Source organism: Hyaena hyaena, unplaced genomic scaffold, assembly GCF_003009895.1.
Source record: "Hyaena hyaena isolate Hyena2069 unplaced genomic scaffold, ASM300989v1 scaffold_135, whole genome shotgun sequence".
NCBI lineage: Eukaryota > Metazoa > Chordata > Mammalia > Carnivora > Hyaenidae > Hyaena > Hyaena hyaena.
In genome coordinates, this window is record NW_024080767.1 from 415110 (window position 1) to 484394 (window position 69285).

General features: G+C 43.2%; 5 protein-coding genes and 2 non-coding genes across 10 annotated transcripts; 4 read left to right on the forward strand and 3 right to left on the reverse strand.

Moving 5' to 3' along the window:
* Positions 1 to 13784: 13784 nt before the first annotated feature.
* Positions 13785 to 25829, forward strand: CCT6A (chaperonin containing TCP1 subunit 6A). Its single transcript, XM_039238079.1, has 14 exons — positions 13785 to 14034; positions 14500 to 14563; positions 16964 to 17098; positions 17892 to 18065; positions 18730 to 18833; positions 19663 to 19773; positions 20039 to 20198; positions 20290 to 20372; positions 21543 to 21639; positions 21943 to 22090; positions 23254 to 23387; positions 23928 to 24030; positions 24527 to 24599; positions 24843 to 25829. The coding sequence occupies exons 1-14, from the start codon at positions 13898 to 13900 to the stop codon at positions 24913 to 24915; spliced, it is 1596 nt and encodes a 531-aa protein (XP_039094010.1). The 5' UTR covers positions 13785 to 13897; the 3' UTR covers positions 24916 to 25829.
* Positions 17657 to 17790, forward strand: LOC120235696. The gene has a single exon (XR_005529480.1). It is a non-coding gene; the product is annotated as a small nucleolar RNA SNORA22 (small nucleolar RNA).
* LOC120235695 lies at positions 22134 to 22271 on the forward strand. The gene has a single exon (XR_005529479.1). It is a non-coding gene; the product is annotated as a small nucleolar RNA SNORA15 (small nucleolar RNA).
* Positions 25830 to 26090: 261 nt separating the features above from the next.
* Positions 26091 to 36765, forward strand: SUMF2 (sulfatase modifying factor 2). Of its 3 annotated transcripts, XM_039238073.1 has the most exons (9): positions 26091 to 26188; positions 27873 to 28029; positions 30913 to 31027; positions 31432 to 31476; positions 31824 to 31974; positions 32833 to 32888; positions 34994 to 35078; positions 35265 to 35409; positions 36579 to 36765. In XM_039238073.1, the coding sequence occupies exons 1-9, from the start codon at positions 26122 to 26124 to the stop codon at positions 36661 to 36663; spliced, it is 906 nt and encodes a 301-aa protein (XP_039094004.1). In that variant the 5' UTR covers positions 26091 to 26121; the 3' UTR covers positions 36664 to 36765. The 3 variants fall into 3 exon arrangements, with proteins under 3 accessions (XP_039094004.1, XP_039094005.1, XP_039094006.1); XM_039238075.1 differs by lacking the exons at positions 26091 to 26188; positions 27873 to 28029 and adding an exon at positions 30216 to 30532; XM_039238074.1 differs by lacking the exons at positions 31824 to 31974; positions 32833 to 32888.
* A 407-nt stretch (positions 36766 to 37172) lies between these two features.
* On the reverse strand, positions 37173 to 47045 carry PHKG1 (phosphorylase kinase catalytic subunit gamma 1). Its single transcript, XM_039238072.1, has 10 exons — positions 46862 to 47045; positions 43545 to 43659; positions 42885 to 43063; positions 42418 to 42472; positions 39849 to 39914; positions 39412 to 39575; positions 38911 to 39001; positions 38621 to 38774; positions 38319 to 38444; positions 37173 to 38050 (listed from the first exon to the last, which is right to left on the reverse strand). Exons 2-10 carry the CDS (start codon positions 43625 to 43627, stop codon positions 37805 to 37807), a joined length of 1164 nt encoding a protein of 387 aa, XP_039094003.1. The 5' UTR covers positions 43628 to 43659; positions 46862 to 47045; the 3' UTR covers positions 37173 to 37804.
* A 2363-nt stretch (positions 47046 to 49408) lies between these two features.
* Positions 49409 to 54017, reverse strand: CHCHD2 (coiled-coil-helix-coiled-coil-helix domain containing 2). The gene is made up of 4 exons (XM_039238048.1): positions 53876 to 54017; positions 51313 to 51562; positions 50363 to 50522; positions 49409 to 49716 (listed from the first exon to the last, which is right to left on the reverse strand). The coding sequence occupies exons 1-4, from the start codon at positions 53923 to 53925 to the stop codon at positions 49706 to 49708; spliced, it is 471 nt and encodes a 156-aa protein (XP_039093979.1). The 5' UTR covers positions 53926 to 54017; the 3' UTR covers positions 49409 to 49705.
* Positions 54018 to 58434: 4417 nt separating this feature from the next.
* NUPR2 (nuclear protein 2, transcriptional regulator) lies at positions 58435 to 59362 on the reverse strand. 2 transcript variants are annotated; one of them, XM_039238060.1, is made up of 2 exons: positions 58997 to 59362; positions 58435 to 58655 (listed from the first exon to the last, which is right to left on the reverse strand). In XM_039238060.1, the coding sequence occupies exon 1, from the start codon at positions 59312 to 59314 to the stop codon at positions 59003 to 59005; it is 312 nt and encodes a 103-aa protein (XP_039093991.1). In that variant the 5' UTR covers positions 59315 to 59362; the 3' UTR covers positions 58435 to 58655; positions 58997 to 59002. The 2 variants fall into 2 exon arrangements, with proteins under 2 accessions (XP_039093991.1, XP_039093990.1); XM_039238059.1 differs by having other exon boundaries at positions 58435 to 58665; positions 58997 to 59360.
* Positions 59363 to 69285: the final 9923 nt, after the last annotated feature.

Consider the following 69285-nt stretch of genomic DNA (forward strand, 5'->3'; position numbering starts at 1 on the left):
ATCGGCCAGTATTTTAATTTCCTGATAGAACAAATGCAAACATTCTTTAGAAAAAGGTAATGGAAATTATGTCCCTAAAATATTCAATCCCAAATATCCAAAATATACAATATACAATCAAAAGTTAGACTTTCTAAGACACAGGAAAATGTAACCCACAATCAAGGGGGAAAAGGCAATCAATAGAATAGACTCCAAGATAACAGAGATGTTACAATTACCATACGAGGCTTTAAAGCAATGAAGCTAAATATATTCAAAGACCTAAAAGAAAACATTGTCATAATTGTTTGTCTAGATGAAAAATCTCAGGAGGAAATGGAAGCTTTTTAAATGGAAAATATAGGGCTGTCTGGGTGGTTCAGTTAAGTGTCTGACCCTTGATTTCAGCTCGGGGTCATGATCTTATGGTTTGTGAGATTGAGCCCCACATCAGGCTCCACGCTGATAGCACAGAGCCTATTTGAGATTCAGTCTCCCTCTCTCTAACCCTCCTCCCCCTCTCTCAAAACAAATAAATAAGCTTTAAAAAATAAAGAAGGATAGGCATATATATATACATCAAAGGTACAGAATAGAACCCACAAGCAGACCCAAACAAATATCATCAATTGATTTTTTTACAAAGGTTTTAAAGCAATTCAGTGAAAAAAGGATGTCTTTTTTAACAAATGGTATTGGAACAATCAGAATTTAATATGTTAAATTAAATAACATAAAAAATAAAATTTTTTAAAAAAGCAAATGAATCTCCATGACCTGGAGTTTACACTTTCTATAAAAATTAACTCAGGGGAGGGGCGCCTGGGTGGCTTAGTCGGTTAAGCGTCCGACTTTCGCTTGGGTCATGATCTCGCAGTTCGTGGGTTCGAGCCCCGCGTCGGGCTCTGTGCTGACTGCCAGCTCAGAGCCTGGAGCCTGTTTCAGTCTGTGACTCCATCTCTCTCTGACCCTCCCCTGCTCACGCTGTCTCTCTGTCTCTCCCCTAGAAATAAATAAAAATATAAAAAAAAAAAAATTAACTCAGGGGCACCTGGAGGGCTCAGTCAGTTGAGCATCTGATTTTGGCTCAAGTAGTGATCTCATGGTTTCCTGGGTTCGAGCCCCAGCCTGGGCTCTGCACTGACAGTATGCGGCCTACCTGGGATTCTCTCTCTCTACCTCTCTCTCTGCCCCTCCCCCCTTCCTTGAATGCACGCACAAGCACCCTCTCTCTCTCTCTCAAAATAACCTTTAAAAGTAAATAAATAAATAAATACTCAGAAAGGACCATAAATCTAAATAAAAACACTAAAGAGGGGTAGAGTTAAGATGGAGAAATGGGGGTGGGGGGCACCTGGGTGGCTCAGTGGGTTAAGCGTCCGACTTCGGCTCAGGTCATGGTCTCCCGGTTCGTGGGTTCGAGCCCCGCGTCAGGCTCTGTGCTGACAGCTAGTTCAGAGCCTGGAGCCTGCTTCAGATTCTGTCTCCCTCTCTCTCTGACTCTCCCCTGCTCATGCTGTCTCTATCTCTCTCTCAAAAATAAAGAAAATATTAAAAAAAAAAAAAAAGATGGAGAAATAGGGGGACCAGGATTTTCCTCCTCATTCAAACACAGCTGCTTTGAGGCCGGAACACTTGGAACACCCAAGAAATCAGTCTGCCGAAGGGCAGTAGGATCTCCGCAGCTGGAGGGCGACAGGTTGGTGGGACGGAGGTGAGTGTATGTGAATTGGGGGAGATAAAACGGCGGTGTGGGCACAGAGGGGAGAGCACCCCTTCGGTGGAGAGACAAAAGGGTGAGAAAGAAAAGGAGGAAAGCTTCTCGGGACCACAGACTGGGGAACGAGAAATACGGAGAGTGCCAGTTTCTACTCTGCAAACAGCCTTAGGAGCTGAAACTCGGAGGTTTGGAAAGTACGGGACTTTCTCGGGACTTTCTCGGGCCAAGCCGGAGCCGCGCAGGCGCTCCTGGGGAGGAGGGAGCCCCCCGGAGCACGCAGCACCGTAGCGATCTCTGGAGCACACTGGAGAGCACAGTCCTCTCCCCCCAGAACCATGGGAAGGTTTATTGACTCACCAAGGGCAAAGGACCCTGAAGGTGCCAGCCAAAGGCCTTTTATCGGCAGGGCTGAGCGGCGCTGCAGGATCCGGGCAGTGAAGGGTCCGCATGGTGCAGGGTCCTTCAAGACATCAAGCTTTGAATCCCAGCCAAGTGCCTAGAGGGTTGGAGGGGGGGTAGGGAAGAGGGGAAGACTGAACGTCCAGGCTATTCTGTGAGGGCTGCCTGAACAGCGTGGTATGAGACACCAGTCAGGGGAGGAGAGATTGGGGTGTCACCATTTTTCTCCCCAACACTGACACGTGGGATTTCAGAGAGCAACGCAGCGGGTGCCCAGTGGAAGTGGGACCCCGGTTACACCAAACCCTGCCCCTCTGTGCCCTGGCAACCGCTTATCTGCTGGAGGAAGGCTGACACTGACCCAACCAGCCTCTCCTCCAGACCAACACAGCCACTGGTCCCAAGTACCGACAGAAACCTGTTTGTTTTGTTTGTTTGTTTTTGTTTTTGTTTGCTTGTTTGTCTGTCTTTTTCTTTTCTTTTTCTTTCTACCCTCTGCTTTTTTCTTTTAGAATCAGGCTCATAGTTTCTGATTTGTTTTTAGTCAATTCTTATTAGATAGATAGATAGATAGATAGATAGATAGATAGATATAAATTTGTTTGATCAGGCCTTTTTACACTATTACTTTTATACCTTGTCTATCTCTTCTTCCTCCTTCTTTTCTTTTCTCTTTCTCTGGATATAGCATTACAGTTTTTTAAAATTCTCTCTTCCATCTTCTTTTCTCCCCTTTCACTTTTCTCTTTTCATGGGATCGGGTACCCCCTCCCCCCTTTCCTTTTTTTCCAGGGTTACTTCAACAACCAGATCAAAGCACACATGGTTGAAGATCCAAACACTCCACAACTACAAGCAAGAAGGAGCTTTGCAGAGGACTGACCAGTGGGATACAGCAGCCAAAATGCAACAACAAAGTGTACACAACATACACCAGTAACACTCCCTGAAGTGCCAGGCCCTGGACAGTGTGGCCACTTTTTAACACAGTAGTACTTACAGGTGCAGGACACATAACAAGCTATTAAAACACCCAAAAGACAGAAACTTAGCCAAAATGACAAAGTGGCAGAATTCTCCTCAAAAGAAAATTCAGGAAGAAATCACAGCCAGAGAATTGCTCAAAACAGATATAAACATATCTTGAACAGAATTTAGACTAACAGTCACAAGACTAATAGCTGGGCTTAAAAAAAGCATATAAGACAGCAGAGAATCTCTTGCTGCAGAGATCAAAGACCTAAGAACAGTCACAATGAATTAAGAAATGCTATAAGTGAGATGCAAAATAAACTAGAAACAGTGGCAGCAAGGATGAAAGAAACACAGAAGAGAATAGGTAAAACAGAAAATAAAATATGGAAAATGACAAAACTGAAAAAAAGAAGGCAAGGAAACTGCTAGATCATGAGGGGAGAATTAGAGAGCTAAGTGATTCCATGAAATGAAACAATATCCATATAATAGGAGTTCCAGAAGAAGAGTGAGAGAAAGGGACAGAGGGCTTATCTGAACAAATTATAGCTGAGAACTTCCCTATCTGGGGAAGGAAACAGACATCCAAGTCCAAGAGGCACAAAGAACTCCCTTCAAAATCAACAAAAACAGGTCAACACCATGACATATCATAGTAAAACTGGCAAAATATAAAGAGGAAGAATTCTGGAAGCAGCTAGGGACAAACGGTCCTTAACCTACAAGGGTAAACACATAAGGGTAATAGCAGACATGTCCACTGAAACTTTTCAGGCCAGAAGGGAGTGGCAGGAAATATTCAATATGCTGGATAGGAAAAATATGCACCCGAGAATCCTTTATCCAACAAAGCTGTCATTCATAATAGAAGGTGAGATAAAGCCTTTCCCAGACAACAGAAACTAAAGGAGTTCATGACCGCTGCACTAGGCCCACAAGAAATCCTAAGGAGGGCTCTGTGAGTGGAAAGCAGTAAAGACTACAAAAGGATCAGAGACATCACCACAAACCCGAAATCTACAGATAAGCAAAGGCACTAAATCTATATCTTTCAATAATCACTCTGAATGTAAATGGACTAAGTACCCCAATCAAAAGACATAGGGTATCAGAATGGATAAAAAACAAAAAAAAAATAAAAAAAAACCAAGATCCATCTATATGCTGCCTACAAGAGACTCATTTTAGACCTGAGGACACCTGCAGATTGAAAGTGAGGGGACGGAGAGCCATCTATCATGCTACTGGACATCAAAAGGAAGCCAGAGTAGCCATATTTATAGCAGAGAAAATAGATTTTAAAACAAAGGCTTTAACAAGAGATGAAGAAGGGCATTATATTGTAATTAAGGGGTCTATCCATCAAGAAGAGCTAACAATTTTAAATGTTTATGCCTCCTAATATATAAATCAATCACAAACATAAAAAAACTTATTGATAACAATATTGTAATTGTAGGTGACTTTAATATTCCACACTTACAGCAATGGACAGATCATCTAAGCAGAAAATCAATAAGGAAACAATGGCTATGGATGACACATTGGGCCAGATGGACTTAACAGATATATTCAGAACTTTCCATTCTAAAGCAGCAGAATACACATTCTTCTTGAATATACATGGAACATTCTCCAAAATAGATGATATACTGGGTCACAAAAAGGCCCTCAACAAGTACAAAAAGATTGAGATCATACCACGCATACCATGCATGTTTTCTGATCACAAGGCTATGAAACCTGAGATCAACCACAAGAAAAAATTTGGAAAGCTGTCAAAAACTTGAAGGTTAAAAAATATCTTACTAAAGAATGAATGGGTCAACCAGGCAATTAAAGAAGAAATTAAAAAATATATGGATGCAAATGAAAATGAAAACATGACAGTCCAAACCCTTTGAGATGCAGCAAAGGTAGTCCTAAGAGGAAAATACATCACAATCCAGGCCTATCTCAAGAAAAAAGAAAAATCCCACATACAGAATCTAACCTCACACTTAAAGGAACCAGGAAAGCAGCAGCAAATAAAACCCAAAGCCAGAAAGAAGGGAAATAATAAAGATTAGAACAGAAAATAATATATAGAATCCAAAAAACCAAAAACCAAAAAACCAGTAGAACAGATCAATGAAAGTAAGAGCTGGCTTTTTGAAAAAATAAACCAAACTGATAACCCCTAATCCAACTCAAAAAGAAAAGAGAAAGGATTCAAATAGATGAAATCATGAATGAAAGAGGATAGATCACAACAAACACCACAGAAATACAAACAATTATTAGAGAATACTATGAAAAATTATATGCCAACAAACTGGACAATCTGGAAGAAATAGACTAATTCCTAGACACTCCTACGGTATCAGAACTCCAATGTGAAGAAATAGAAAATTTGAACATACCCATAACTAGTGAAGAAATTGAATCAGTTATCAAAAATCTCCCAACAAATAAGAGTCCTGGGACAAAGGGCCTCCCAGAAGAATTCTACCAGACATTTAAAGCATAGTTAATACCAATTCTTCTCAAGCTGCTCCAAAAAATAGAAACAGAAGGAAAGCTTCCAGACTCATTCTATGAAGCCAGCATTACCTTGATTCAAAAACCAGACAAAGGTCCCACTAAAAAGAATTACAGGCCAACATTCCTGATGAACTTGGATGCAAAAACTCACAAGATACTAGCAAATTGAATTCAACAGTACATTAAAAGAATCATGATGATTCATTCCTGGACTGCGGGGTTCAATATTCACAAACCAATCAATGTGACACATCACATTAACAGAAGGAAAGACAAGAGCCATATAATCCCATCAATAGATGCAGAAAAAGCATTTGACAAAATATAGCATCCTTTCTTAATAAAAATCTTCAAGAAAGTTGGGATAGAAGGAATATATCTTAACATCATAAAAGCCATATATGAAAGGCCTACAGCTAATTTCATCCTTAATGGGAAAAACTGAGAGCTTTCCCCTAAGGTCAGGAACACAAAGGGGAGGTCCACTCTCACCAATGTTGTTTAACAGTGTGAGAAAGTCCTAGCCTCAGCAGTTAGACAACAAAACAAAATAAAAGGCATCCAAATTGGCAATGGAAAAGTCACACTTTCATTCTTCCAGATGACATGATACTCTACATGGAAAACCCAAACGACTTTAACAAAAAACTGTTAGTGCTGACACATGAATTTAGCAGAGTCACAGGATATAAAATCAATGTATAGAAATCGGTTGCATTTCTATACACCAATAGTGAAACAATGGGAAGAGATATCAAGGAATCGATCCCATTTACAATTGCACTAAAAAACATAAAATTCCTAGGAATAAGCCTAACCGAAGAGGTAAAAGATCTGTATGCTGTAAACTATAGAAAATTTGTGAAATAAATTGAAGAAGACACAAAGAAATGGAAAAACATCCCATGCTCATTGATTGGAAGAACAAATATTGTTAAAATATCGACACTACCTAAAGCAATCTAAACATTCAATGCAATCCCTATCAAAATAGCACCAGTATTCTTCACAAAGCTAGAACAAACAATCTTAAAAGCTGTAGAGAACCACAAAAACAAAAACAAAAACAAAAAAACAAATAGCTAAAGTAATGTTGAAAAAGAAAACCAAAGCTGGAGGCATTACAATCCCAGACTTCAAGCTGTATTACAAAGCTGTAACCATCAAGAGAGCATGGTACTGGCACAAAAGCAGACACATAGATCAATGAAATAGAATAGAAAACTCAGAAATGGAACCACAAATGTATGGCCAACTAATCTTCGACAAAGCAGGAAAGAGTATCCAGTGGAAAAAAGACAGTCTCTTCAGCAAATGGTGCTGGGAGAACTGGACAGCAACATGCAGAAGAATGAAACTGAACCACTTTCTTACACCATACACAAAAATAAATTCAAAATGCTTGAAAGACCTAAATGTGAGACAAAAAATCATCAAAATCCTATAGGAGAAAACAGGTTGACCTCAACCACGGCAACTTCTTACTTGACATATCTCCAGAGGCAAGGGAAATAAAAGCAAAATTGAAATATTGGGACATAATCAAGATAAAAAGCCTCTGCACAGCAAAGGAAACAATCAATAAAACTAAAAGGCACTGATGGAACGGGAGAAGATATCTACAAATGACATATGAGATAAAGCGTTAGTATCCAAAATCTATAAAGAACTTACCAAACTCAACACCCAAAAAACAAATAATCCAGTGAAGTAAAGGGCAGAAGACATGAATAGACTTTTCCAAAGAAGACATCTAAATGTCTAACAGACAAATGAAAAAATGTTCAACATCACTCATCATCAGGGCAATACAAATCAAAGCCACAATGAAATACCACCTCATAACAGTCAGAATGGCTAAAATTAACAACTCAGGAAACAACAGATATGGGTAAGGATGTGGAGAATGGGGAGCCCTACTGCACCACTGGTGGGAATGCAAACTGGTACAGCCATTCTGGAAAACAGTGTTAAAGTTTCTCAATAAATGAATGAATGAATGAATGAATGAATGAACTACACTATGACCTAGCAATTACACTACTAGGAATTTCTCCAAAGGATACAAAAATGCTGATTCAAAGGGGCACATGCACCCCAATGTTTATAGCAGCACTATCAACAATAGCCAAATTATGGAAGGAGCCCAAATGTCTATAAACTGATAAACAGATTAAGAAGATGTGATATATATACACAACAGAATACTACTCGGCAATGAAAAAGAATGAAATCTTGCCATTTGCAACAACATGGATGGAGCTAGAGGGATTATGCTAAGGGAAACAAGTCAGTCAGAGAAAGATAGATATCAAATGATTTCACTCATATGTGGAATTTGAGAAACTTAACAGACGAACATGGGAAAGGGAAGGAAAAATAAGAAAAAACAGACATGGAGGCATACCATAAGAGACTCTTAAATACAGTAACAAACTGAGGGATGGTGGGTGTGGGAGCATGGGGGGATGGGTTAAATGAGTGATGGGCATTAAAAAGGGCACTTGTTAGGATGAACACTGGATGTTATATGTAAGCGATGAATCACTGGGTTCTACTCCTGAAGCCAAGACTATACTGTATGTTAACTAACTTGAGACAAGAAAGAAAGACAGAAAGAAAGAAAATACATAAGTAAACAAACAAATAAACACCAAACTACAAAACTTTTAGAAAAAAATGTAGGAGAAAATCTTATGACCTAGGGTTAGGCAAATAGTTCTTAGACATGACACTAAAAGCACAAAGAAAAAATAATAACAGACTTAATCAATATTAAAAGCTTATGCTCTGAAATTGTTTATTGGGTAGAGAATTTCAGATTTACAAGATGAAAAATTCTGGATACCTATTACCCACAACAATATGAATATACTTAGCACTACAGAATTATATCTAAAGTTCCAAAGAGTTAGAATGATTAAAAAAAATCATGGTCAGTGAAATATGCTCTCATCAATAATGCTGATATAAAAATGCACCTACTGGGGTGCCTGGGTGGCTTAGTCGGTTAAGCATCTGACTTTCGCTTGGGTCATGATCTCGCGGTTCGTTGGTTCGAGCCCCGCGTCGGGCTCTGTGCTGACTGCCAGCTCGGAGCCTGGAGCCTGTTTCAGTCTGTGACTCCCTCTCTCTCTGACCTTCCCCTGCTCACGCTGTCTCTCTCTCTCTCTCCTAGAAATAAATAAAACATTTAAAAAAATGCACCTACTAATAAAGAAGTTCATGATATTTACTAAATGAAGAAGTAAATTGCACAAGGACATAGTTAAACTCAGTAACACCTTCAACCCATTAGCTATCATCGACACCTATATGCCACTTCACCCAACAAAGGTGGAACATTCTTCTTAAGTTCACATGTAAACTCACCAAGACAGACCACATTCTGCACCATAAAATGTACCTTAACAAACTTCAAACAATAGAAATCATATGATGTCTGCTTTCAGACCACAATGAAATTAAACTAGGAATCAATAACAAAGATAGTCCTCCCCAAAATGTAGCAATTAAACAACACACTTCTAAATAACATATGGTCAAAGAAGAACTCTTAAGAGAAAGTTTTTAATATTTTGTACTAAATGAAACACAATTTATCAAAATTTGTGGGATGCAGTAAAAGCAGTGCTTACAGGGAAGTTTACAGTATTGAATGCATATTTTAGAATAGAAAAATAAGATTTTAAAAATCAATAATCTAAGTTTCTATCTTAAGAAATTAGAACAAGAAGAGCAAATCAGACCCACAGTAAGAAGAAACAAAAATTACAGGAGAAATCAATGAAATTGAAAACAGAAATTAATACAGAAAAGCAACAGACTCAAAAGTTGATTCTTTTAAAAGATCAATAAAATTGGGGCACCTGGGTGGCTCAGTCGGTTAAGCAGCCAACTTCAGCTCAGGTCATGATCTCACGGTTTGTGGGTTCGAGCCCCACATCGGGCTCTGTGCTGACAGCTCGAAGCCTGGAGCCTGCTTCAGACTCTGTGTCTCCTCTCTCTGCCCCTCCCCTGCTCATGCTCTATCTCTCTGTCTTTTAAAAATAAATAAACATTAAAAAAATCAATAAAATTATTAAGGCTCTAGTCAGGTTAACTAAACAAAAAATAAAAGAGAGAGAGGACAAAAATTACAAATATCAGAAATGAAAGAGGGGACATCGATACAAATCCCATTGACACTAAAAGGATAATTTAGAAATATTATAAACAACTCTACACACACAAATTTGATAACTAGATGAAACTGACCAAGTCTTAGAAAACACATCTAGCAAAACTCACACAAAAAGACAATTAGAAGGGGCACCTGTGTGGCTCATTTGGTTAAGCATCTGACTCTGATTTTGACTCAGGTCATGATCTCAAGGTTTGTGGTGTTGAGCCCCATGGTGGGCTCTGTGCTGACAGCATACAGCCTGCTTGGGATTCCCTCTCTTCCTCTCTCTCTGCCCCTCTCCCCCATTCAAAATAAATAAATATGAAAAAAATGTTTTAAAGAAGACCATTTGAACCAGCCTATATCCATTAAGGAAACTCAATCAATAACTGATAACTATCTAAAATCAAAGACCAGGCCCAAATGGGATAACTGGTGGATTCCACCAAACATTGAGAGAAGAAATTATGCCATTTCTCTGCAATCTCTTTCAGGGGATAGAAGAAATGGAAATATTTACTTCTTACTCATTCAATGAGGTAAGTATTACCCTAATATCAAAAACAAAGACATCTGAAGAAAAGACAGCTATAGAACAGTATCTCTCATGAACACAGATGCAAAAATTCTCAACAAAATATTAGCAAACTGAACCCAACAACATATAAAAAGAATTACGTACCACAATCAAATGGGATTTATCTAAGACATACAAAGCTAGTTCAACATTTGGGAATCGATTAATGTAATCATCACATTGACAGGTTACAAAATAGAAATCACATGATCATATCAATAGATGCAGAAAAAGCATTTGACAAAATACAACAATACTCATTCATGATAAAAATTCTTAGTAAACTAGGAATAAGAGAGAACTTCCACAATTTGATAAAGAATATCTACAAACAAACAAAAAAACTATAGCTAAAACCATACTTAACAGTGTGAGAAACTAGTTTTCCCATTAAAATCAGGAACAAGGCAAGAATGCTATGGCGCACCACTCGTTTTCAACATTGTACTAGAAGTCCTAATTAATGCAAGAAAAACAATAAAAGGATCTAAAAGGTATACTTATAAGAAAGGAAAAAATAGGGGCGCCTGGGTGGCTTAGTCGGTTAAGGAAGGAGTCAAAGGTGAAATCTAGATTTCTGGATCTCTCTGCATATAACACAGAGTGACCTTGTTGGTCATTTAACCTCTCTCTGTGTTGATTTAATCACCCATGAAACTGGTTTAATGATACCTACACTACTAAACTGAAAGGATTCATATTAGGATCAAATGAAACACTACATTTGAAGGTACTATGAGAACTATATAGTTTAATTACATTATATTAATATTAGCAGAAGTGGCAATTACTAAACATCCGCCATGTCTGGCACAAAGCATGTTACACATGCAGTTGCATTTAATTTTCTCTAAGATGTCACTTAGCCCTACTTTAAAGATTAGAAGATAGAGTCAAAAAAGCTTAGTAACTTGTCCAAGGTCACCTTACTGGTAAACATTGCAAAACTAGAATTCAAATTCAAATTGTTGGACTCTAATACACTACCTTGCCTCATTAGGGTTCTTTCCTTAAAATTTTATTCTTTATTGAAATCTCTCCTGTATCAAATAGCTAAACATCTGCTGCCACCGCCATTTCTTCCATCAAGGACTGAAACGGATCTGCTCCCACAACACGACCTCTTGTTTGAAATTCTCCAAAGACAGTCTTTTTTTTTTTTAATTTTTTTTTTATTTCTAGGAGAGAGAGAGACAGCGTGAGCAGGGGAGGGTCAGAGACAGAGGGAGATACAGACTCTGAAATAGGCTCCAGGCTCTGAGCTGGCAGTCAGCACAGAGCCCGACGCGGGGCTCGAACCCACGAACCGCGAGATCATGACCTAAGCGAAAGTAGGACGCTTAACAGACTAAGCCACCCAGGTGCCCCTCCAAAGATAGTCTTAAGTTCTCCTATTCTAGGCACATCTCTGCTGTCAGCACAGAACCCAATTCAGATCTTCTCTCTCAAAAATGAATAAACATTAAAAATAATTAGAAAATAAAATATTAAAGTTCTCCTACTCTATATGTACATTAGCATACAGGCAACACTCTTTTGCTACACTCTTTTGTATCATATAATGAAAATAATTAATTTGCTTGCAAGTGTGATAATGGAGACTAGAAGAATGAAAGAGACAAATAGATCCCTTCTACAGAGATCATGTGGATCCTTCTGTTTTGCTGAGGCTTTTTCTAAGGCCTGGTATGATGTTAGTGGAGATGCGTATTTCTTCATTGTGGATTTCTTGTATTAATTTTGACTTAAAAAAATACATTAAAATCTTATTGATCTCAATTACTGAGTTTTTGGTGCCCCCTTCAATTTTATACCTCAGGAGATCCACTCCCTTTTCCTACCTACAAGCACATGCCTGAAATTACACAATCTTCATCTCTGCTTATGTCTTCCCAACGTCTCAAACACTAAATAAATCTGCATGCAAGTAAACCAAGTCTCCTGTGTAATGCTATTACTCAAATTTATATATATGCTTTTATGATTCTCAACTATACAAATCCACTTAAAAGCATTATACACCAAGATACTCACTGCAGCTTCAGTGGCAGACGGGGAACAACCTAAATATCAACCAGTAGATGGCTAGTTAATGTTGTCATTCCTACGAAGAATATCACGCAGCCGCTAATATCGAGGAATCCCTATACATACTGACATGGTGATGGTACCGTCACTTAAGATACTTTAAGTATAATATATGCCAGAGTGTGTATTATAAATTGACATTTTGTGTGGGGAAGATGCTTATAGTTATATGCACATGAGTTTATGAATCCAGAAAACCTCTTGGAAATTCAGAGTATCTTAATGGTAATTGTGCTTGTCTGAAGGAAGTTGAACCAGAGGGCATACGTTTCACCAGATACCCTTTGGCACCTTTGAGTTCTAACAATTTTCGTTATTACTTATAAAAAATTAAATTTACAAAGCATTTCTGAATACCTAATATGGTATGGGAGTGCTGGATGCGAGAGTCCTCTCAAAGAACATACACCACTCAGTACTCCATCAAGTTTGAGCTTTAAAACCTGCCTGGAGAGCCTGAGGCCTCAGCACAGTCCCGAGTCCAAAGGGTGGAACTTTACATGCTTCTCTTCAACCGCATCGCCCCAATCCTGCAGCTTGATAAAAAAGGCACCGAGAATTTTCTTTAATGTTTTATTTCTGAGAGAGAGAGAGAGAGAGAGAGAGAGAGAGAGAGAGAGAGAGAGAGAGAGAGCGTGAGCAGGGGAGGGTCAGAAAGAGGGAGACACAGAATCTGAAACAGGCTCCAGGCCCTGAGCTGTCAGCACAGAGCCCGACGCGGGGCTTGAACCCACGAACCGCGAGATCATGACCTGAGCTGATGTCCGACGCTTAACCAACTGAGCCATCCAGGCGCCCCGCATCGAGCATTTTCTACCTTGCATTCTAGCTCTTCATCTTCCCTAGGCTTAAAACACTTAGAACATTGGGGGAGAGCCCTTATCAGATTCACTTTTGTGTCGCCAAAGCACCTAGAAGCCCTGCAGGCGCACAGTATAAAGTCAAGAAAACACTGGTGACGGGGAGAAAAGCAGCAAGGGGAGGAAGCAGAGCAAACCGCGCGAGTGGGGGAGGGGGGAAGCCAACCCTACACCCGCGGCCAGAGACCTCTAGGGAACAGCGGCCCACACTGCAGTCACGCCGGCCAGTGCGCCGCCCACAGGCCCAGCCGGGCGCAGAGCGGCCGCGCGCCCCGCCCCGCCTCCGTCCCCAGGCCCCGGGCCTGCAACGCCGGGCCAGGCTGGCGGCGACACCGGAAAACTGCGCGCCCTACGGCCGGGAGAGCATGGCCCTCTCGTGCGCAATGGCGCCGGGGACCCGCCGCGAGGGGCGGGACCGCAGGCGCCGCGAGCCAATGAGCGGCGCTGGCCGACTCGTGGCCCAATGGCAGCAGCGCGCGGGCACGCTGGGGACGGGCCGGACGCGCCCGACTTTTCCAGAAGACCCGGGTGGCGTCTCCAGGCCACGCTTGAGCCGGCTTTGGGCACTCCGCACGCCGGGTCTCCTCCTCTTCCTGTAGTGGTTAGCTATGGCGGCCGTGAAGACCCTGAACCCCAAGGCCGAGGTGGCCAGGGCCCAGGCGGCACTAGCGGTCAACATCAGCGCGGCCCGGGGGCTGCAGGACGTGCTGAGGACCAACTTGGGGCCTAAGGGCACCATGAAGATGTAAGGCGGGGCCGGCGGGGAGGGGGGTCGGGCGGGCACCAGGCACCTCGAGCTGTCGCCGGCATGGCGGCGGGGACCGCGGCCTTGAGCCCGCCGCCCCCAGGCCTCTGCTCGCGGCTACGGCCCTACTTAACCCGCATACTTCGGGTCGACCCTGGTTCCTACCCGGGCTGTTTCCTCATAACCGATGCCGTCTCTGCGGAGAACAAAGCTGCCCGCGTGCGCGGCGCTCTCCGCTCCGTGAACTCCAGCAACCCTAAGGGTTCGGCCGACTGTTTTTTGGGTGTGTGTGAAGGGAGGGGGTGGGCACAGCATCATTTCTGTTACTGGGTAGAGAGAACCAGCCGCATGCCCCCCCCCCAAGTCCCCCCAGGATATGGGTAAAGCCCGATTTGAATGGACTCTTAATTTGGTCTCTATTGAAAAAGTCACTCTGTGATTCATTTCTGCCCATTGATTGAACAGGCTTGTTTCTGGTGCTGGAGACATCAAGCTTACTAAAGATGGCAATGTGCTGCTTCATGAAATGGTGAGAGGCTGCTATACTAGGTCAAAAAGTCTTGATTTTCCGTATTACATCTAATTTGCAAGATTTTTTATGTTCATCTCAAAATAGGAGAAATCACTATTTCTGGAGGAAAAGTAGAAAAGGAATATTATAAGTGATAGTACTGACAGTACAATGGCGGGAGGAACCCTGGGGAGTCTGATAACTCAATTTTGAATCCCTGCTCTTGCCAGGTAAGTCCTTGGTTAAAGGATTGTAGTTATTAAAATTTACTCTGTTAGGGGCGCCTGGGTGGCTCAGTCGGTTAAGTGTTCTACTTCGCCCCAGGTCATGATCTCAGGTTCGCGGGTTCGAGCCCCACATCGGGCTCTGGGCTGACAGCCTGTTTCTGATTCTGTATCTCCCTCTCTGTGACCCTCCCCTGCTCATGCTGTTTCTCTCTCTCTCAGAAATAAATAAAAAAACATTAAAAAAATAAAATTTACTCTATTAAAATTTGGAAAATTAAGAGCAGTTGACACAGATTGGCGTAAAATATCATGGCTATACTTTTTATTTTTTTATTCATATGCTACTTTTTCTAAAACTTTTTGTGTGGTCGGTCTCTACCTCCAGCTGAAGAGGAGATAAAACTCTTTTTATCTTTTATCTTTACTATCGCTAACCCAACAATATAATAAGACTGTTGAGAGGAGCAGTTGTTTTACTCTTCCCTATGTTTCCAAAATCTAGCACTTACAATCCAGGAAAAGGAAATGACTTGCCTGTGTTTTGAGTTCAGAATAAAATTTAGGGTTTTGATAGTAGTGTACAGTGCCTTCAGTATGCTGATATTTGTTTTTTTTTTTTTTTTTTAAATTTTTTTAAATGTTTTATTTATTTCTAGGAGAGAGAGAGAGGCAGCGTGAGCAGGGGAGGGTCAGAGAGAGAGGGAGATACAGACTCTGAAACAGGCTCCAGGCTCTGAGCTGGCAGTCAGCACAGAGCCCGACGCGGGGCTCGAACCCATGAACTGCGAGATCATGACCTAAGCGAAAGTCAGACGCTTAACCGACTAAGCCACCCAGGCGCCCCAATATGCTGATATTTGTAAGCATCTTCAGTAAGGATTAGCTAACCTAGGAGGAGGTTAGTTTTAGTTTGTTTTTAGTTGGCTAAGTGGTGACCTGTGCTAGCAGACAACACTTTGAGTCATAGTTTAAACTTGATGTCAGAAAAGCCATATCTATGAGACTTTTTTTTTACTTGCATTTTTTATTGTGTGATACAATATAAATTCAAAGCACATGAATCTAGTGAGAATTATACAGTATTGTCCATGTAATATTCTTGCCCCCAAAAGAACTGGGGAACTGTTCTAGATTACTGGAGAATAAGGAGATTTAAAAATCAAAAGCAGTACAGGAACATTGTTAAGAATATATGGGTGATGGGCGCCCGGGTGGCTCTGTCAGTTGAGCATCCCACTCGGCTCAGGTCATGATCTCATGGTTCGTGGGTTCGAGCCCTGTGTTGGGCTCTGTGCTAGCAGCTAGCTCAGAGCCTGGAACCTGTTTCGAATTCTGTGTCTGCCTCTCTCTGACCCTCCCCTGTGTTCTCTCTCTCTCTCTCTCTCTCTCTCTCTCAGAAATAAATAAAACAGTTTAAAAATATATATATATATATATGGGTGATGTTGGAGACATAATGAATATCCTGTTCTTCCAAAACCTTTCTACAGTGATTTAGCATTCACTGATGATCTTTACTAAAAGAACTTTTTCTTTTTTTTTTTTTTTTTTTTAATTATTTGTTCAGTTCCAACTGACCTGGAGGCTGCTGGGATTTAATTTTAGAAGGAACCTGGTTTAGGGGCACCTGGGTGGCTCAGTTGGTTAAGCATCTGACTTCAGCTCAGGTCATGATTTCTCTACTCATAGGTTCGAACCCCCCACAATCTGGCTCTGTGCCGACAGCTCAGAGCCTGGAGTCTGTGTTGGATTCTGTGTCTCCTCTCTCTGCCCTGCTTGCTCACTCTCTTGCTCTCTCTCAAAAATAAACGTAAAAAATACACTAAAAAAGAGGAGGAACCTAGTTTATTCTCAGAAGAGTCGTAGGTTTGTCATAAAGAAGCATGCATGGATTTGGAATTATTTCTGACTATTAATTGTTAACTCACACCTTCAATAAATCTTAACTAAGCCTCAGATTTCCTCCTCAGTAAAGTGGAGATAATCTACTCAAATCTATATGTGAAAATGTTTTTGTTGCTATAAATTGATGTGCAAAATAGTTAATGGTGAGTTTTAAGTCAACACAGCATGTAACTGAACACTTGGGCAATTTATCCAAATAGATGCATTTAAGGAGGCCCTTCAGACATTTTAAGGTATATTTATTTGGACTGTTTGGATTTAAGTAATTTTTTTCTTCTATTTCCAGCAAATTCAACACCCAACAGCCTCCTTAATAGCCAAAGTAGCAACAGCCCAGGATGACATAACTGGTGATGGTACCACATCCAATGTCCTGATCATTGGAGAACTACTGAAACAAGCGGATCTCTACATTTCTGAAGTATGCATGATTCTTGTGTTTCTGTGATAGTTTATGTAAACAAAAAATCTGAATTTTATTTATATCATTTGAAGTGTTAATAGTAGGTGAGGCAGTATAATAGAATGTAAAGAGCAGAGGGCTTAAATCTTGGAACCAGAGACTATATCCTCATCTTATACAAGTTTATTGTGATTCTGGACAGATTAAACAGCCTTCCTTGGACTGCAGGATTTTTTTTTTTTTAATGAAGTGACATTACACATGATTTATGTGTATCTGTAACATAGATTAGTAGTTGAGATCTAGAAACCGGATATTCAGGACTAGGCATATTTGTAAGGAAAATGCCAACTAAAATGTAAATTTAAATAAGAATTACACAACTTATTTTAGCCCTGAGTAGTTTGAAGTTTAAAGCAAACCATAGTAGTGATCTAATGCCAAGAAATTCCTTGGAAGAGAGGAAAAGCACACCCTTGGTCTCCCTGTTTGTTTTTGTTAGTAAATGATGTGAATTGAAAAGATAAATGGTCCCCCTGAGGACAGTTTTGAGTTTGGGGCATTATTCCTTGTGGTTTGCACAGTGAACATCCAAGTGTGCTTTATAGTTCCCTTGGCTTTGACTCTGTGCTAGAGCAATGACTGTTCTTTTCCTCTGCATTGAAAGGGCTGTTTATCCTTTTAAATGTATTCAAAAAATCAGCACATTATAAGTATATGAATGATCCAGAATATTCCTTTAAAAATTAACTTTGTCATCTAACTGAAGAACTGCAGTGTTAGAGATGGTTATATAATTGTATGTTTGTAGGGTCTTCATCCCAGAATAATAACAGAAGGATTTGAAGCTGCAAAGGAAAAAGCACTTCAGTTTCTGGAACAAGTCAAAGTGAGCAAAGAAATGGATAGAGAAACACTTATAGATGTGGCCAGAACGTCTCTGCGTACTAAAGTGCATGCTGAACTTGCTGATGTCTTAACAGAGGTATGTTAAATATGACATTTGTCTGGTACAGTACTCCTTTACTGAAGATTTATTTCCTAGTTCCAATTACAGGATGCGTCACAATGTCAGGGCACCTGGGTGGCTCAGTCCATTGAGTTTCCAACTCTTGATTTTGGCTCAGCCCTGCGTCGACATTGGGAGTCTACTTGGGATTCTTTCTCTCCACTGCATCCTCCCCTTCCCCCCCCCAGGCGAAAAAAACAAACATTAAAAAAAATTAAAAATTCACAGTGTCATACATGTGAAATAAGTAGTTTCCTTTTTCTGGCACTGAGTAGCTGATATCTGCCTGAAACGTAAAATGAGAAAATCAAATAATAGTATACCTGACCAGGTTATAAAGATATAACCAGAGTTTCCATTAAAGGTTTATAAAATGGAGATTTTATTTATTTAAAAAAATCTGTCATCGGTGTTTTTAATAAAATAGTAGGGATGTCAGTGATTCTTTACATAATTCTAACTTGAGATGTGAGAAATGTAAATGACTCAATCCTTTATAAATAATGTATTCTGTTAGCTCTAGAGAATGGCTTAGATCAGTTCAGAGACTAAAGAAACTACACTTCTCTGAAGAGCAAGCAACATAAGTGTCTGTACTTCTGCAAATCAAATTCATGTAATGGTTATGCTCCTATTGTAGGCTGTGGTGGATTCCATTTTGGCCATTAAAAAACAAGATGAACCTATTGACCTCTTCATGGTTGAGATCATGGAGATGAAACATAAATCTGAAACTGATACAAGGTAGGTGGTAGGATGCTATGAAATCCTTAAAGTATGTTTACATATTTACAGACACGTTTTATGGTACATCTGTTTCGGTTTTTGTGGGGGATTTCTGTTTGTCTTTGAATTCCTGTGTATTGCCTAAGTGAGTATTTAGTTTGCTCAGTAGTGTTTCCTCTTGAAGTTACGGGTATGATGTGTTTATAGTCAGAATGATTTTGGAAAGTGAGCTACATCAGTGACTTATTGAACTGTGGGATACAAAGCATCTGTTGGGGAATTTAAAATACATGTGTTATATTTCAGTGACCAAGTTCAGAAATATTTTTTAAGGGCACCTGGGTGGCTCAGCCTCCATCTCTTGGTTTCAGTTCAGGTCATGATCTCACCGTCCGTGAGTTTGAGTCCCACATCAGGCTCATGCTGGCAGTTCAAGCCTGCTTGGGATTCTTGCTCTCCTCTCTCTGCCCTTCCCCCACTCGTGCACACATGCTATGCTCTCTCTCTCTCTCAAATTGAATAAAGAAACTTTAAAAGAAATATGTTTTAAAGGAGGTGATCACAATTTAATAGCCTACCATTTGCAACTATTTCTCTATAGAATTTTCTGTACAAGATAAGGGTTGTTACTTTTTTTTGAATGAGTTGTGTTTTTTATGTTCTGGATATTGCTTTTCCATAATTGAACGTGCCTGGGTTTCACCCAAAAGTCTTGTTCAGAAACTGGAGAAATAAAATTCTGTGAAAATTACCAATACAGTCTCAATTCAGTGTTTGAATTTCGTTAGCATATGTTATATAGCATTTGGAAATCAATAACAATATAAATTATTATGTATTTTAACAGCTTAATCAGAGGTCTTGTTTTGGACCATGGGGCAAGGCATCCTGATATGAAAAAAAGATTAGAAGATGCATACATCCTCACGTGCAACGTGTCATTAGAATATGAAAAAACGTGAGTCTGTAGCCCTTACAAATGGAGTAGAGGGGTGGAGGAGCTTGGTATTTTGGGCAAGTCACTTGTGAGATTACTCTAAGGATAGTAATGCCTCATTTGGGTTTTGGTGAGTCACGGAAAATAACTTCTGACAACATTCCAGGGATAGGATTGGAGTTCGGTAACTATTTGTTAAATCTCAGGATTAACCCAGTTTCTTAGGCTGGTTTATCTTCTCAAAAAATAAACATTTTCCCACCCCTAACTTTTTTTTTTTTAATAGAGAAGTGAATTCTGGCTTTTTTTACAAGAGTGCAGAAGAGAGAGAGAAGCTTGTAAAAGCCGAAAGAAAATTCATTGAAGATAGAGTTAAAAAAATAATAGAACTGAAAAAGAAAGTCTGTGGTGATTCAGATAAAGGATTTGTGGTTATTAATCAAAAGGTGAGAATGAAGTTTGGCTTTGTAAATGAATTTATTCTTCCTTGTTATTTTTAAGGTGACTTCTATTAAAACTAACTTGTTTTTCATATAGGGAATTGACCCCTTTTCCTTAGATGCTCTTGCAAAAGAAGGCATAGTAGCTCTGCGGAGAGCTAAAAGGAGAAATATGGAAAGGTACGGATGCCAGATTATCTTGGTGATGTAGATTTTACTTATTTTGCAAGTTAACTGAAGTGTTAACTTTTTCTTTTTCTTCTGTTACTGCATTTTTATTGTGACAAAATATAGATCATATAAAATTTATCATTTTCCTCATTTTTTTCAAATTATAATCCAGTGACATTAAGTTACATTCACGTTGTTGTGCAACCATCATCATTCATTTCTAGAACTTTTCCATCTTCCCAAACTGAAATTCTACTCATTAAATAATAACCTTGTTTCTCCCACGCCTGGTATTCTACTATTGTAGAATATTCTACTTTGTCTCTAAATTTGGTACCTTGTATAAGGGAATCATGTAGGATTTGTCCTTTTGTGTCTGGCCTCTTCACTTAGGATGATACTTCAGAGTTATCTGTGTTGTATATAGCCTGTTAGAATCTCATTCTTTTTAAGGATGACTAATACTCCACTGTATGGATATATCACATTTTCTTTATCCATTTTATCAGTGGACATTTGAGTTTCTTCCTTTTGGCTGTTGTAATGCTGCTGTGAACATTGGTATATACTTGTTTTGGTTTTAAACCATGAAATGTATATGTACATTGCCATGTCAAGAGATAGCATGAAGGGGTTTCAGAGAACTACTTTTCCTCAGAGCTCACCACAATAAAGAGCTTTTGTTCACCTTTATTTAGATTTCTTAACAGAGGAGGATTTTCTAACTTTGAAAGACTAGTTTAAGTGGTGAGTTTGGAGAAAAGACCGGTTTTTAGCTGATTGGTGGTGAATGGGATGGCTTAAGTTAAAATACATTTTAAAAAATTAATTTTGAGGGGCATCTGGGTGGCTTAGTCGGTTAAGTGTCTGACTTTGACTCAGGTCGTAATCTCACAGTTCGTGGGTTCGAGCCCTGTGTCAGGCTCTGTGCTGAGAGGTAGCTCAGAGCCTGGAGCCTTTTTAAGATTCTGTATCTCCCTCTCTCTCTCTCTGACCCTCCCCTGCTCATGTTGTCTGTCTCTCTCTCAGAAATAAGTAAAACATTAAAAATTTTTTTTAATATTAAAAAAATTAATTTTGGCACGTAATTCTGAAAGATTGCTTCCTAAAAATCATTAATCTCTTCAGACATAACAAAGCCACTTACACGTTTCCCTTAAAACACTTTAAATATTTCAGGCTGACTCTTGCTTGTGGTGGAGTAGCTCTAAATTCCCTTGATGACCTAAATCCTGATTGTTTGGGACATGCAGGACTTGTGTATGAGTATACATTGGTAAGTGTATTTTCCTTCTGAAGATAATACAATGATTTTTGGTTCGTGAGTTCTTCAGTAGTAAAAATTCATTCAAACTTAGGATCAGATTTTTGGTTTGTTTACATACATTTTGATGCTTATGTATGGTAATGGTAAGCCATTGATGGGAATAATCACATTTCTTTTTAAGGAAGTAATTTATTAATGTGATTGGTATGTTGTTCCCTTATTAATATACTACTTATTCTTCCGTAAGCTATTCTTGTCTTCATTCTTTGTGTAACCATATCCTGTTTTTGAAAATATCTCTTTTTCACATAGGGAGAAGAGAAATTCACCTTTATTGAAAAATGTAACAACCCTCGCTCTGTCACATTATTGGTCAAAGGACCAAATAAGCACACACTAACCCAGATCAAAGACGCAATAAGAGATGGCTTGAGGGCTGTTAAAAATGCTATTGATGACGGTAAGGTCCTTATTGTATTTATATTCTTTTGCTAGTGTGAAAGGCATGGCTGAATACTGTGTTCTTTTTATCCATAATTTACACAGCCAGACACCATGCAAAAGTAGTCTTCCCTTTAAGATGCCTGTAATGGTATGCTAAGCTTTTTTATAGCATATCACGATTAAAAATGGATACAAATAAATGAACTAATGCTAAGACCTTGCAGGAGCTTCCAAGTACTAGTTAAATTGAGCCATTTTGCTATTTGATGTGTTGCTTGTATTGCTTTCAAGTTCAGTATTAACACTGTGGTGGTTATGCTGAATTCTCAAGAAATGAGTGGCTTTTATGTATGTTTGTTAATTTCCTTAAAAATTATCCTACATTCGAATGTAAACTGGTACAGCCCCTCTGGAAAACAGTGTGGAGGTTCCTCAGGAAACTAACAATAGAACTCCCCTGTGACCCAGCAATAGCACTGCTAGGAATTTACCCAAGGGATACAGAAATGCTGAGGCATAGGAGCACATGTACCCCAATGTTCATAGCAGCACTCTCCACAATAGCTAAAACATGGAAAGAGCCTAAGTGTCCATCAACAGATGAATGGATCAAGAAGATGTGGTTTATCTATACCATGGAATACTACATGGCAATGAGAAACAGTGAAATCTGGCCATGTGTAGCAACATGGATGGACCTTGAGGGTGTTATGCTGAGCGAAATAAGTCAGGCAAAGAAGGACAAATATCATATGGTTGCACGTATAGGAGGATTAGGAGGAACTTGACGGAGGAACAAGGGGGAGAAGAAGGGGGGAAATGGTGGGGGAAAGGGAGAGAGGCAAACCATGAGAGACTCTTGAATGCTGACAAAAACTGAGGACTGATGGATGTGGGGGGGAGGGGGGAGGGGCATGGAGGAGGACGCTTGTGGGGATGAGCACTGGGTGTTATGTGGAAACTAATTTGACAATAAACTATTTGTAAAAAAAAAAAAAAAAAAAAAATTCCTCCTCCTTTGATCCAAAGGCTGGGAAAATGATGGCAATACCCTTGACGCCAGCCTCCAAATCCTCCACATTTGTACTGTTCTTGTTTACTAGAGGAGTGGATGCCTCTGCCATTTGAGGGATGGATGGTATATTGCAGCTCAACATTTCTCTCTTTCTCCCCCCACAGGCTGTGTAGTTCCAGGTGCTGGTGCAGTGGAAGTGGCAATGGCAGAGGCCTTGATTAAATATAAGCCCAGTGTAAAAGGCAGGGCCCAACTTGGAGTGCAAGCATTTGCTGATGCATTGCTCATTATTCCCAAGGTATGAATACCGTTTTCTTAACTACATCACAGTGATTTACCTGATGAAAGCTTTTTGACAGTGGGATTTTTTTTTAATACTGTAGATTTTGAGTAAACAAGTTTTATTTATTTTCTCCCTAATATACCTAGAGCAGATATCACTCATCCAAATGTATTTGGTTCCCATGGAAGGGAGGGAAGGGAGTTGAGTATCTGAAGTTTCAGATGGCAGGAGATAAACTATGTTAATTAAGAGTTTACAGTGTAGGAGTTATACTCGAGTACAAGCTTGCTTTTTGTTTTTATTCCCATGTATGCTGTTTTAGAGGTAAAGTTTATGACCAGTGTATTGCTGGGCTTGGGGTGGGTTAATAATTTGTTTAGTAACAAATGTTATATTTAGTTATTCTCTGAAGTGAACATAAATACAGGTCTGTCTACATTAGGGGTTTTTTTTGTTTGTTTGATTTTACTCATTGGAATTATGGTTCATTTATTGTAGACTGCTTATCACTTTTTAGAGTTCTGTCTTTTAAAGGATTAAATTTATTTGTTTTAGGTTCTTGCTCAGAATTCTGGTTTTGACCTTCAGGAAACACTAGTTAAAGTTCAAGCAGAGCATTCAGAATCAGGTCAACTTGTGGGTGTGGATTTGAACACAGGTAAGAGAACACAAATGTTTATAGGAGGAGAACTATAGATTCAGGTGAGGTAAAATCAAGGAGGATCAAAAATGGGAACAAAAGAATGTTGGGAAAAAGTAGAGTGGAAGAAAGAGAACAGGTATACGTGTGCAGTAATTGTAAGACCTGTTATTTTCAACAGCATCCTATACATTCAGGTTAACAGAAAAGGTTTTTGGAATGAGGGAAATGAATAGGCCCATTTGGCCAGTTCAGGTGCTCTCCTTTAATATGAACAAATAAGAATGTGTCTGGAAAAATAAGAGATGTTCAGACATTTGGTAACCAAATAGTACATTACTATTACTGGATGTCTTCTGAGTAGAGATCCTTGTTTGGAGCATAAGTGGACTAATTGAGGAACTTTGGATAATGAGAACAGTGATGAGCAAATCACAAAATACTTTGTCCTCTTTGCGTTCTGATCTTACAACCTTCTGTGTGTGATTTTTAAGAATACTGGGTTACTTTACAGGTGAGCCAATGGTAGCTGCTGAAGTAGGCATATGGGATAACTATTGTGTAAAGAAACAGCTTCTTCACTCCTGGTAAGTTTGAGAAAGCCAAAACTAAAATAACCTTTAAGGAATTCTCATACTCTTAATTTGGTATGTTTAACTACTTGGGTTTTTTTGTTTTTTTCTTTCATAAAAATGTAATCAGCTGAAAGTATAGAAGCTAAACTAGCCTTCTATGTTTTGGAGGGGAAAGGAGAAACTTAATTGGATATAATTTGCAGTTTGGTGTTCGTATGTCACATCTGATCCATCTGATTTTCCGTCACCTTTCAGCACTGTGATTGCCACCAACATTCTCCTGGTTGATGAGATCATGCGAGCTGGAATGTCTTCTCTAAAAGGTTGAATTGAAGCTTCCTTTGTGTCATCTGTATCATGAAGACTATGGAGTGATCCTAAGAATATAACTATGGAATTTTCATCCAAGCTTCAAATGATTTTCAAAAGCATTTTCTTTTCCCATATGAAAAAGAACACTGACACTCAAATTCTGAAGTTCTGAAATTATAATTACAGTATTTTTTTTAATTGCACTGCAGTTTATACATATTAAGCAGACCATTTTCACTCAATGAACCAGGATGTTTTGCTTTAGCTTCAGTGATCTAAAAGTACTGTGTTAGACAAGTATATGTTATCTACCTTGTTATTAAATGGTCCTTGAAAAACAAATTTACTGGTTTAATAATTTCTTCTAATGGATCTATTTTAATTTATCCAGTGATTCCCTTTTGTCACACTTGTAAGTTCTAATGCAAATGTAAATCATACTTAAGGTACCTTAAGATTTTGGAAGCATCTCTTTCTTTAGTATAAATTCCTGAGTAAAACTGTTGGATCATTTGTTTGGACTTTTAGTACTTTTAAAGTACTTTTGCTGAAATGCTCCCCAGAAAAGTTGGGTGAAGTAGGGGCAAGGGAGTTGAATAAACAGAGTATGAAGAGAGAAAACTAGAAATAGAGGAGACAGAGGTAAAAACACCCTTTAAGACATGGGGGCTAAAGGATAGATGTTCATGTGGACCAGATTTTCACACCCCTGCCCCTGGCCTTATGCTGAAGTACCTGCCCATCCATCCCAAGCTATAGTGTCGTCTTTTTCACACCCAAGTTACTGTTCTCTCCCCGTTTTCACAAAATTGTTTTTATAGTTGGTAGAGCTCCTTTGCAGCCTTTGACAGTGAAATTGTTGCAAAGCCTTGTATTTTTGAGGACTTGGCAGTTACCTACAGTGAGTGTGCAATAAATATTAAATTGAAACCTTTTCTGTGATCTTGAAATGGTATTCCAGGGCCCAAAAGGAACTTGAATATAAAAACCCAGGAAATTTGTCGAAATGTACTGAGCTTGTGGGACGCCACAGTCCCTGGATACCACCGCTTCTCTGGCTCCCAGCCACAGTAATCCAACCCTTTTGACCAAAGGAGTGGGGGTTGGGGGAAGCTCTAAAGAGGCGTTGCCAGCGGTACGGTGGCCGAGGTGGTGCACGCATTGTGCATGCGCAGAAGGGCTGCACGGCAATGCGTTCTGGCCGTGTCACCGCGTCACCGGCATGGGCTCCTCACCACGGCTGCTAATTCTGCTGCTGCTGCTCCTGTCTGGCCCCTGGCTCGTGCTAGGTTAGTGTGCTGGGCCTGCCCCCTGCCCCTGTGAACCTCAAGAAACATCAGGGAAGGGGTGGGTCCCCTGCCCAGGTCGGGAAAGGGACCCGTGGCCCCACCGCCGGCTTCCTGGATGGGCTTGGAGCAGCCTGAGGCGCCTCCCGGAGGCGGCCAACTTGGCGTGGTGGTTAACCCTCCTCTCCTTATCTAACTGCTTTTGATTTATTTTGGAATCTTTCGAACATAAAGTAAAAGAATATAAAAACACCCCGTCCTGTGTACTGGTCACTCAGCTTAAAAACAGGTATCAGTTTATAACTAATCTTGCTGATTTGGTATCCCACTTTCCCCTTCTCCTGGGGCCTTTTTGAAGTGAATTCAAACATTACATAATTTTATTTGTAAATACACAGCTTGAATAGCCAAAAAGACAAGAAGTAACGAAGAAAAGAACCGTACTCTTTATCTTAAAAAACTAACAATTGTCATTAGTATCCTTAAACATCCAGTTAGTGTTCATATTCACCTACTGTGTTATAGTTTACTTAACTGAGTTAGTGTCAAAATAAAGTTCATACATTGCAGTTATATGTTATTTCTTAATTCCTTTTTAATCAGATTTCCCTGTCCATTTTTTCCTCCCTTGAAGTAGATGAAATCATCAGTGTGAGTGTGTCAGAAGGAGAATAAGAGAGCTAGACAGAGAAACATGAAAAGATGGTGGACTTGGCATTGAGGAACTTACAATACTTAGACATCCTTAGGTAGAAACATAACACCCCAAAGTGTGAAGACAAGTGTAGCAGGTTGGAAATAGCACTAACCTGGAAGTAAGGAGACCTGGATCTAGTGCTGTCCCTCCTAACTAGTTCTTTAAGTAGTTTTTCCTTTAAGGTCCCCCCCCCCCATTAAAGGGGTTGAATTAAAGATCCTTTTGAGGTGCCTGGGTGGCTCAGTTGGTGGATTCCAGCCCGGCCTCGGGGTCTGTGCTGACAACTCAGAGCCTGGAGCCTGCTTTGAATTCTGTGTCTCCCTTTCTGTCTTTCCCCCACTCATGCTCTCTCTGTCTCTCAAAAATAAAAAATGTTAAAAAAATAATAAAGATACTTTTAATTCTGGTTTTCTGAGGTGTTTAAACAGCAGATATGAAGGCGCTTATTCAATTAAGCATCTTCTGCTAGATGCCAGGAATACACTGGCAAAATAGATGTAGTCCTTTTCTTTCTGGAGGATATAATGATGAAAATCATTGAGAAATGGGGAAGAAGAGGGAGAGAAACAACATAAGCAGAAGTATGGGTAGAAAGGTGCTAGATGTATTTCAGGATATAGTGTCTAGATTCAGCTAGCTGAGACAAAGAATTGTGTTCAGGAATAGAGCAGTAAGGAAGAAAATAAACCTTTGTTGGATCATTACAATACACTCAAAACATTTCACGTGTGGTAATTTTAATTTATACAGCCACACCTATGAAATAGCTAGATATCTCCATTTTGTAGGTAAAGAAACCAAAACTCAGATGAACTTATTTGCCTAAGGTCACCCAACAAATTAAGTGGCAGAATAAGAGTTTAAAGCCAAAATTTTAAGCCTCCATTTTTTTTTTCATTATACCATTGTGAGTATTATGTATGGTCCAAATATTGTCACTTGTTTTATATATATTCATGTATTACTGATGATGCTCCTTTTTCTTTGCAGGGAATGGGCAGGCTACTAGCATGGTCCAGCTAGCAGGTGGGAGATTCCAGATGGGAACAAATTCACCAGATGGCAGAGATGGTGAAGGGCCTGTCCGGGAGGTGACAGTAAAACCCTTTGCCATTGATATATTTCCTGTCACCAACAAAGATTTCAGGTACATCAGGTGTTCTTCGAGGAGTGGTAAAGGCTCTTTCTAATTTTTGTCCCTGATACCTAAAAGGAAACTAACTTGTTCACGATTACATATCATCTTTCCAATAGTACTATGAGATAAGTGCTGTCTACATTTTTCAGATGAAGAATCTGAAGTCTGGAGACTCTGTGGCAGAGCTGGGCCTGGAACTCAAATCCTCTGGCCCTTGAGCCTGTGGATTTTCCGTTACACTGGGTATAACACTGAGAAATATGTGCAGAAGTCAGACACTCAACAAAAACCTCTTCCACAGGGAGAAGGGATTGGGAGAAGGGTCATAGTAACTGAGAGTCTTTAAATAACCTTTAGAGTTACTTAGGGAAATGGCATTGTTTTAGGACAAACATTGTGATTTCAACTCAGTCTTGGAAGCCATGTCGAGCTGCCTCATTTTCCTTAAGCTGGTATGTTTTGTGAAGGCTAAAGTGGGGAATGATCCAGGTGATACCTGTAACTTACCTTCAAATGATCTGGGGGGAATATAGAGAGGAGTGGGAAAAGGAAGAGGAGGGAACAGAAAGACAAAGCAAATGTGGGAAATGACTTAAATGTTGCATGTGGACTTAAAACTCTTTAAAAAAAGTTACAGGGAAAAATTTACTCAGGAGACACAGTAAGCATAAGAATTATTGGTGTATTCCTCAGGCCCTTTGACTCCGTGATTCCACCTTTAGAGATTTTCCTTAAAGTATTAAGGTTGTCCAAAAAACACTTAGCTAAAAAGATGACTTGTAAGCAAATATTAACAATATAGGGATTGCTTAAATATCATATCAACATCACAGAATAGTTGGCAGCCATTAAAATCCTCTTGTCAAAAAGAGGGAGGGGCGCCTGGGTGGCACAGTTGGTTAAACATCCAACTCTTGATTTCAGCTCAGGTCATGATCTCATGGTTTCTGGGTTGAAGACATGATGGCTTGAAGCCTGCTTGGGATTCTCTCTCTCTCTCTCTCTCTCTCTCTCTCCCCCCCCCCCTCTCTCCCTCTTTCTCTGCCCCACCCCAGCTGAGGTTTCTCTCCCCCACCCCAAAGAAATAAATAAACATTCAAATCTTTTTTTTTTAAGGTAATTATGAGATGTTAAGTGAAGAAAGTAGCTTACACACAATGTACAGGGTATGATTCCATTTTTAAAAGTATGTGTATAGAGTGCACATGCATTTAAAAGAACTGGGAGATGTAACATTGTGTTAGTTAACAGATTTTGCCCATGTTTTTGTGACTTCCAAATGAAAATAATACCAGGGAAGCACTATTTAAAAATCCTTCTTTGGGGGGGCAGGACAGGGAACAATATGCAAGGATATGTCTTAGTTGGTGTGATAATGGATGATTTCATTTTTTTTCTTTTTATATTATATACTGTGCTTTCTCATTTCTCTATTATACATGTGTGCTACACATATGTGCTTTTTTGTTAAGTATTTATTTATTTTGAGAGTGAGGGAGAGAGAGTGAGCTCAAGGGAGAAGACATAGGGTGGGGAGAAAGAATCCCAAGCAGGCTGCGTACAGCCAGTGCGGGGCTCAAACTCACAAACCGTAAGATCATGACCTGAGCTGAAACCAAGAGTCAGATGGTTAACCGACTAAGCCACCCAGCACTTATACATGCTTTTTAAAAGTATCTTTAAACAGGAAAGTTATTAAAATTGAAGGAGAAATCACTTTTGATCAGGCTTGCACTATATCATGACCACCAGAAATAGCTACCGAGCTAGATGAACAGTGTGTGTTCTTTTATATTTCAAATTATGACATTTATTTATTTATTATTTTTTATGACCTATTTTATGATATACCTCCAGCAAGCCCCTAAACTTTGCCTAGAACTCTCATGATTTGTCTCTGCCTCTCTGGTAAAAAAAATTTTCAAACTACTCAGATGCTCTGAGGTTGGTGAATAGCTATTGCTACTACATCCGATCACCTCCTCCATTCTCAATGCCCCTTTGATGGGTGGAGAGTCTCATCTCATGTCAGAGGGCCAGCACAGACAGGGTACTATTAGCCCAGTGAAAACAATTCATTTTACCCTGGCAGTTTTACATGCTGAAATTTGCTAAACCATACCAAACTATGGGAAAATCCATACTAAAATTTCAGTACATCATTTTTATTTGATTTGGGTTTTTTCATTTGTTAGATGGAGATAATCATGTTCTGCCTCCCTCTCGTGATTGTTGTGAGAGCGCGGGTGTTATGAAGACCTTTCAGAAAACAGACTTGTTCCCCACGCTTAAATCTCAGTGGTTTTATTCATAACCTCCAAAAACTGGAGATAACCCAAATGACCTGCAAGTGGTGAATGGATAAGCAAAATACGGAACCTCCACACAATCAGATGATACTCTGTAAACAAAGAGGAACAAACTAATACAGGCAACAATGCGGATGATTCTCAGAAGCATTATGCTAAGTGAAAGAAGCCAGACCTCAAAACTACGTACTGTCTGATTCGATGTACGTGAATTTATATTCTGGGAAAGGCAAGACTATAGACAAAAAACAGATCATTGGTTTGCAGAGACATGAGGGAAATTTTGGAGGCGGTTGATAGAATTGCTTTATATCTTGATTGTGACAGTGATGATAAGCTTTGTCAAAACTCACAAAATTGCACTAAAAAGTGAATTTTACTACATGTGAATTACACATACGGCAACAGATTTTAAAGGCAAACCTCCTACTCAGACTTTAACGTTAATTCCTTGTTGTTGATGGAAACTCTGTGATGTGTGACTTAAAGGAAAAGGATATACGAGGTTTTCTGGCGCAGGAGGGGGTGACAGTGGGACACGGAACCGTAGCAGCTTAACCGAGTGAAATCTCTCTCTTTTCAGGGAGTTTGTCAGGGAAAAAAAGTACCGGACTGAGGCTGAGAAGTTTGGGTGGAGTTTTGTCTTTGAGGACTTTGTCTCCGATGAGCTTAGAAACAACGTGACCCATCAGATGGAGGTGAGAGAACCTGGGCTTTCAGCTGCAGGAGTGGGCCCTGGACAGAGAATCCTGTGGGTTATGGGGTCACCTGAGAGCCGCAGGCAGGGGAGGAAGCAAGAGAGATCCCCCCCTGGAAGAGTCAGATGAACACACTCCTGAGACGTTAACCCTGTGCCGGTTTCTGCATAGAGAGACTCTGTAAAAACCCAGATCGCACGTGGGGTTCAAGTTACTCCAGGAACTGACAAGAGAACATCTCAACATCCCCTCAAATAACGGTCATGTAAAGGTTCCAGAAACAGCCCCACTTGGACCACCTGCGGCTCAGCCTGCGGGGTCTGCTCTGCCTCCTGTGTGTCAGTCAGGAAGGTGGCCCTGCTGGGTCAAAGCATCTTCCAGTCCTGCTGCTTCTTTTTTTGCAGTCTCTTCTCTGGTGGTTTCCAGTGGAAAGAGCATTCTGGAGACAGGTAAGGGTTGGTTCAGCTGCCTCGTTTTCTGTCCCTGTTGACTCTTATTCTGAAGCCCTGGCTTCCCTAGACCCCTTGTCCATTTAGAAATACAGAATTAAAAAGGATGACCCGAAATTTTGAGGACACAGCCAAGCATCCCTATTTCCTGTGCCCTGATCCTTTTTCCCATCGCCCACGCCACTTCTTCCTTTCTGACCCTGGGCCTCTCCTCACTCACCAGGCTGTCTCCTCCAACTTCCTTGCTCCATCTAGTGGTAAAAGCTGAACTCAGGCACCCTAAGCCTAGCCTTCCTCAGACTTCCACGAGCTCCCAGAAGCCTGTCTCACTTCATCCTGGCTGTCAGCCTGCAGGTCCTGGCTCTGGCATCCGAGAGAGACTGGAGCTCCCAGTGGTACACGTGAGCTGGAATGATGCTCGTGCCTACTGTGCTTGGCGGGGGAAACGGCTGCCCACCGAGGAAGAGTGGGAGTTTGCTGCCCGAGGGGGCTTGACGGGTATAGCGTCAGCAGGGAGACTCCCCTTTATTCTTCTCCCATCCGGTCCTGCCTGGGGGGCTTTGAAGGGTGGGAAGGGTCCATACTCCCGAGAGCAGTGCTTCTTAAACTGTGTGCTGAAGGGTCAGTTGTTCCTGTTTTCAGTTCTCATCCATCTCAGACCCATACTTCTGTACAGTGCCATAAAAAGTACGAACTGGAGGAATGGAAGGAAGCAACATAAAATTTGTTATTTTTGGAGATTCCACCCAGACATGTCACATTTCAATAAATACGATCAGAACACTGTAGCACAGGGGAAAAGAAAAGCACCTACCCAGACGGCCTTTTCCATAGGTGTCAAGGGTCTAATATAAAGAGTCACTATTTGCTCATGACTCTGTTGTTCTGCGGTCCCACCTAAACATAAAGTTAGGAGCAGGAAGCAGCAACTCCCCGCATTCGGCACCTATACTACTCTTTGAATGCACACCAGCTATCCCAGTGGTCGAAATTATTAATGTGATGAATGAGGGTGCTTGGTTTATTCATCCAATCTAAGTCTAGTTGACAAGTTTCTTCATTCTTACTCCCAGTTTCTGTACTTAATCTGGACGTGTCCGGTAAGAGTTAGTTTACAGACTGGCCTGAGTCAGAACCACAGCTGGGATTGCACTGTCCTGGAACAGATCAGAAGGCCAAGGGCTCTGAGTGTAGCACAGTGAGGGGAAGGGACAGGCCTGGGAAATAAAAGTAATCTCTCTCTTCTTTTCTCATCACCTCCTGACTTCCTTTTGGTTCCCTGACTATTTCTGTCTTTCCCTTGTTCCACAACCCTTCACCTCCCCCTCCCCTGCTATCTCCTGGCTCTCCCTGCAGGTCAGGTTTACCCGTGGGGTAATCAGTTCCAGCCAAACCGCACCAACCTGTGGCAGGTAAGACATAGATTCCTCACCCCTCTGCCTTCTTAAAGCCTTGATCAAAACCTGCTGTAGGCTAGGCGTCACTCTGGGCTGCGGGACTCAGAGGGCTTTGTGTTCTAAAGGGACTGCTAAACTGGTAAACTGGTAAAGCAAAAGACAGTGTCGTCTGGCTACACGCTGGAGAGTTGCAGCAGAGAAGATGACATTGGAGCTGATGGAATTGGAGTTTGCTAAATGAAAAATGTAGGAAAGGGCATTCACAGCTAAAGGAACAGCATGAGTGTAAGCACTGTATTAAGAAAGGGTACTGTGTGTTCAGAGATGGGACAAATTCAGAAAGACTGGAGCACAGTGAGATGGGAGGTATAGGAGATGAGGTAGGCAGTGGTTGTAGGCAGATTATGAAGGACCGGGTGTGCCAAGATATGGTTTTAGATCTTACCCTGTAGGCAGTGGGGAGCCGGCAGGGGGACTAACAGCATCATTTGATTTGGACAGTATGCTAGTTGTTGCTAATTTGCACAGGACCAAATAAAGCGGAACTGTAATGGTGGTGGGGAGGGGGGTGTCTCTGAATTCGAGGCTGTGGCAATGGCCCAGGGAATTTTGAACATATGAATTAAGCAGAAGCAGAATGGAGAGGCAGCCACACGGAAGAGGCATGCCTGAGAAGATAGAGTTTGGTAATTAATCAGATGCAGAGAGGTGAAAGAGAGTTGGGTTTGAGCACTAATCTAAGCTTGGGCAGCAGGATGATGGCGCTACCATTATCCAGAAGAGATGATACGCATTTGGGGTCAGAGGGATAGAACTTGATCAGTTTAGGATCAGCTTAGTTTAAGATGCCTTTGGGTCATTTATATGCTGAAAGGTCAAAAATATGAGTCTGGAGGGACGCCTGGGTGGCTTAGTCGGTTAAGCGTCCGCCTTTCGCTTAGGTCATGATCTCGCAGTTCGTGGGTTCGAGCCCCGCGTCGGGCTCTGTGCTGACTGCCAGCTCAGAGCCTGGAGCCTGTTTCAGCCTGTGATTCCCTCTCTCTCTGACCCTCCCCTGCTCACGCTGTCTCTCTCTCTCTCCTAAAAATAAATAAAACATTAAAATTAAAAAAAAAATATGAGTCTGGAACTTAGGACAGGAGTCTGGGTCAGAGCAAGTGGTTTGGGAGTCATCGCCATATATCCTGAGCAAGAATGTTATTCCCTAGGGAAACTCTGTAGAGTGAAGTGCTACAGTGTCAGCATTGCAGGGGGAAGCATTAAAAAGGACCTGAGGGGTAAACTGATCTTAGATGATCTTGGGATCAAAGCTTTGCAAAAAGACAGATCTGACTTCTTCACTGCTAAGTTAACCATTTTGATAAGTTAACCACTTTGAGCCTCAGTTTCCAGTTTTTTTTAAGGGAGAAAATACTTGCCTCACAACCTTGTAAAAGAGATAAATGTAGCAGCCATAGCACAAATCGAGTGCTATTGAGTAAATTATTGCCCCTTTCATCTCCCCTTTAGTAAGGGCAGCTTCCATACAGTAGTGGGAGATGAACCCCAGTTTTAATGAGAAGAACGAACAGGTTGGACACATTGCATCAGCAAATATGCTGATATAAAAAGGTTCCTTTTTCAGGAATTTTGGCGGTTAAGAACAGATGAGCATAGAGTCAGGGCAGACATGGGAAAGTTAAACCTGTTGGTGGTAGAAGGGGACAAGATGGTACAGGAGAGCACAGGGTGGGCATCGGTCATTCTGGAGACGACAGGTGGTGCTGAGCACAGAGGAGGGGAGGAGAGCCTTTCTTCCCAAGGCACCGAAACACATAGCATTCAAAGCAGAGGGAACCCTCTGAGAGTGGGAGCTGCTGAGAGTGAGAAAGTGGGAGTGGGGTGGGCTTGATCCAGACCCCTCTGGGCACAGGGGAAAGCACGCCCATCCTAATCCAGCCAGGAGGTGATGGTGGAGGACATGAGGAAACTAGTTTGGGGGCTTAGGATGGGCACCTCAGAACACTTCCCCATTCCCCTCACCCTACCACAGATGACACAGCAACTGACCTTGGTTTTCCAAGAGACACCTGCCTTGGAACAGGATGGTCAATTTTTTAGTCTAAATTTTTCCTTCTCAGGGAAAGTTCCCCAAGGGTGACAAGGCTGAGGATGGCTTCCATGGAGTCTCCCCAGTGAATGCTTTCCCCCCACAGAATAACTATGGTAAGATTTCCTGTCTCATTGCTGTCAACACTCACAAATTGCTTGGTGGAATCTTCTGTTGATCGATGAGGCAGAGAGAAACACCATCGGGGAAACATTTGCTCCCCTGAAGACTTCATATATAGGGGGCAGGGGAGGGGTTTGTTGCTACCCAGCCTGGGATGACCCCCCTCTGCTGTGCTGCAGGACTCTATGACCTCATGGGCAACGTGTGGGAGTGGACAGCATCGACGTACCAGGCCACTGACCAGGACATGCGTGTCCTCCGGGGAGCATCCTGGATTGACACAGCTGATGGCTCTGCCAATCACCGGGCCCGGGTCACCACCAGGTAAGGAGCCTGGGGTCTGGGGGCTGAGGGTGGGGTCCTGGTCAGAGCAGTGCCAGCGCTGGTATCAGCACTGCTTCCATGCTTCCATCCGTACCCAGGGTTGGGCACAGAAGAGAGAACGAGCAGCACTTGCCATGAGAAGCAAAAGAGCCCAGGGCCACTTGGGCCTTTTCTTGCCAGCTCTCAGCACCCAGAGGGACTTTGTGTCCCATACCCTGTTTTCTTTCTGTTCTTGTCCTCATAACTGGCTGTGCGGAGGCAGGGGGTGGCATGGCCATGTCAGTAGATCGTGGCCTGGGGTCATGGAAGTATGGACTCTTCAAACTGGAAAGCACGTGAAAAGTCATTTTCTGTAACCATTTTGTTTTACAGTCAAGGAAAAATAGGCTTAGGGAGGTGCTGGGACCTTCTCATTTCACACAGATGATTAGTGCTGGCACCTGAGTGCTACTGCTGGGCCTCTCTCTACTTCTTTACATTTATTTTGCTTGATCTCCCTGTGACCCCTCCTATTCCTGGGTTCCATAATGACTAAAAAGAGACCGTGGTTTCTGTGGCCTGAGGAAGTCAGGTTTGCAGACGTTTCTTTGCCATATTGAGGCCCCGGGCTTTCCCTCACCTCCTTAAGGAGAAAGTAGTGGAGAAGGTACTGGCCTGGGAACCAAGAAGCTGGATTTGCCACTAAATCCGTTGTGCCCATGAGGCAGTGGTTGGCTCTGGGCAGGACATTTACATCTGCTGGGTGGGTAAAATGGCGAACAAACCCTCCGTGCCAGAGGTGATGAGAAATGGCAAGTGAATATGTGAAAGTTCATTAAAACCTACAAAGTACTCACTGGCACTCCGATATTTCACTTCTTACTGGCAGGTTTTTTCGGCTGAGTTATTCTAAACCACCAGCAACTAAAGCTACTAGTCATTGCCCTTCCTGCCTTCCAGAGCAGATTCTCAGGGCTGCTCATTCACACTTCCTCCACCCTGTCCCAGGGCCCTTTTCCCTTTTTCCCCAGGAGCGCCCTCACCCCAGGCTTCTTTCTAGACTGCGTCCTCCAGCGCCCCCCTGCACCCTGGACCACAGCAAGGCCTAGGAGGTGGAGCAGGAAAATGGATTAAGGCTCCAGGCCCCTTTTCAACAAATGTCCATTTTTTCTCCTTTTCTCTGATGCCAGGATGGGCAACACTCCAGATTCAGCCTCAGACAACCTGGGCTTCCGCTGTGCATCTAGTGCAGGACGACTTCCTGGGGAGTTGTGAACAGCTACGTGGAGCCAAAGAGAAGAGCCCCGTGGTGCCTGTGTTACTCCCCTGGCCACATTCCAGACTCAGCCAAACTCCAGGCTCTTCAACTTTAGTGTCAGGAATGAGCTCCCTCCCCATCCCCCATCCCTCTGTGGCAGGCATCTCTCACCAGGCCAGGAGAGGTTCTGACCTCAGAGGAGGGGTGCCACTGTCTCTTGGAGAAGGGGCCCAACTTATGGATTGTGGCCGGGAGCTGGGCGTTTCTCTTAGGGGTCAGATCTTAACCATACAGGGCCCAAAACAATTGGGCCGGAGTGCTCTGAAAGGCACCTTGTTAAAATTTTTAAGTCCCCTTTCTCACTGTCTGATTCAAGGATCCGACATTGTTTTTCTCAAGGCAGAATTCCCCATTTCTCTCTTTTTTCCCAGCATATTGCTGTAGAAGGAAAATACCTCTTTCATTCGCCGCATTTGTAGTGTTTCACTACACTGAGGAAGGAAGGAAACTAATTTCCGCTACTTGTATGTAGAATGCAGTAACAGGGCTCTTTAAAGCACAATGTCAGTCTTAAAAGGGTCTAGGGGAACCGAATGATTTACCAGACAAAACTGTATTGTGAGAGTCACAAAGTGAATGATATTCCAGAGAGACAAATACCAGAACCTTCCCTTTCTATTATTAATCAGATAAGGGCTCCCATGTGCCTCTAAGCGTGCGTCCCTGGAAAAGAACCGGCTCCCATGGTGTCACTGGATGTTGTGAGGTCAGTAAAATCTCTTGTGATTGTGTATCTCAGACTGTTCTCTTTTATCCTCACCCTGGGACCCTAAGGGAAGGGCGCACAAGCGTCCGGAACTCTGGGCCTCCCATGAGAAGAAGCTGAGATGGTGCCACAGCTGGGAAGTAGAGAAGCAGTTCCCCTCCATGGGGACAGGCCCTGACCTCACTCATCAGCGTGTGATGGGAGCGCCCTGCCCTTCTTGTGCACAGCCTCTTCCCAGAGAGGGATAGTGGCCTCAGGCCCAGGGGATCTGGCCAGGGCCAAGTGCCCCCTCTGGACAGAGGCTTGGACATGATCTCACCCCTTCAACTTCTGTTTCTATGGCTTTCCCTCCTTGCCCGCTCCCCGCCCCACCTATCCCGCCTGCTCGCCCCTCAGTAGTCTTCCTCAGCCAGGGAGAGGAGCACAGCTTTGGGTGTGTTCTCAAAGAGGGCAGCCCGGTTCTGCTGCTGCCCCTTCTTCACCCAGTGGCCATAGATGCGGAAAGCATAGGCATCGATGAGTCGCCGCAGAGGCCGGAGGGCATAGGGGTCGCGGATGACGATCTCTCGGGTCACCGGCTTCACCCGCCGGTACTGGTAGTAGATCCGCACTGAAGCCAGTACTGTTAGACCGATCACCTGTGGAAAGCCAGAACTGAGAAGCTGGCCCCAGCCCCTGCCCGCCTGTCTCCTTCCCCTTGCAGTGCAGGGACTCCCTGAGCTTGTTTGCCAGGAAGCCTTGTGTGCCTACCACTGGGCCTTTCCTAGGGTCCCCCCTACCATTCCCACCCCTCCGGCATCTGCAGAGACGTAGGCTCTTGGAGCCAGATGGGTGACATCTGTCCTCTCTGGTGCCAGAAGTTGAGCTGGAGCCATCACAGGATGGGTGGGAGGGGAGCTTCAGTACCTTGAACTTGCCCCGGGGGCTGAAATGACGCACTTCTTCCACCACATACTGCTGGAAGAATGGGTGTGCTAAGGCCTCTTCTGCTGAACAGCGGCCCCGGGGGTTCACCACCAAGAAGCGGGAAACCTGAGAGAATAAGGGGGGGGAGCTGAAAACATCCAGGCAGGGTCCCCTCCAGCACTTCAGACGACATAAGGTCTTTCCCAGCAGGGTCCTCCATTTTGTAGAGTGATATGTCCCCCTCCCTCATGGTGGGCTCCCCCCTCGCCTGAGTGGCGGAGCCAGAAGGCGTGGTCTCTCACCAAGTCCTTCACTGTGTCTGAATAATCGTCCCATTCAGGTGAGCCAAACTGGTAGTTGCCACTCATGATCATCCTCAGCATCAGCATCTGTTTCCGGTGCCAGAAGGGTGGGGAGCCAGCCAGCAGGGTGTACATGATGACGCCTGTGCTCCACCTGGTACCAGGTGGAACAGGGAGGAAGGCAGGAGGGCTGGCTGTAGCTCCTGCCATCCCCTCCCCCCCCCAGCCACGTGCTTCTAGCCACGGGGGCATACCTGTCCCACTGGGTCACCCTTCTGCAACATACTTACATGTCCACTTCCTTCCCATAACCTGGGTGGTCATCATTCATGGAGCATTCAATGATCTCAGGGGCCAGGTAACTGGGGGTCCCACAGACCTCTGCAGCAATAGTTATATTCAGGACAGGTCAGCATGGGGCACTTGGAAGGGGAAGATCCAAAAAAAAAAAAAAAAAAAAATGGAGACAAAAGCAAAATGGTGCTTGGGCTGGGACTCTTCTAACACTGGCCAGCTTCAGAGTCAAGGGCAGGGGCTGGGTGCTGGCTCACAGGACCACCTGCTTGGGGCTGTTGCTTCATGGTCATGTCTAGCCATCCTGGCCTGGAACTCAGGCAGGGAACCTGGCTCAGCCCTGGGAGGAGGCTTATCTGAAGAGACACCTAGCCCTGAAATGGTAGGATTTTTATTCTGGGGGGAAGTTTTGGGGAGAAATCCAGACAACCTCTGTTCCTGGGAGCATAGATGAGAGAGCCTAAGCCCCTGACATGGGCCAAGCCACGTTACCAGACCTCGCAGCTTCTCTCCTGGCTCCAGTTGGCAGGAAAAACCAAAGTCTGTGAGCTTGATGTTCATGTCATCATCCAAGAGGATGTTCTCGGGCTTCAGATCCCGATGCACAATGTTGAGTTTGTGCAAATTGCAGATTACCTCCAGCAGGGCTCTCATGATCTTTCTGGGATGGGACAGGCACATGTCACTCTAACCTCCTATTCTGCAGGGTGAGGTAACAAGCAGGGAGACCAAAGCCCATATACCCACCAGACTGCCAGTGTGGGAGGACAGGCTGGGACCATCTAGGCTGAGCCAAAGAGGGAGAGAGGCTACCAAAGCCAGCAGTGCACACCCCCAGCCCGCACAAATGCATGCTGCGCCCACTCCATGACCTTGGTGCCGGTACCACTTGGACTCGGACAGGGAGTGGAAATGGGGGCAAATGGATCCTCACCTGGTTTCCTTCTCACTCAGAGTGACCTTCTCAGTGAGGTAATCAAAGAGCTCCCCTCTCTTCATCCTGTGGGGATGGAGGGTTTGTAGCTGGATGGGTCCCAAGACCACCCCCTCCTTACCCTACTCCCAGAGACCTATTTCCTTCCCTCATATCTCCAGAGGCAGAGTGGGACACTCCCCATGAAGGACCAAGGGCTGCAGGGAGAAGCTGGGGAAGTGAACAGAGAGGTTGTCTAGGGAGATTAGAAGAACAGCAGAAGCTGAAAGGGTAGGACGGTGCCAGGGGGAGTGCCCCCCCCACTTGTGGATGGAATGGTGCCAGCCTGAAGGTCCCCGCCACCTGTGGGTGGGACAGCAACACCCTGAGGGTCCCCCCACCTGTGGAAGTGACACACGGACTGGGATCTATCAGGGCCAAAATCAGGGCTGGGAGATGAAAGAGGGACCCCGAGCCACTGGCCCAAGGCCCCAGATCCAGATCAGGACAAGAGTGTCCTTTGCAGGAGCAAAGTTTGCCTATTTTAGGATTAGGGATTACAATTCAATCTTCTCACTTTTGGGGATGATGTAGAAAGAGGTCGCTGCTAAAACAACCCAGTGATACCCTGGAGGGCAACTCAGGGCAGCATTAAAAATAGCTTCCCTAAGCAACTTCTTCAAAGGTTAGGGATATTTGAGCTGCCCGCAAGGGCTCTACAGGGCCTTGCCACCGAGCAGAGTTGGGGACAGCTGCAGCTGGTTAAGTCTTGGGGTCCCTGGGAAAGTCTCCCCTGATTAAAGAGGAAAGGTGCATCCTGCCCCTTCTCACCCACCCCTCCAGGGAAAGCAGGAGGATTCCTAGGGCACCAAGGATTTGGCCAGTGTCACAGAGGCAAGAAAACCCTTGAGCTTAGCTGGTGTGGCAGGGATGGGGCTTCTGGAGATAACCTAAAATTTAGAGAGGTGGTTTGGGGGTTTGAGGAGATAACCTAGAATTTAGAGAGGTGAGCCTTATCTGTACAATATCTGCACTGTGTTCCAAAAAGGCAATGTGTGAATCCCATTTTTATCATCCTAATTCCATCTTAAAGACACTAGAAGAACTCACTGTTAGCAACAGCATTAAGATTTACCAGTAAACACTGGGGACTGTGCAAGATACAACTGGCTGCTGCTTCCTGGACCTGGCAGTTTAATTGTACACACAGGCCAGGTTACACTGTGTCTCAAAGATAGCCCTACACCTATTCAGGATGGCTACAGTATGAAACATTCTAACAATATAAAATCTACTTGAATAATGTTCTCAAGTAAATCCAGTCCTTAAAATTAGCTATTATGTATGGAGGAATCAAGACACCCGCACAACAGTGGTGGTTCATGCAGCCTTTAGGGAGGACTCAGTGGAGTGGGGGAACAAGGAGCTGGAGAGTTCCCTTCCCTGGGAAGCCTTTCTAATAAAAATGATAGTAAGTCTGAACACATTGTTCACAGAGCACTTTGTGTCGTTCGAAGTCCATGCTTAGAGCCTGATGAGATAGGCACGGTGGTTGTTATCATTTTTCCTTTTTTGAGAAAACACAGGATCTCAGAACTGAAAGGCCCACTGCCCACAGTGGAGCCTGTGACAAGGAGCTCGTCTCAGTAGCTCTGTTGGTGCAGAAGCAGGGGAATAGTGACATTGGTGACAACGGTGATGAGCCGTACCCCAAATACATGCTTTACCACCTGCCTCCCTGGTGGGCCACTTGCCTCAATATACTGCTGGCCTCTTCCTTTCCACTCTTGCCTCCTTACAGTCAGTAGGATGCTTTTCAGAAATAAAAGGGATGCTTTCCTCCCTCCAAAGCCCTTGGCATGACTAACATGCCTGCAAAATCTGGTCTTCAGTACAGACTGGCCTCACATTCTGCCAACGCCACAGACTGCCCCCTTCCCCCACCCTGGCCCCCTTGCCAATCCTGGAATACATGAAGCCCTTCCTCTCGGGCCCTTGCTCTGGCTCTTCCCTCTGTCCTTCTGCTGGAAGGGTCCTTCTTCAGCTCTTGGTTCTGATCCCTCCCTCACTTCATCTGGGTCTCTGCTCAGGTCACCTTCTGTAGAGCATTCCCTGACAGCTCCATCCAAGGAAGCCCCACCCCCTCTCTAACCCCTGCCCTGGTTCATGCATCTGTACATGTACATAACTATGTGCATGTATCATTGCTTTCTGTTCCCTCTCTGTGAAAATTATTACATGAAGCTGGAGACTTTATCTGTCTTGTTCATTGCCACATCCTCAGTGTCCAGAATGAGTATCGAATGACCACCTTTGTCATCATCATTGTAGTTGATTAATTAACAGCATTTGCCATTTGCCATGCTATTACTTCTGTAATACCCACGGGAAAACGGATACTTAAGGAAACCATCTAGCTCATAAGTGGTGGCCCCAGGATTCGAGAGCTGGCAGCCTGACCCCCAGAGCTGATCAGCCTGAAGCACTGGTGATCCTATTTGGCCTCCGCAGTGCGGGGAGCTGGCTGTTGGTCTCCAGGAAGCACTGTACAGGCCCCAGGGTGTGGCTGGCTCCAGGGCTGGGTACTTACAGATCAAACACCAAGAAGAAGAAAGTGTTGGTCTCATAAGTGTCCTTCAGCTGTACTGAAATGGAAATGACTAACTCGTTTCAGGTAGCAGGGGAGCCTGGGCAGAGGCAGCGGGGGTACAGGGGCAAAGGGGATTAAAGCTGCTCGGACTGACTTCAGAAGCCGGAAAGGGCATCAGAACAGTGTTCAAAGGAGCCCCGCTAAGGGAGGGGCCAGCCCCGGGACCTCACACCCCCATTCCTTGACCTGCAGCCACTTCCAGTTCTGCTTGTAACCCCTCTGTCTGGCTGGAACAGGAGGCTTAGAACTGAGTCTCCAGAGTGGCGAGGGTGGCACTGGGCTGGCAGGGGGCAGGAGACGCTCTGGGAGTCCCAGCTAGCCGCACAGTGTGGCTGCACTCCCTGACTTGGGTTATTAGAGCAGAATCATAGTGGAGCACCCTGCTGGGGCCCAGAGCCATTACTCACTGATGTTGGGGAGCCCCGAGACCTTGCGCAGGATGTCCACCTCCTTCAGCGTCGCCTCTCGCAGTTCCTGTACCTCTGCAGAGCTGAAGCTGCCCCCGCCGGTGATGTCAATGATCTTCACAGCATACTCCTGGCACGTGGGCTTGTGGATGCAGCGCCTGACGACGCTGCTAACTCCTCTGGGGGTGCAGAGCACAGGTGGTCCAGGAGCCCCTCACCCCAGGGAGAATCCCAGATCCAAGCCACAAGAGAGATGTCCTGCCTTATCCACCAACTCCGTAGGAGCTTTTGCGGATGGGTGGGATGAAGATGGCAGAGGGAGGGTGATTTGTCTGGAGCTGATGTACAAGCCTGGTCTTAGGACTCTTGATTCCTAGTTCAGCGCTCTATCTCAGCAACTAGGGCCATACCCTTCCCTCTGACCCCTGATCTCTGACCCTGGTGTGAAGGTGGGTTTGGAAGTGCTTGTCAACAGCACTGGGACAGTTCTGGTGGGAGAGGTCTCTTATCCGGGTGCTTTTATACCCTTCTCAACTGTCCTGGTTCAGGAGGGCAGGACCCCAAACTGAGGGTTTCTCCAAGTGGAAAATGCTTTGAGGATGGGTCCATGAACTGGCTGGAGCCTAAGACAGCACTTCCTGGGGCACGTTTGGGCCTTACCTGCCCAGGATCTCCTTGGGCTCATAGTTCTCATAGAAGCCCTGTGCCGAATACGAGTCTGGCAGTGCCTCATCCCGGGTCATGCTCAGCTCCTCTGGGGTGATACTGAGGGCCTCTGAGAAGGAGATAGAAAGAAACTGTCAGCCATCCTGATCTAGGTGATATGCTCTTTGAGAGCTGGAACCCTTTCTCTCACTCCTCTTTGTATCTCCTGGCACAGAACAGGCCTATCGTGAATGTTCAGAATAAATGTGAATTGAAAAACCCTTTGAAAAGAGCCCAGCTTGCGTCTTCCCACTGGATGCAAACTTTTGTGAATCCCAGATGACCCTGGGGTTTCCCGGATGTTCTCGCTGTAGGCTGCCACCCCGTGGTAGAAGCAGCTGAGAGCCAGCCAGGCCTAAGTCCATGCTGGAGGCAGGAGGTTGGGCCATCAGCCCCAAGGTTAGCTCTGACAAGGCTGGCTCACCCTTGATTTTATTTTCTTTCTTTTCTTTTTCTTTTTTTTTAACAAATAGTTTATTGTCAAATTAGTTTCCACATAACACCCAGTGCTCGTCCCCACGAGTGCCCTCCTCCATGCCCATCCCCCCTCCCCCCTACATCCATCAGTTCTCAGTTTTTGTCAGCATTCAAGAGTCTGTCATGGTTTGCCTCTCTCCCTTTCCCCCACCATTTCCGCCCTTCTTCTCCCCCTTGTTCCTCCGTCAAGTTCCTCCTAATCCTCCTATACGTGCAAACATATGATATTTGTCCTTCTCTGCCTGACTTATTTCGCTCAGCATAACACCCTCAAGGTCCATCCATGTTGCTACACATGGCCAGATTTCATTGTTTCTCATTGCCATGTAGTATTCCATGGTATAGATAAACCACATCTTCTTGATCCATTCATCTGTTGATGGACACTTAGGCTCTTTCCATGTTTTAGCTATTGTGGAGAGTGCTGCTATGAACATTGGGGTACATGTGCTCCTTTGCCTCAGCATTTCTGTATCCCTTGGGTAAATTCCTAGCAGTGCTATTGCTGGGTCATCGGGGACTTCTATTGTTAGTTTCCTGAGGAACCCTCACACTGTTTTCCAGAGGGGCTGTACCAGTTTACATTCCCACCAACAGTGTAAGAGGGTGCCTGTTTCTCCACATCCTCGCCAGCATCTCGTGTTCTCTGATTTGCTCATTTTAGCCACTCTGACTGGGCTCACCCTTGATTTTAGAAAGAACCCCAGAGAAATTTTGCAGGGGACAAGTTAAAGGGCTGTTTCCTCTCTTTGAGGAGATGAGGCCGGTCCTGCTTTTCCTCTGCTTGTTCTCTGTGCTTGTGGAAAGGTGAGAAGCTTCATGATTTTATCTTCTCAATATGATTTTAAGCCTCTCCTTAACCTCCCCCAGTGTAACTGTCCTTCCATGAAAACAGCGCTCCTTCTGGGGACACAATCCCAGTACTTCCCACTGTTCCTTCCTTCCTCATTCTGCCCTCAACCAGGACTTTCCTTTCTTTCTTTCTTTCCTCCTTTCCTCTCTTTCTTTCTCTTCTTTCTTCTGCCAGGTGCTCAGAGGGCTGCAGAGCTTCATGGGCCCTGCCTCTGGTATCACCTGTCAGTGTGTGGTGCCACCTCCTCCATTAGACTGATCTTCTCTGGGGCGTCCTAGCCATTCCTCCCTGCCGTGCCCAGTGCTGCTCCCTGGATGGGAGTCAGTGGTTGGAGGTATCCCTTTGGCTCAGGGTCCTGATGGCAGGTCGGTTCTGTCCTCAGAATGCCCCACGTGCTACCTCATGGTGGCCAGTGAGCTCTGGGTGGTCCTGCCGCAGCGTGGGTCGCTACAAAACCAGGACACTCAGGCCTGCACACAGGAGCTGGGCTGGCTAGCTTTGCCTGAGGAATACCAATGTTTATTTATCTTTGAAAGAGAGTGTGAGTCGGGGAGATACAAGTGAGGGAGGGGACAGAGGATCTAAAGTGGGCTCCACGCTGACAGCAGAGAGCCTGAAGCAGGGCTGGAATCCACGAACCATGAGATCATGACCTGAACCGGAGCTGTACGCTCAACTGACTAAGCTACCCAGAGGCCCCTGCCTGAGGAATATAGAGGCCCCCACAGTACTAAACTCCCTCTACCTCAGATACAGGATTTGAGGAACAGAGAAAATTACTGACAGGAAGGGGCCAGATAGAAAATGGGCACAAGTAGGGGCACCTGGGTGGCTTAGTCGGTTAAGTGTCCGACTTTCGCTTAGGTCATGATCTCGCGGTTCATGGGTTCGAGCCCCGCATCGGGCTCTGTGCTGACTGCCAGCTCAGAGCCTGGAGCCTGTTTCAGAGTCTGTGTCTCTCTCTCTCTCTGACCCTCCCCTGTTCACGCTGTCTATCTCTCTCTTTCCTAGAAATAAATAAAAAATTAAAAAAAAAAATGGGCACAAGTCAACACTCAGCAGGGCAGAGCTGCCTCTAGCCCCGCTTCTACTGCCCTTGCTGGGCCCAAGAAGGCCTGGCCTATCAAAGGGGCCAATTTGCTGGCCAGCCAAGTAGGGCTAGCTGTTCCAGGAAGCCTGGTGTCCCCACTGCTGGGTGCCTGGTTACCAGAGGAATAATTAGAATAACAACAATCTCTGCCAACAGCAGGCGCCTGGGCTGCTTGCTCACAGGGTTCCCAGTCAGCAACCCCAACTGAGCACAGAAATGTCTCCTCCTGTAAAAACAAGCCCATTTCCTTGCAAGTCCTTTTAAGTTCCCAAGATGGGTGTCTGTGTCCCCCACCTCCCAAAGCTGGGTAGCACAAGGTCTCTTCCTTCCCCCAGCCGTCTACCGGCAGAGAATGTGGTGGACCCATTCCAGGAAGCCATCCCAGCTGGGGGCTCCATTCCCTGGCATGACCAGCTTTGCACACTTCTGGCTGCACTCACTTGTTTGGGGAGGGGGGGGGAGCAGGGGGGCCGTCGCCTGGCTCTAGGCCTAATTTGAGTCAACTTTGTGCCTCTGTCCACTATCCCTCTACATGCCCCCACCTCCCCACCTTTCCCAAGACTCCTTTGGAAAAGGTCCCCAGATGGGAGTGGGAGACCTGGTCCTTTTTGGAACAAAACATCCCTCCCCCAAACAGAGAGTCTGAAAGTACAGTCACGGGGTACCCACTTTCTGTAGGCAAATACCCTGAGGGGGGCTTCAAGAGTCAATGCTGCCACTCTGCAACCAGCTGCCTTTGGAAGGGAAAAGAGGGTCTAATGGCTCTGGGTGTTTCTATCTTCTCTGCCCTACAGCCTTCCCCTCTCTCTGCCTGTCGCCTGGCTTTTGTCCATCACCGGCCCAGCTACTCACCGTTAGATCCTCGCAGGCCCTTGAGTGAATGTGACAGGAATCCCAAAGGTCTGAGAGCCCCTTGTGGGGAGGGGACAACTGAGGGCTGAAGGGGGTCCCCAGCAGACACTCGTGGCTACAGTAGGATATCTTGCTGCTCGTCCTCCGGGCTTTGCTACTTGGTGACGAAGGCTGACGTGCCAGAAATAAATCACAACTGCAAATCTGGGATGCAGGCCAAGGCTCAGCAAGGACCATGGCTCAGCAGGAGGTGACCTCTGCTGGAGGGTGAGGGAAGCTCTGGTGGCCTGACTGCAGGCAGGACAGCGTGAGGTGACCAATCTTCCCTCTGGAGCTCCCTTGGCCTCCAGGCCCAGAAGAGATAAAGCCAGCCTTGACGGGAATGCACTCACTTCTCTGGGAGCCGTGTCTCTACATACTGAGAGCAGGGACCTGGGGGAAACCCCAGGAAAAACTGGCACAGCCACACTGTAGCCCCAGCAGCCACAGGGGCCCACTCAGGAACAGTTTTGTGGCTAACCTGCAAAATGCAGACCTTAAAGGTTAGCGAACATCCCTTTCAGGAATCCATCTCTAATCTGCCTCCAAGATTTCATCCTTAACCCATTTGGTTTTCAACTTGTGGTCTGTTGGGAGGAGGTCCGTGTGCCAGGAAAAGCATATGAGCTCTGGCAGGGTGCACCTTTGGGCTCTTTGGGTGAGAGCCCTCATCAGTATGAGTCTACCTTAAGAGGCTGACAGAATTGGAAATAATGGATGCAATGTGCTGGCACACAACAGTCACGGACTTACTCTCTCTCATTCTAAAGCTACCTTTTTTCAAACCCCTAATACACCAAACGAAGGAGGGGCTAATACAGTGCTTCACACAGAGGCTGAGTCCACAAGCACTCATTTGGTTAGCATTTCACAAAGCACTCACACATTCTCACTTGGACCCCGAAACTCTGGTATTAAGGCAATTTTAAAGAGAATGTGATTTGCTCAAGGTCACTAGGTAAGTAGGAAGGCCTAGACGAACCCCAGATGTGGGCCCAAGAACTCTTTCCTTTATTCATGCTGATCATCTCTTTCACTCTGGGGTAACACTGCTTGACTGCTATATAGACAGGAGCCAGGAAGGACTTTGCGTCTACGCATTAAGGCCTTAACTGAGATGCAGCATCTGGCTCCAGTGATGAACACACCTCAGTCTCCTCCTTGGACTGTCAGTAAGCTCCTGCCTCCTTCATTTGTTGTCCTGATGCTAAACTGTAGAGTTGATTTGTGCTCTTTACTTTCAATGCTTAACAAAATCCCTTCTGACCTCAGGCAAAGGGCCAGTGCATCTGGTGAATTATTCTGTGTCTCTGTAGTCCTGGCTCCCACAACAGAGAGGCCAGCCAGCCAGACTCTTGCATTTTATGAATGTCAGTGGTTCATTTTCCTTTATTCACTATACACCATCAGACCTCAGACATTAAGGGCGTTAACACTATGAGCTCACAAGTCCTGAACTTCCAGGGGAAATGAGCAAAGGAACCCACAGATGAATCCAGAAGGAAATTCGCTGGGGGACTTGACAGGAGTGAACGGTCTGTGGTGATTCAGGCAAGGTGGTCTTGGCCACTTTCAGGAACTCAAGACAGGAGGCAGCAACAGACTAATTTCAATAGCACTTTACTCACCTTGCAGTAACACAGGTCTCTGAAACTTACAGAATGGGGGAAAAATCAGTCTCGAAAAGGTACATTTCAAAGTAGGAAAACTGCAGAGCACAATGTAGACTGAGGACCAACTCTGAGTGAATGCATTTTTGAGTTGTGAGGAATGGAGCTCAGTTCATTTTTAAAAATGACGCACCCCAAATTGAACCCATCTCCTTAAGACAACATGGAGTGGGCAGTTGCAACTAGCTGGAGTCTTTCAGGAATGGGAAGCTATGGTACATTACCGAAGAAAAACATTTGCAGGGGAACTGCCTGTATTGAAAGAATGGTTTCCATCTCTGACCAACTAATTGGATATACCAGGGGAAGGACGTGTGGTGCTGACCTGGCCACAGGAATCCACTTGTAATGGGTCTATTCCTATGTTTTCTTTATCATTCACTTGATTAGTATTTTAACCTGTTACTGCTCAGTTTAAGAAACATTGACCTTCCACCTGGAACCTTTTTTAGCTTATTTATTTTGAGGGAGAGAGGGAGATTCCCAAGCAGTCTCCATGCTGTTAGCACAGAGCCTGACACAGGGCTTGACCCCACGAACTGTGAGATCATAACCTGAGCTGAAAGCAAGAGTTAGATGCCTAACCGACTGAGGCACTCAGTCCCCATCCCCGGAACCTTTTTAATGAGCACTATGTTGCTAGTGAGCTACTCCTTACATAACTTTTCTACAAAAGCTCCTCAGGGAACCCTGTCCTATCCTCCAGGTGGATGCTAACTGAATACTGAGACTACAAAGTAAAGACATGTTGAGACAATTGTGTTCTTTTGCAAAATGCCTATGTTCAACATGCATGTATCGTACCTAATGTATGATCTTACACTTAAAAGACACCACATTTTGGGAGAAAAATCACTTTATTCTAATTAATTCACAAACAATAATGTCACAAAAGCTGGTTTGACGAGGCACACGAACATATGCCCAGCTCCAAACTCAAAACTATCTCACAATGAACTTCTATGCAGAAAGAACACCAGTTTTCATACCGATCCTGAAGAAAGCTGTATTTAATGATACAGGAGAGGTTTAACTGGTGGTTTTATACTTTATATCTTCACTATCAGTTATATTTATGCTAAATTAACTTGGTCATGAGAGACGATTTTCCGTATCTTCAATTTGAACTTCTTGATTAGGCTAATCCTGCAAACAGAAAAGGTAAGTTAGAAGAGCAACAGCTGTATATTCTTAGCAAAGCAGAAACCCTCCATATGATAAAAAGAGGGATGAAAGCCCAAGGTTATCAGTTTCATGCCTGAAAATGAAAATAAGCATTTTAATAGATGGTTAATTCTTAGGTTGATAGGAGACAATTACATAAAAACAACTTCACTGTCAACATTCTAGACAGCTCAAATCTCCGAGTTCCACCGAGGGATTTAATAAACTCTTTTCTCTCAAATCAGGTGTGGGGAATGCCAACAACATATCAGTCCATTCTTTATGTCCATTCTTGGACTTTGGTGAAAATGGAATGGAATTTTCTACTCATAGCTTTATGGCTAGATCACTCACATCCTATAACCAGAACAAGATCTGATACATTAATCTATACCCACTTAAGGAAGAATGAGATTTAGAACATTAACTGGTAAAAGCTTATGACTCAAAACCTCTGGACCGGTTATTTGTTAGAAGTGTTAGATTATTTTTAGAATAATGTAAACAAAATCCCCTCTAACTTGTCAGATTAATTTATTAAACAGACTCCCAAAGTTTTCTAGGGTCTAGGAGTACCGTGCCACGAACTGAGCAGACGCACTTTTAATCAGGCTGACGTATCACCTACCATTTGCAAATCTGCACTGTTTCAGCACCTCGCTGAAACCTTCACAAAGCTTAAGGTCACCCTGATTCTGGGCACACTCCAGAAACTGTTTCATCTCATAGTGGCATGGGCCAAACTGCTGCTGCTGCTGCTGGTATGCTGGTTGGGTTCCCTGAGGCTCCTGCAAAGGCATAACATTCAGGACCGTTAAGAAAGGAAATTAGATTTAGACCTGAACAAAGAATAGTATTTAATGTCTTGGAGGTCAACTGGGGAAACATAACTAGAACCAGATGCAAATTAAAGTTTCCATCTGATAAAACGGAAAGTGAAAAATTTTAAGACAGAAAGCAAATGGGTTTTAACAAAATTCCAGTTATAATCAGAAAGATTCAAGAACAAACCTGCAAATAAAGTGAAATGGTTATGTGCATATCTAAATACCAGTGGGGGTTCAGTGAAGTTTCATGAAGGACAAAGTGGAACTATTATAGAAAAATAGACAGATGAGTGTCAAATACACCAGAAATACAACAGAGTATACATTCAAGCCTATCAGAGGAGAAAATTCACATACTTCAAAAAGAGGGGGCAGTGGCAAATATCAGATAAGATACCAGAGAATAGCATAGAGCAATTAAAGAGACTTTTAAATACTTAACTAAGGTGGAGACTGAATTAGTTAAGAATCACCAAGACAAATTACTTAAAATAAGGAGAAAATGCCTGTTTTACAGTGGATCAGGTTGAACTGCTATTCTACTCCTTGGGAACAAATATAATTTGTCTAGTACGTGACGCTGCTGGCCTAACGCACTAACTCAGCGGCCAAATGTGGCTTTTGGTAACCCATTTTCTGTGAACAGCACTGTGGATTCTAAACTTCCAGACAGTACCTATATATAAGAACTTACAAATAGTTAGTTTTTCTTATAATATACCACCAGAAAACAAAGTGCACAAAACCTTACCTGGTAAGTGATGTCGGGCCTTGAAGGCTCTGCACTACTTCCTCCACCGAAGCCCCCAGTGATGGCATGACCTAGGGTGTGCCCAACAGCAGAGCCCACAGCCACGCCAGCTGCAGTGGTGGCCATTTGGGCCATCAGACCTGGCTGCCGGGGCGCAGCGGCAGGTGCGCCGACAGCAGATGGTGGAGCGGCTGCTGGCGGCTGAGCTGCTGGCGCGGGTCTGGGCGCAGCTCTCATCTGAGGTGCCCGGCTGTGAAAGAAAAGAACAGAAAACATGAAGTTCACACTTCCTACCAGGTTTGGAAACTGTCAACTTCAACAAACTGTACCCTCAACCCTTGAACCACACAAGTTTGAACTTGTGGGTCCACTTATATGTGGATTTTTTCTGGTAACTACAGTATAGTACTGCATGATTTCTTAATAACTTTTTTCTCTAGCTTACTTTATTGTATGAATACAGTATTCTAATGTATATAGCCCACAAAATACATGTTAATCGACTGTTTATATTATTGGAAACGCTTCCAGTCAGCAGTAGGCTAACAGTAGTCAAGTTACTGGGGAGTCCAAATTTATTCACAGATTTAACTGCAAAGGAGGTAAGTGCTCCTAACGCAAACACTGTTCAAAAGTCAAATGTATGTGAAAATAAACTTCAGGATCTTCACTTTTAATTATTAAATACAAATACTCTATGCAAACCAGAAAACTTTACAGAACACAATTCCCAGAGCTATTTACATTATTTTATCTCTTTAACCTTCTAAGGTTGTAATCACCAAGCATAAACTATCCTTTCCTGCTTTTTGCAACTACTTCTATGTATTCATATAGCCCGGAGTAGCTTTATAGAACAGTTATTCCAATATCTCATAAAAATCATAAAATATTAAGAGTTTAAAAGATCCTTAGAGAATTCACCCATTCAGATACGAGGGTGAAGTATCATTATAGGTGCTGGCAATCTGCCCGTTAAAAGATAAAAACCTCTGCCTTCATGACACTCTATTGAGGGATCAATTAAATAAAATATTTCATGTAGTAGTATTGAAAGTGTTAAGTAAAAATATTGAGAGGGAGAACATGTGGAACTGTGCTGCAATTTTAGGACAGTCAAGTGCGGTTGTTACCGAGTTGGTATCATTTTAGTAAACAAATGCAAATAGTCATATGGGGGAAATAACACAATCCAATTCCTTCATTTCAGATTAGAAAAGTGAAGCCCAGTAAATAGGACTGACTTGCCTGGAATGTTACATCAAAATTAATTTCAATTATACCCCATCTGTAGGACATCTGGATGCTTTCAGCATTTTCACTAACATCCTCAGCACTGCTTTAAAAATCTTCACATACATTATTTTTATATCCCTCTGCTCATTTTTAGTTTCCTTGGGAGCTCTTCTCCTAAATAAGGCTAGGTCAGCAAAGCTAATGACTTTGCTTCCAATCAGGTGGCATCTGGCATCACTTTACAAAAATGTGGTCTTCTGTCCTTTGGGGAGAAGCTTCTTTCCATTAAGTGAAATGCTTCCCTACACTCCTAGCATACTGTCTGAACACAATCCATCATACTGCAGAGAAGCAATGTGGTACTGGGCTAAACGTCCTAAACTGGTCATTGGAAAACTCCGGTCAGACCTGGCTTTCCTACTTACTGGTAGCATAAACTTGGACAAGTCACTTATTCTGAGTCTCCAGTTTCCTGCTTTCTGTAAAAACAGTAATAACACCTATCCCTAAGGTCACTGGTGTTAAAGTATGATGGGCAGTACAGTTTAAAAGTATTTCATGAACAGCCTTGGTGGCTCAGTCATGATTTCAGTGATGGGATTAAGCCCCACCTCGGGCTCTGCCCTAACAGCACAGGGCCTACTTGGGATTCTCTCTCTCAAGGTAAATAAGCTTAAAAAAATTTTTTTTAAAGGTATTTTATGAATTAAAAAACATCATATACATGTGAGTCTTTAGTAACTACGTCCCTGACAGGGCTGAGTCCCTGGAACGCTCATTGCTGGTGCTCAGAGATTATCTAGTTTATTGAAATGAGATCATTTTCCTGATTTTACTACCTTTCTCCGACACTGGTTTTTAGTTTTTGTTTTTTCTGCTACTTTTGAAGTTTCAGCCGGTTTACACTTACAAATATCCAAAATGGAGGCCTTGCCCCCATTTTAATTTAAAATGAACTTTAGGGGCACCTGGCTGACTCAGTCGGAAGAGCGGGTGATTCTTGACCTCCGGGATCCTGACTTCGAGTTCCAAGTTGGGTGTAGAGATTATCGGAGTAATCTTAACTTTAAGTAAGTAAACTTAAAATTTTCAAATGATCTCTACAGTACCTTAAATAACGCACGGACATTCGAAATTAGAAAGTTTGCCACTAACGGGATACCTAGCTAAAGCCCATTTACCACCAGCTTGCGGCGGGTAGAGACGCACCAAGGCCGCCGCATCCGCCGCGGCCTCCACCAGCCTCCGCCAGGCGGCGGCGAGGCCTACCGCGGCGTCCGTCTGCGTCACGGCGCCGGCAAGGCCCCAAACCCCGCGGCGGTCTCACCTGGCCGGAGGGGCCATGCGGGAGGTGCGGCTCCGGCTTCCACGCGGCATGGCTACAGCACGGCGGCTCGGCGTCTAGAAGAGCGAGACTCCGCGGGGACCCCGGCCGCTTCTGCGAGCTGGTGAGCGGAAAAGGAGGGGCGGGGGGGCGTGGCCTCAGCGCGCGACCAATCAGGACCCAGGCAGAGGCTTCTCGCTCGCCGACGTCTGCGCGTGCCCTGAAGGTCACTGGAAGAGCAGGACGTCATGGCGGCGCGTCGTCGTCCGCGGTTAACGTCAGGAGCTGCGCCTCAGGTTCATTTAGGAGACCGGAAGTGCCTGAAGGAACTCGGCACGTGTACCCCCAGCGGGTGCTAGTCTGAGTTTGTAGGGTAGGAGGACCATCTCTGCTTCTTTTAAATATATGGTAGATAAATCCAACCTTGACAGTGAGGCAGATATGTGGCACGTCTGCAACTGGACCTTAGGCAAATTAACTTTTCTCAGTATTAAGTTATTTGAGTATTTTTTGAGGCACAATGTGGGCACGTATGAACTGAACGAAGGAAACTGAAACGTTTAGGCAACGTCGACAGAGCTGAGTTTATTCTGTTTATAGTTACCTGTGCATTCAGCAACAAAAGGTCAGATCGTAATAATGCCTTACAGTTGTGTATTACTGTATAGTTTCAGACCCTCTTCATGTACCTCATAAAATTTGTGCCCATATTTGGGATAGTATTCATTCACTATTAATTACAAATGTTCTGAATGATTTCCAAGTGCTAGCTACGTTCTGGAGATAGGTACAGCACCAAATAAAAAAGACTTCGTGGAATTTAAAATTTGAGGGGAGACGGCCAACTGAATCAGGTAGTGGTGATATGAAGCCAAAGCATGGTGAGTGAGTTGGGGAGTTAGATGTTGGACCGGGCAGGACTCTTGGAAGAGGCAGTATTTGAATAGATTGCTTGAGGAAGCAGGGAAACAAACCAAATGTTTATCAAGGGTAATGGCATTCCAGGCAGAGGGAACAGCAATTGTGAAGGCCCCACGGTTGTGTGTTTTAGTGACTGTTAGTGAGACATAATTACAACAGTAACTTTTTGGGACCTCTGCAGTAGTGGACAAGTTGGTGAGCGGTATTTATGGATGGCTTCATGGGAAGGTCCTTGGGATGGGGTGGAATTTATGGAGTAGAAAAAGCAGAAGTGGACCCTCCATTTCTGCTAGGACTTCAAACAGAAAATTTCCCCTTCCACCTGAAGTTAGTAGGGTTTTTCCAATAAAAGCACATTGTTTCCAGTAACAGCAGAATGTTTGTGGAACCGAAGGGTAAATAATGTAGTAACCTTTCATGAAAAATTTTAATTTCATACAACTATAAAAAAGGTTTACAAATTATATGACATTGTATTGCCTTTGGATAAATAATAAGCAGAGACAGAGTAAAAGAGCCCTATAAAGGACATCCTAGGGGCGCCTGGGTGCCTCAGTCAGTTAAGCATCCGACTTTGGCTCAGGTCATAATCTCATGGTTCCTGGGTTCGAGCCCCACGTTGGGCTCTGTGCTGACAGCTCAGAGCCTGGATCCTGCTTCGGATTCTGTGTCTCCCTCTCTCTCTGACCCTTTCCTGCTCACCCTGTCTCTCTTTCTAAGAAATAAATAAAACATTAAAAAAATAAGTAAATAAAGGACATCCTAGCAGAAGAAGAGCTTAGAATGAGCATAACTTTGGACAATTAAGACAGGTATCCAGAAGAGAGACAATTTTAATCATACCTGGCTAAGTCATTAATTCCTACATTGAGGAGAGACTATTAGATATTTGTACAAGATTATTTTTGTAATAGTAAAAGATTGGAAACAACCTAAATTCTTGTCAGTATCATACTGATTTTTTAAAAAGGCAAATCACACAATATGCAGCTATTAAAAAAAAAAGCTCTATATTGTTGGTATGGAAGATACCAAAAGAAACTGTCAAAAGAAAAAAAAAAGCAAGTGTATTGTGCTATCTATGTAACATGGAGAGCAAAGACTATTAATATGCACAAACTGTCTGCAGCTGTTAACACTAGTTGCCTTCAGGCAGTAGGACTAAGTGGCTGTAGCACAAGGGTGGGACTTTCACTGAAAATATGTTCTATCATTGGATTCTGAAAGTTAATGTATTACCTCTACTCAAAATCAGATTAAGAACATGTAAAAAATTAATGAAAACAGGAATTGAAAAAAATTTCAGATTCCTGCTATATATCATTTGTAGTTGGCCAGGATAAACATGCTGAAGTTCCCGCTTTGGTAAAATGTATGTAACAACTTCTCATTCCATAGTGATTTCAATCATTCTCAACAAATTCACATCCGGTGATCAAAATTTGAACAAAGAATTCTTGCAGGCTTGTTACAGATATTTGATACTGACATTTAGATGAATGGACTCCTGTTGACTACAATAAAAATTTTACTCAAATTAGGCTGTAAATACCAGAGAGAGAGATACAGCATGAGCAGGAGAGGGTCAGAGAGAGAGGGAGACACAGAATCTGAACAAGGCTCCAGGCTCTGAGCTGTCACCACAGAGCCTGATGCAGGGCTAGAACCCACAAACCGCGAGATCATGACCTGAACCAAAGTGGACGCTTAACCGACTGAGCCACCCAGGCATTCCCAGATATCAGAAGTTTTAAAATTGTGCAAACCTGTTCCAGAAATTCCATCCATATCTAGGATTCAGGAAACACTCATGAATGTGGAAATTAGCTATAAAGATAAGAAATCAGCTATACAGGAAAGAAATTAGCTATAAATTTGCTCATTTAACAAATTCCATAATAGGGAAAACTAATAAGTATCCTGCAGTATAGAAATAAAGTTATGATCCATACACAGGAAATGCTATGCAGCCATTTAAGGTATTATGAAAGAGTATTTAACATGAAAAGTATCTTCACAGTATATTAAGTGAAAGAACAATTACAAAGTAGTATACATAATATGTTTATGTTCTGAGAAAGTTCATATATATATTAAAAAATTTTAATGTTTTTTTATTTATTTCTGAGAGAGAGAGAGAGTGTGAGCAGGGGAGGGTCAGAGAGAGAGGGAGACACAGAATCTGAAACAGGCTCCAGGCTCTGAGCTAGCTGTCAGCACAGAGCCTGATGCGGGGCTTAAACCCACAAGCTGTGAGATCATGACCTGAGCCGAAGTCGGACGCTTAACCGACTGAGCCGCCTAGGCGTCCCTAAGGCTGGAATTACGTACACTAAAGTAGTCATGTTATCCAGTGGGTAGTGATTTCTTCGTGTGTGTGTGTGTGTGTTTTTTTTTTTGCTTGTTCATATTTTCTAATTTGTCTAAAATGAGCATCTTTATACTAATTAAACATATCATGGTGGTTTAAAATAGGTCCACAGATTCTTAGACACTCCATTCAAAAAGTGGAGCCTAATTCCTCTCCAGCTTCAGGACCCTAAGCTAAAACCATCTTGTTAGCCCCTTCTGCATCCCCAGAAACTGAGATAATTATGTTGCTTTAAGTCACTAAGTTTTTTAGTAATCACACAGCAATAGGTAACTAATACATAATTTCTGCAGTTACTATATTTACACTGTAAAGGTTCTAGTATCTAAGGTGAGCAAAATCTAGTTAGAACATCTTATAGAGTGTTGCTTTAACATGGCTTGTGTCTGGGTATGCTGTACTTTACAGCAGGAATTATGTAGGAACTGAGATGTTTTAAGACATTAATGTCCTTACAGTCTAAATGTAGTTGTTTCCTTTGGGTAACAAAGACGTATGATTACAGTGCCTTGCACATGCCAGACAAAAAAAAGGATGAACCAATTAGGGAATTTTTAACTGTTGATCTAAAAATACAAAATACTGTATAAACAAGTGGTTAGGAGGTTAAGTGGTTATGAAGTTCTAAGGATTTCAAAGGAATGGCTATTCACTGTGGATGAAAGATTCAGGGAGAAGGTGGCACTTAAAGTAAGTACAGGTGGAATTTGTTTTAGAAAGATTAAAATTATAAAGGGGAAAAGGGCATGGTAAGTAGGACAGCACAGACTGAAATGAAGAAGCAGAATCGAATATGAAGGACGGAGGACACAAAATCTGTGTCAACATCTAGAGTGTGTTTTTGGAAGTTGTGGTACACAATTTAAGAAAATCCTGAAATGAAGGCTTTTGAGTATCTGCTTTACCCGGTCTTCTTTGTAACTAGCTGTATGTATGACCTCTGAAAAGTGATTTGAACTCCTTTGCCTCAGAATCCCCTCTACAAAATGGGAGACAGCGCATCCACCTCAAAGGATTTTTGTGGGATCAACAGTGCAGAGAATCTACCAAGTGCTGGTAAACACACTTACAACTTCAAATAGTCCTATTCTGGCAGACAAATATTAAACCTGCACACTACACCTGTGACACGTGGGTTGAAATCTTGTACACATTCCTATCTTTATCCTCCCCCTATTCATTGTATTTTCTCATTAAGATGAACTCAAATATTTGTGGATTGGAAACGAGTTACCGTAGCAACTGAAAACAACAAAAACAACCAAAAGAGTTAAAATGCCATTCTAGCTTTTAATTAAAAACCCTAAAAAGGCATACCCACTTGGACACTTGGATGTTACTTAATTAACAATCAGTAAGGAAGAGATACTGAAGCGGTAAACTTAAGCGATGTCGAAAAGAAGTTATGTTGACCCACATGGATTCTCTCCCTTAGGACCACAGTTACAGCTGGAGTCACAGAAAATACTTGTATCAGGGCCTTCGGGTATCCTGCAGAAAACTGACAAAAAAATAAATTATTCTCTTTAACTCATGCGTAAGTCCTGGAAGTAAATTCTTATATTTTTAAAAAGCTGTTTCTGCGTTTCCTAGCCCCTTCTTCTCCCAACTATAAAACTCCAAAAGGCAGAGTTTTACAGTAATTCTAATTGCAGCCCAGAAAGAATTTGGGTGTTTAGGGGGTCCGGCTACCACTCGCTAACGCTCAGCAGCCTCAGAAGAGGGCGACTCTGCGCAGGTGCAGTCACAGAGGGCGGACGCTAGAGGCGCCCGCGTGGCCAGGGCGCTCACGGAGCTTCCCAGGGTCCTGGCCGGGCGCAGCCCGCACGCACCTGCGCTCAGGCGAGGCGAGTGCGCGCCCGGGACTGCAGCTGGCGCTGGCGACGCTTGCGCTGACCGTTGAGGAGCTTCTGCGCGATCTTGCGCTCGTGGCCTCCGGGCACTGGCCAGTTGGTGCGCAGTTCCCGCTCGCGCCGCGTCCGGCCCTTGCTGCGTCCGGCCCCGCAGGCCGGGAAGTCGCGCAGGTAGTAATAATCCAGGCAATCGTAGAGCTCGTCCTCGGAGCTCACGGCCGGCCACGCCTCCGCTAGCGGCTGCCGGACCGGAGCTTGGGCGCCGATAAGGGCCGGGTCCCTCACGTCGTGCCCCATGGCCGCTGGCCCGCGCGCGGGCGCGCTTCTGGGCGGCCCCGCCCCGCGTTTCGATTGGCTCTGCCGGCGGGGGCGGAGCTCATGGATGACGTCACAGAGCCGGGAAGTTGTCGCGCGCGGGGTCTCTGCGTTCCAGTCCCGGGAACCGTGACCACTTCATCTATCCTGGACTGGCCGCTGCCGCCGCCGCCGCCGCGAGCGGGGCATCTGGCAAGATCCTACTGACCACTTTATGTGGGTTGAGAATGTAAAACTACAAGTGTCAACAGCGAGGGACTACTTAAAGAAAATATGGGACTGTGCATTCCTCCCGAGGACTTTCATCAGCAGTAAATATTTTGTTAGGCATCAGAAAGTGCTCAATAATAATGTGAAGTAAAACACTCACTTTTGAAGAAATATCTCTGGTATCCCAGTAGCGTATTTTTAAACTTATGTCTATATAAAAGATTGAAAGGAAATTCATCGAAATGTTGAAAGTATTTATGGCTTGAAGGGCCATACATACATTAGCTGTTTTCCTTTCCACCGTCCCCGTTTTTGAGAAGGAGTGTGAATTAGCTGCTTTAAGCGAGGGATTATAAAGCAAAAGGCACCCTGCCTGCCATAAAACCCGGAACAGCGCGCGATTTCGGATTATCCGCGGGTACCCAAGCCCCGCAGTTAGGCTACGTTACACGAGATGACGCACCGGCAATTTGGGGTGAGGGCCGGGAGTAGGGAGTGGCCGTGCAAGGGAGTAGCGGAGGGTCCGGCCAATAACTGCACGTTGCGCTGGGATCCCCTGGGCAGGGAGGGGGGAGGCGAGAGGAATCGGTCCGGGTGCCTGCGCCGGAAAAGGCTGCGTCGGCCTCCTCACTGAGGGGTGCCGCCGCACGGAAGAGCGAGAGTCATTCCACTCTGCCGCGACTCCCAGGTCTAATTACCTAATTACCGTGCCTCTAAACGCTGCTCTCAGGGACTTATTGCGAAGAACGCCTTTTTTTTTAGTGAGGTTTAAGTAGCCCAGATAATTCTCCTCCTACAAATACTGCAGCTATCCACTAGGGGATTTTCTTTTTAATAGATCAAAAACAATCCCCTACTTAAAAAAAGGTGGGGTGTGGGGGGCTTCCCAAAGATTTGATCTTGTTTGTTGCCCACTTGAATTTTTTCTTCCGCACTCTGAAGCCGTATCCCTGGTGGGGCGTGGCCTACATACCATGCTCTCAGGGCAATTTCGGCGGTGCTTTAAATGAACAAGCCCCAGGAGAGTGTTTTTAATAAAACACCGAGGGGATTTTTCTCTTCCACCCACATGTCTTACATTTGCTGTTGGGAAAGAAACTAATATTTATCCTTTTACCACTCCCCTATATGTGATCTTAGAAAAAAAAACTCTTTAGATTTTGTTATGAAACTATTAAGATATTCTTAAAAGTGCAAAGAATAGAACAATGAACTCCCATATCCCATCACACGGATTGAACAATCATCAAGATCCTATCAGTTTTTTTTTAAATTTTTATTTATTTAGAGAGAATGCAAGAGGGGAGGGGCAGAGAGAGAGAGAGGAAAAGAGAAACCCAAGCCAGCTCCCTGTCAGTGCCTGCCCACTGCACACTTGAACTCACCAATCTTGAGATCATGACCTGAGCCAAAATCAAGAGACAGACACTTAACTGACCAAGCCACCCAGGTGCCCCCTGTCACATTTGCTTTATATATACCTTTGTTTTCTTCTGCTGCAGATCTTATGTCGTTTTATTCCTAATTTTCACAGTATAGAGCTCTAAAAACCTAGACTCCTTTCTTATATAACTGCAGTGTTGCTTTCACACCTGACAAAATCAACTGGTTCTGTTTTTTTTATCTAATACACAGTCCAGAATCAAATTACTCTGGTTATCTAAAAGACCTCAGAGAACATACAAAATCTGTACATGAAATTTGCTTGGAAGTCGCATGTTTTAGGGAAGTCTCCCTGTCCTTTTCATTTTCTCCTGACATTAACTTGTTGAAGAAATCGGGTCAGTTGTCCTGTAAAATGTCCCAATCTGTGGATTTGTCTGCTTCTTTGTGGTGTCATTTAACTTGTTCCTCTCTTCAATATTTCCTGTAAATTGAGGTTGGATCTAGAGGTTCATTTATATTCAGATTCAATTTGGGGGGGGGACAAGAAAAACTTCCTAGGAAGTAATGTGTGTTGGCATCACACCAGGAGATCCACAACAGTTCATTGTCCCAACTTTAGTGACGTTATAACTGATCAATGGACTCGTGTGGTAACAGCCTTTCTCTGAAATTGTGAAGTTCCACATGAACTTTTCTCCAATAATTTCATCCATAGTTCATTGCTTTATTTGCTATTATGTTCATTTGCTATTATTTCATTAGGGGCTATGAAATGATAATTTTCTAATTCAGTTATTCCTTCCATTTGTATTTGCTAGAAGTCTTTGCCTCATGGACTTAGACTATTTGGTTACCCTGAAATACATTTTGACAAGAAAGGCAAAACAAATGTTTAATTCCCTTTTATTTTTTTTAAAGCTTATTTGTTTAACTAATCTCTACACCCATTGTGGGGCTCAAACCCATGACCCCAAGATTAAGAGTCACATGCTCTTCCAACTAAGCCAGACTGCCCCCCCCAATTCTCTTTTAAAGATGGATTTTCAGGGTGCTAATGGACTCTGTGCTTTTTTTTTCCTCTTGGGAGTCATTATAAATTTATGAATCTTTTCAAAACACAGTCAAGGTATTTGATCAACTTCATTTTTATTCTTTTTCATTGCTCAAATTGTACCATCTTTGGCCAGCGGGAGATCCTTCTTGTGATTCCTGTTTTCTTTTGGCATTAGCCTAGGAGTCATGGAGAATGCCCTGGTTTTCAGGTAAACCAAGATGTCCATCCAAGCTTATCTGTACACTCCATGCCCCAGACCTGGAATCAGCCATTTCTCCAAGGTGTCCTTGGTCTTTTTAGTGTAGAGAATGGATTTAGAGACTTAAAAAAAAAAAACAAGCTACAGGAGTAGAATTCAGTGATTCCTCACTTAAATACAATACCCAATGCTCATCTCAACAAGTGCACTCCTTAACACCCATCACCCATTTAGCCCATCCCCCACCTATCTCCCTCCATCAACCCTCTCTAGTTTAGAGTCTCCTGGGGCGACTGGGTGGCTCAGTCGGTTGAGCATCTGACTTCAGCTCAGGTCATGATCTCATGGTTCAAGGGTTTGAGCCCGCATCGGGCTCTGTGCTGACAGCCTGGAGCCTGCTTCAGATTCTGTGTCTCCCTCTCTCTCTGCCCCTCCCAGGATCATGCTCTGTCTCTCTCTGTCTCTCAATGATAAATAAACTTTCAAAAACAAAAAAGAGTCTCTTATACATTTCACTCTAGAGGCAATAATCTTACGGCCTTGTATTATGTTTGTTGATCTTTATAATAACAGTGTGAGATACTACTGTCCCAATTTCCAGATGAGGGAACCAGTTTAACAACTTCCCTAAGGTTATGTAACTAGTAAAAAGCAGAGCCAGATTAAGAGTGAGATCTTCATGTGGTTTATCTATACCATGGAATACTACATGGCAATGAGAAACAATGAAATCTGGCCATGTGTAGCAACATGGATGGACCTTGTTGGTGTTATGCTGAGCGAAATAAGTCAGGCAGAGAAGGACAAATATCATATGTTTGCACGTATAGGAGGATTAAGAGGAACTTGACGGAGGAACAAGGGGGAGAAGAAGGGGGGAAATGGTGGGGGAAAGGGAGAGAGGCAAACCATGAGAGACTCTTGAATGCTGAGAAACAAACTGAGGACTGATGGATGTGGGGGGGGAGGAGGGATGGGCATGGAGAAGGGCATTTGTGGGGATGAGCACTGAGTGTTATGTGGAAACTAATTTGACAATAAACTATTTGTAAAAAAAAAAAAAAAAGAAGAGTGAGATCTTCAGACCCCTGAGTAATTGTTTCCTTCATTTTCCTGTGCCTCTTTATATGAATTCCTTATTTGTCAGTTCACAGGTTGCTAAACATCCCTGCCTTCCTAGCTTCTGATATTTAAAAGCTGGTGCCACCATCTGTCTTGTTCTCTTGTCCCAGGACTCTGAATTAATTCTGATGACATCATTGTAGTTAGATTTTAAAATGGACTTTGTATCTTGTTTAGTGCTTTGACTTCAGACGCGGGGGATAAACAACTAACAAACGTGCTTCAGGAGCAGACATTAATCCCACTTGTTAGCATAACCATGCAGAGTTTATAAAACTCTATCTCGTTACTTTCTAATGAATTATTGAAAGTACCTCATATGATAGTAGAAGGAGAAATGGAGATTCAGCCAAGTCATATGTGACTTGCCCAAGGCCTATGGTGGAATGACTCTCTGTGTCTGCATTTGGGCCATAGCAGCGCTTGCTACTGTCTCTGAGATCCCTCTGATACGACTTAAGTGAAACTCATCCCAAACTCAGACCTGTCTATGCCTATATTCAACATTTCTTTCTCTTTCCCACTTATTCATGCCTTTGTATTACTTGTGCATTTGTCTAACTTCCCTATAAGATTAGAAACACATTTTCCCCCACCCCTATCTCCAGTTCACAGTCAGTATAAAATAAATGACTGTTGAGGCACCTTGGTGCTCAGTCGGTTAAACATCTGACTTCAGCTCAAGTCATGATCTCATGGTTCATGAGTTCAAGCCCCACATTGGCTCTCAGCTGCCATGCAGAGCCTGCTTAGGATCTTCTGTCCCCCTCTCTCTCTGCCCTTCCCCTGCTCACATTCTCTCTCTCTCTCTCTCTCAAAAATAAGTAAACATTTAAAAATAAAATAAAGTAAATGCCTGTTAAATAAATATATATGTATGTGTAAACAACCAAAACCATTAAAAACTATTAATGGAAGTGAGCAAAATTTAAATAATAATTTAAGCCTCATTTATTCATTCAAAATATATTTACATGTACCATGTGCCAGATATCATTTTAGACTTTCAGGATAAAGTTCCCTGCTCTCTGCATTTTATATTCTAGAAGAGGCAGATAATAAAAAATATGTAATATAGGATCTCTCAGTGATAAGTGCAGTTAAGAAATACAAAGCATGAGAGGTGCCTGGGTGGCTCAGTCAGTTAAGCATCCAACTTCGGCTCAGGTCATGATCTCACAGTTCATGGGTTCAAGCCCTGCATTGGGCTCTGTACTGACAGCCAGCTCAGAGCCTGGAGACTGTTTCAGATTCTGTGTCTCCCTATCTCTCTGACCCTCCCCTGCTCATACACATTCTCTCTCTCAGAAATAAATAAAACATTAAAAAATAAAGAAATATGAAGCATGAAAATGTCATGAATGTGATATTGTTTTTCCCCCTTTTTTAAATTTAAAATTTAGTTAGTTAATGTACAATGTGATATTGGTTTCAGAAGTAGTATTCAGTGATTCATCACTTATACAACACCCAGTGCTCATCTCAACAAGTGCCCTCTTTAATGCCCATCACCCTTTGAGCCCATTGCTTACCTGCCTCCCTCCATCAACCCGTAGTTTGTTCTTTATCATTGAGAGTCTCTTGGGGTGCCTGGGTGGCTCAGTCAGTTAAGCATCTGACTCTTGGTTTTGGCTCAGGTCATAACCTCACAGTGTCATGAGTTTGAGCCGCATGTCAGGCTCCATGCTGACAGTGCGGAGCCTGCTTGGGATTCTCTGTCTCCCTCTCTCTCTACCCGTCCGCCACATGCACTGTCTATGTCTCTCTCAAAATAAATAAATCAACTAAAAAAAAAAATTAAGTCTCTTGTGGTTTGTTTCCTTCTTTTCTCTCCCTCACCTTCCCATATAGTCATCCATTTTGTTTCTTAAATTACACATATGAGTGAAATCATATGGTATTTGTCTTTCTCTGGTTGACTAATATCACTTAGCATAATACATTCTAGCTCCATCCATGTCATTGCAAATGGCAGGATTTCATTTTTTGATGGCTGAGTAATATTCCATTGTATATATACCACATCTTCTTTATCCATTCGTTAGTTGATGGACACTTGGGCTCTCTCCATAATTTGGCTATTATTGATAATGCTGCTATAAACATTGGGGTGCATGAACCCCTTTGAATCTGTATTTTTATATCTTTTTTAAAAAACATTTTATTTTATTTTATTGAGAGACAGAGCAAGAGCAGGGAAGGGGCAGAGAGAGAGGGAGACACAGAATCTGAAGGAGGCTCCAGGCTCTGAGCTGTCAGCACAGAGCCTGATTCAGGGCTTGAACTCAGAATAGTGAGATCATGACCTGAGCTGAAGTTAGGCGCCCAACCGACAGCCACCCAGCCACCCCTGTATTTCTATATCCTGTGGCTAAATACCTAATAGTGTAGTTACTAGCTTCTAAGGTAGTCCTATTTTTAATTTTTTAAAAATATTTTATTATTTCTGAGAGAGAGAGAGACACAGCGTGAGCAGGGGAGAGTGAGAGAGAGAGGGAGACACAGAATCTGAAACAGGCTCCAGGCTCTGAGCTGGCTGTCAGCACAGAGCCCGACGTGGGGCTCGAACACATGAACCATGAGATCATGACCTGAGCTGAAGTCGGACGCTTAACCAACTGAGCCACCCAGGTGCCCCCCTATTTTTAATTTTTTGAGGAAGCTCCATACTGTTCTCCAGAGTGGCTGCACCAGTTTGCATTTTGACCAGCTGTGCAAAAGGGTTCACCTTTCTCTGTATCCTTGCCAACACCTGTTGTTTCTTGGATCGTTAATTTTAGCCATTCTGATAAGTGTGAGGTGGTATCTCATCATGGTTTTGATTTGTAGTTCCCTGATGATGAGTGATGTTGAGCATCTTTTTATGTATCTGTTGGCATCTAGATGCCTTCTTTAGAAAAGTGTGTATTCATATCTTCTGCCCATTTCTTAACTAGGTTATTTGTTTCTTGAGTGTTGAGTTTGATAAGTTCTTTATAGATTTTGGATACTAACCCTTTATCTGATGTGTCATTTGCAAATATCTTCTCCCATTCTGTATGCTGCCTTTTAGTTTTATTGATTGTTTCCTATGCTGTGCAGAAGCTTTTTATCTTGATGAAGTCCCAATAGTTCATGTTTGCTTTTGTTTCCCTTGCTTTCAGTGATGTACCTAGTAAGAAGTTGCTCTGGCTAGGATCAAACAGGTTGCTGCCTGTGTTCTCTTCTACAATTTTGATGGTTTTGTTTCTCACATTTAGGTCTTTCATCCATTTTTAATGTATTGTTGTGTATGATGTGAGAAAGTGGTCTAGATTCTTTTTTCTTCATGTGGTTGTACAGTTTTCCCAACATGATTTGTTGAAGAGACTATCTTTTTTCCATTGGATATTCTTTCCTGCTTTGTTGAAGATTAGTTGACCATATAGTGGATCCATTTCTGGGTTTTCTGTTCTGTTCCACTGATCTATGTGTCTATTTTTGTGCCACTGGCACAAGTCATTAAGACTACAGCTTTGTAATATAGCTTGAAACCTGGAATTGTGATGCCTCTAGTTTTGTTTTTCTTTTTCAGGATTGTTTTAGCTATTCAGAGTCTTTTGTGGTTCCATAAAAATTTTAGGATTGGTTGTTCTAGCTCTGCAAAAATTCTGGTGGTATTTTGATAGGGATTGCATTAAGGTGTAGATTGCTTTGGGTACTATGGACATTTTAACAATGTTTGTTCTTCCATTCCATGAGCATGGAATGTCTTTCCCTTTCTTTGTGTCATCTTCAATTTCTTTCACAACTTTTCTGTAGTTTCCAGAGTATAGATCTTTTACCTTTAAAATAAACCTAGTTTATTTAAAAAAATTTTTTTTTAATGTTTTATTTATTTCCAGGAGAGAGAGAGAGAGACAGTGTGAGCAGGGGAGGGTCAGAGAGAGAGGGAGTCACAGACTCTGAAACAGGCTCCAGGTTCTGAGCTGGCAGTCAGCACAGAGCCCGACGTGGGGCTCGAACCCACAAACCGCTAGATCATGACCTAAGCTAAAGTCGGACACTTAACCGACTAAGCCACCCAGGCGCCCCAAACCTAGTTTATTTTTATGTATCTTACAGTTTTTGGTGCAATTGCAAATGAGATCAATTCCTTGATTTCTTTTTCAACTGCTTTGTAGTTTGTTTATAGAAATGCAACAGATTTCTGCACATTGATTTTATATCCTGCAACTTCACTGAATTCACGTATTCATTTTAGCAATTTTTTGGTGGAGTCTTTTGGGTTTCTACATAGAGTATCATATCATCTACAAATAGTGAAAGTTTGACTTTTTTCTTGCCAATTTGGATGTCTTTTATTTCTTTTTGTTGTCTTATTGCTGAGGCTAAGACTTCTAGCACCATGTTAAATAGTAATGGTGAGAGTGGATATCCTTGTCTTGTTTCTGACCATAGGGGAAAGGCTCTCAGTTTTCCCCCATTGAGGATGATATTAGCTGTGGGCCTTTTGTATATGACCTTTATGATGTGAGGTATGTTCCGTATATCCCTACTTTGTTGAGTGTTTTTCCTCAAGAATGGATATTGGGGGCACCTGGGTGGCTCAGTCAGTTAGGCATCCAACTCTTGGTTTCGGTTCCAGTCATGATCTCACAGTTCATGAATTTGAGCCCTGCATTTGTGCTGACAATGTGGAGACTGCTTGAGATTCTCTGTCCCTCTCTCTCTCTCTGCCCCTTCCTTGCTCATGTCTCTCTCTCAAAATAAATAAATAAAAACTTAAAAAATAAACCCAAAAAACCAGAATGTTGCTGCACTTTGTCAGGTGCTTTTCTGCATCTATTAACAGGATCATATGGTTCTTATCCTTTTTAATGTTGTGTATAATGTTGATTGATTTATGAATTTGGAACCAGGCCTGGAGCCCAGGAATAAATCCCACTTGATTATGGTGAATAATTTTTTTAAGTTTATTTATTTATTTATTTATTTATTTAGTGAGTGAGTGGTCTCTCGGAGAAGAGATATTTATTTTTTATGGGTTTTTAAATTATGCTATGTCATTTAATAGGCTATATCCTTTTTTTCCCCCCAAACAGTTAAAAATTTACATACAAGTTACTTAGCATATAGTACAACAGTGATTTCAGGAGTAGATTCCTTAATGCCCCTTACCCATTTAGCCCATCCCCCCTCCCACAACCCCTCCAGTAACCCTTGTTTGTTCTCCATATTTAAGAATCTCTTATGTTTTGTCCCCCTCCCTGCTTCCCTTCCCTTATGCTCATCTGTTTTGTATCTTAAGTTCCTCATATGAGTAAAGTCATATGATATTTGTCTTTCTCTGACTGACTAATTTCGCTTAGCATAATACCCTCTAGTTCCATCCACGTAGTTGCAAATGGCAAGATTTCATTCTTTTTGATTGCCGAGTAATACTCCATTGTATGTATATATATATATATATATATATATATATATATGCCACATCTTTATCCATTCATCTATCGATGGACATTTGGGCACTTTCCATACTTTGGCTAATGTTGATAGTGCTGCTATAAACATTGGGGTGCATGTGTCCCTTCAAAACAACACACCTATATCCCTTGGACAAATACCTAGTAGTGCAATTGCTCTGTTGTAGGATAGTTCTATTTTTAATTTTTTGAAGAACCTCCATACTGTTTTCTGGAGTGGCTGCACAAGTTTGGATTCCCACCAGCAGTGCAAAAGAGATCCTCTTTCTCTGCATGCTCGCCAACATCTGTTGTTGGCGGAGTTGTTGATGTTAGCCATTCTGACAGGTGTGAGGTGGTATCTTAGTGTGGTTTTGATTTGTATTTCCCTGATGATGAGTGATGAACATTTTTTCATGTGTCAGTTGACCATCTGAATGTCTTCTTTGGAGAAGTGTCTATTCATGTCTTTTGTCCATGTCTTTGCTAGATTACTTGTTTTTTGAGTGTTGAGTTTGGTAAGTTCTTTATAGATTTTGGCTACTAACCTTTTGTCTGA

Bases quoted from the DNA above. Each gene is read 5' to 3' on its own strand.
- CCT6A (XM_039238079.1), top strand. From the start codon at position 13,898: ATGGCGGCCGTGAAGACCCTGAACCCCAAGGCCGAGGTGGCCAGGGCC. The intron at 18,834-19,662 runs GTAGGTGGTAGG...GTATTTTAACAG, and splicing joins AAATCTGAAACTGATACAAG to CTTAATCAGAGGTCTTGTTT. The intron at 20,373-21,542 runs GTACGGATGCCA...TAAATATTTCAG, and splicing joins AAAAGGAGAAATATGGAAAG to GCTGACTCTTGCTTGTGGTG.
- SUMF2 (XM_039238073.1), top strand. From the start codon at position 26,122: ATGGGCTCCTCACCACGGCTGCTAATTCTGCTGCTGCTGCTCCTGTCT. The intron at 28,030-30,912 runs GTACATCAGGTG...CTCTCTTTTCAG, and splicing joins GTCACCAACAAAGATTTCAG to GGAGTTTGTCAGGGAAAAAA. The intron at 31,477-31,823 runs GTAAGGGTTGGT...CCTGGCTGTCAG, and splicing joins AAAGAGCATTCTGGAGACAG to CCTGCAGGTCCTGGCTCTGG.
- PHKG1 (XM_039238072.1), bottom strand. From the start codon at position 43,627: ATGACCCGGGATGAGGCACTGCCAGACTCGTATTCGGCACAGGGCTTC. The intron at 39,576-39,848 runs GTGAGGATCCAT...GTCCCATCCCAG, and splicing joins CTGAGTGAGAAGGAAACCAG to AAAGATCATGAGAGCCCTGC. The intron at 38,051-38,318 runs GTACTGAAGCTC...GGCTTTCCACAG, and splicing joins GCCCCCGGGGCAAGTTCAAG to GTGATCGGTCTAACAGTACT.
- CHCHD2 (XM_039238048.1), bottom strand. From the start codon at position 53,925: ATGCCGCGTGGAAGCCGGAGCCGCACCTCCCGCATGGCCCCTCCGGCC. The intron at 51,563-53,875 runs GTGAGACCGCCG...TTTCTTTCACAG, and splicing joins CGCATGGCCCCTCCGGCCAG to CCGGGCACCTCAGATGAGAG. The intron at 50,523-51,312 runs GTAAGGTTTTGT...ATGCCTTTGCAG, and splicing joins GGCCCGACATCACTTACCAG to GAGCCTCAGGGAACCCAACC.
- NUPR2 (XM_039238060.1), bottom strand. From the start codon at position 59,314: ATGGGGCACGACGTGAGGGACCCGGCCCTTATCGGCGCCCAAGCTCCG.